Source organism: Crinia signifera, chromosome 7 (assembly GCF_055691185.1).
Source record: "Crinia signifera chromosome 7, ASM5569118v1, whole genome shotgun sequence".
Lineage (NCBI taxonomy): Eukaryota > Metazoa > Chordata > Amphibia > Anura > Myobatrachidae > Crinia > Crinia signifera.
Window position 1 is genome coordinate 41,560,040 of NC_139223.1, and position 63,764 is coordinate 41,623,803.

A 63,764-nucleotide genomic window follows, 5' to 3' on the forward strand; every position below is an offset into this window, starting at 1 on the left:
GGCCCAACGTCCGCAGGACTGCTCTAAACACACTTGTGAACTGGAACCGTGATAAAAAGGATCCATTCGCATGCATCAGCAAAGGATCCCTTTCCCTGCCCACTCTGACCTCCTTAAATATCCTTAGCCGTGCCACCGGGCACATATCTGAGCCTGGTACAGAGAAGAGAACTACCTTCTTCCCCCTCCCTAACTGATCCGTCTTAGACCTCCTCACCACTAGCTCCACCCTATCCGAGTATAAATCCACATCCTCTTCTAACAAACCTCCCGGCCTGGACACGCTTGGACTCACGAGCTCACCAATCCGCAGTGCCCCGAAGAAGGCAAGCGAAAAGGCTACCCCGAACAACCTTTCCTCGAAATTGGAACTACAGACCTCCCCTAACTTCATGCCCATATTCTGCAACAACTGGAAAGACACCGGGCTTCTCTGATCCTGTACGACATGACCTCTCCTCCAACCTTTTAAAGCCTGCGCAATCAGGAAATTCTTAGTGACGTCAGGCCTGCCGCCTGCACGAAACCCAAAAGCCAAGCCCGCCATGCAGCGCGTGATTTTTGCCACTGACCAACCAATCTCCTTACAATGGCCTATATATAGCAAGACAGCCAACTCGTCATCATCCTCCTTCAAACCTACTACCTCACGCCATTCTAACCAGCTCCGCCATTCCTGATTGTATGCCGACCATGTATTCGGGGCCAAGGATTCCCTGATGAGCTGATCGACTACCCGTCCAGCAGAGCCCAGAGCCGACTCTGGAACCCGGTCCCCTCCCTGTCCGCCTCTGGTGCCAACTCCCGGAAACGTTCCCACTGTGAACGAGATAAAGAATCCGCAATGCCGTTAGAGACACCGGGAACGTGCCTAGCCACAACCCACAAATTCAAAGCCAGACATTCCAATACTAACTGCTGCAAAATAGTGACCACTGGCGGTGAAGATGCCGACAATTGGTTAATAGCCATGACAACCCCCAAATTATCGCAGTGAAAACAAATCTTCCTATTGCGGAATAGCTCCCCCCAAACAACTACTGCAACCAAGATAGGAAACAACTCCAACAATGCCAAGTTTTTAACCATGCCTCTCTGCACCCAAGACTCCGGCCACCGGCCTACACACCAATGTCCCTGGCAATATGCCCCGAACCCACCACTCCCGGCCGCGTCTGTGAAAAGGTCTAGCTCAGTAGCGACGCATGTGTCTGACATCCACAAAGCTCTGCCGTTAAAAGCTTCCAAAAAAGTTGCCCACACCCGCAAGTCCCCTTTCAACTCACTACCTAATCTGACAAAATGATGAGGAAGAACCACCCCTGCTGTCGCTGCTGCCAGCCTCCTGCTGAAAATGCGGCCCATAGGCATAATGCGACACGCAAAATTCAATTTGCCCAGCAAGGATTGCAATTCCCGCAATCTAATCTTCTTCAACAGCAATGCCCTCCCTACCTCGGCCTTCAAACCCAGCAATTTCTCCTCGGGCAAGCGGCACTCCATATTCTCGGTATCAATGACAATACCCAAAAAACTGATCACAGTCGCAGGGCCCTCCGTCTTACCTGGAGCAAGCGGGACCCCAAAGTCTGCCGACACCCTTTCAACAGTCCTCAACAATAAGTCACATACTCCGGTCCCCCCAGGACCAATACATAAGAAGTCATCTAGGTAATGAATAACTGAACTACACCCAGAGAAATCCTTAACCACCCACTCCAAAAAAGAACTAAAGGCCTCAAAATAAGCACATGACAAAGAACAACCCATCGGTAAACAGCGATCAACAAAAAACTCCCCGTCCCAACAACATCCCAACAAACGCAAACTGGTTGGGTGAACCGGCAGCAAACGGAATGCCGATTCAATATCAGTCTTTGCCAACCTGGCCCCTTTCCCAAACCGCTTCACCCACTAAACAGCCGCGTCAAACGATGTATAAACCACCGAGCAGATGTCGGGGTCAATGCCATCATTGACCGACGCCCCTTTTGGAAAAGATAAATGGTGGATAAGGCGAAACTTGTTCGCCTCCTTTTTAGGCACCACCCCCAATGGAGAGACTATCAAATCTGGCCATGGTGCCGACCCAAAAGGTCCGGCCATACGACCCAGCTGCACCTCCTTAAGCAGTTTTTCCTGCACCACCTCTGGATGCTCCTTTGCAGACTTCAAATTCCTCCTAAAACTCCCTGAAACCTGCACGTCAGAGGGTATCCTAAAACCTTCCCTAAACCCCTCCTCCAACAACACTGCTGTCTGCTGGTCAGGATACCTACGCAGATAGCCCAGCATCCTTTCCAGCCGAACCGGTGTCTCCCCCTTTTGAATTACCGTCCCGTGACTTCCCTCTGAAGCATTTATTTGCACCATGGGTCCCTCCACACGAGGATCATTCATGTTTAAATTTGCATTTTGCCCCAAACCGACATGACCCGTCATTAAAGGCAAAGCAGAGTCCCTTCTGTATGGCCGTTCCATTTGTGGCCTCCCTCGGCCCCCCCCCCCCCCGTCCCCACGAAAGGGCTGCCCACTTTTTGTGGGAGCCGTCACCTTTAACCATAAAGCAATATCCTTATGGTCCCAACGTATGTTAGGGCGAACCGCCTTCCTCTGCCTAAACTGCTCATCGTACCTGAGCCAAGCCAAGCCCCCATACACACGGTATGCCTCTCCTATCGCATCCATGTAACAAAACAAGCCTGAACAATTGTCAGGTGCCTTCTCCCCAATCACACTAGCTAAAATAGCAAATGCTTGCAACCAGTTCGTGAATGACCGCGGTATCAGCCGATACCGCCGCCGTTCCTCCTCCTCCTTCTTCTCCTCCTTACGGGGCCTATCCAGATTAAAACGCTCTAAAGGGAGCAATGAAAATATATCAACGTATTCCCCTTTCCAAATCTTCTCCCTCACCTCCTGCTTCAGGTGGGCCCCCAATGGCCCCTCAAAGCATACATACACCTCCCCTTTCGCAGTGTCACTGAGCCTCCCACTCTCCTCCTGCGTCCCAACACTGCCCCCTTCTGCCCCTGCACTACTGCTACTTTGCTCACCGCCGGATACCGGCACCCCGCTGCTCACCGGCACCCCACTGCTAACCGGCACCCCACTGCTAACCGGCACACTATTACTGACTGGCACACTAATGCTAGCTGGTGTGCCCGCATTCTGCGGCGCCCATGCTGCCGCCGGGGACGGCCCCGCCCCCTGCCGCAAACCCACCAACCAATCTGCAAAACCACTCAATAATTCAGTAAAACCCCTACTCATTTCCCCTTGGAGGGCTAACCCTCCCCCCCCCTGACTCTGCGCTAAAGCATTAACAGACATAGAGACAGACTCACCAGGCTGCCTGGGGGCTGTGAACCCAGCAGCCGCAGGTCCAGTGTCCTGACGAACTCCAGCCAATGAGGAAGGACCAGGTATTTCTCCATCATCTGCTGACGCTGCCATCTCTCTTCTCCTGTCATCCCGACCCTCAGGTACAGCACCAGCCGGCGTGACCTCGTTGGAGGCGGAGCCAGCTGTGCGCCTCTCGCTCCGTGTACCAGGCCTGCGGTCCTCAGCCTGTACTTCTGCCCCCCTGGCACGACTCACCCCGCGCTGGGCAGCAGCATGCCCCGCATGCCCCACCGCACCAGGTCCAGTACCACGCACCGCCGGATCTTCTTGCACGTGGGGGGGATCCCCCCCGCGCGGAGGGTTCCGCCTGCTGGTTGGATTCCTCCCAGACCTGGTCCTGCGGGCGGAAGGTGCCCGGCCCGCAGCCTGGCCTGGAGGGTCCCTAACGGGGCTCCGTGAACGGCGCTGAACCCTGGGGGACACAGATGGGCTAAAGCGCTCCGGAGGCCTGGACCTCCGAGGCCGTGCACCCGCTGGAGCAGCCTCCTGCGTTGCTGCTCCCAGTCCCCCCAGCAGACCTGACATCTGCTGCTGCAGCCACTCAGCCCCTCTGGTGCCAGCTGCCTCCCTGAGGGCAGCAAGCGCAGCAGATACCTCCGCATCAGCGTTGCCTGGGGAAGCCATGGACAAAACTATTAGAAAAACTCATGTCGACCTTTTGGCTGCCGCCCTTCCCATTGTCGACCTTCCGACCCTGTCAACCTTACCCATATCGACCTATCTCAGATGTCGACATAAAGCCTACCGACCTTCAGTGGTCACGCTAAATTGGGTCAACCCAATGACCCATACCCGGGTATAAGGGAGGGTGTTTGATGTCAGAACTGGCCTGCATCAGCCGGCACACACTGAAAATCATTTCATGGTGAGTGAGTTGCGAATGGATTTTCCGATATACACAGATCGGCGTGATTTTTGCACACACAGCCTTATACAGGGGGTCCACTCTGGCAGGGCCAAGGCTATCTGATTGCAGGGTTGTGCTAAATCGCCCAGCAGCGATCACATCTGAATAACCTCCTTTCTTTTTTGTCATTTTCAGGTACTTGTGTATTATCAGGGCGCCCGCGAAATTGGCTGAAAATCGGCCGCAGATTGCATGCAAAAATCGGATGTGATTTAGCGGGTGATTTTCGGCCGATTTTCAGCGTTTTACGGCCGATTTGCATGCTATTCCATCATTGCACACCCCACTATCCAAGTCAGCCCGATGCATGGCGAGTGGACGCGTTACGCCACCGAGCCCGAAGCGTGGCGAGCGCAGCAAGCCCAGCGAGGGGACACGGATTACTTGATGTGTATTCCGCGTCCCCTCGCCACGCTTCAAGATCATTTTCCGCGTCCACTCGCCACGCTTTGGGCTGACTTGGATAATGTCCATCGTAGTGCATCGCATCGCATGCAATATAGCGGCATGCGATGCATGCAATGCAAATTTTAATTGTACAAGCACCCTGATGGGTGCTTACAATGTTAAATGCACCCCCATTGTCAACGCCACCCCCACTATCAACACCAACCCAAAGCGTGGCGAGCGCAGCTAGCCCTGCGTGGGGACGCCGAATACATGTAAAGTAATCCACGTCCCCTCGCGGGGCTCGCTTCGCAAGCCACGCTTCGGGCTTGGTGGCTCGCCACACTATATAATCATCTCCACGCCGACGTGGATAGTGGGAGTATGAAAGGTCAGAGGATGCGTACCGCCGCCCCTCGCGGGCTCGCAGCGTTCACCACGCTTAGGGTTGGCGTTGATAGTGGGAGTGGCGTTGACAATGGGGGTGCATTTAACATTGTAAGCACCCATCAGAAAGCTTGTACAATTAAAAATCGAATCGCATCGCATCATATGCCACTTGCTGGCATGCAATGCTATGCAATATTTAATTGTACAATCAGGGGCATTTTCCTGAAAATCGCATCTCATACCATCGCATATGTTATGCCATGGTATGCGATGGGCGCCTTGCTAGGAAACAAGTACCTGGGGGTGTGCAAGGATGGAAAAGCATGCAAATCGGCAGGAAATGGCCGAAAATCGGCAAAAAATCAGCAGAAAAATCGGACGCCTAATCGCATCGCGGATCGAATCGGCCGAAAGGCTGCAAATCGGGCCGATAAACCGTGTGCAATATCGTATGCGATTTACATTAAATCGGGCACCCCGATAATACACAAGTACCCAAATTGTGTACTGTGGCTATGCAGTGTAGAACCAAGGATTATTATAACCAGTGGCGGTTTTTACCTATGGGCTGCAGGGCTGCAGTCCCTCCAGGTAAAATCCGCCACTGTAGTGAAGCCAGATGCAGTCTGTGAGACTGCTCTGGCTTCACTGTGACTGGCAGTGACTTCCTAATGAAAGTCCAACCTGCTAGTCTCACAAGGCAGTCCCATTGGGAGGCGTTCCCTCCCTCCAGGACGTCTCTACATGGGCTGCTGAGCTGCAGCCCATAAAAACCAGGTTCCACGTATGCGGCGAACGATCCTGCGCATCTGCCGGACATATCACATCCAGAGGCGTACGCGAATGATACTGCGCATCTGCTGGACCCGGGACCCTAAATCAGGGTTGCCAACTTTAATATTTTCCTCTCCGGGAGAAGCCCGGAGACGAGAGTTTCAGCAGCTGCTCGGGGGCGGGGCTCGAGTGCAACGTCACTAAGCCCCGCCCCATTATGTAAAATCGTTGAATTCACGGATCTCTGTGGAGGGGGCGGGGCTAAAATGACGCGATTTTGCCATTTTAGCTCCGTCCCCTCCTCTGAGACCCGCGGATTGCAGCATTTAAATGCAGCAATCGGGGGCGCAGCGGGGGTCCCCCCTGAATCCGGGAGGGCTGCCCACCCTTCCGGGGGGCCGGGAGGGAGACCCGATTTTCGGGAGACTCCCGGCCATTCCGGGAGGGTAGGCAACCCTGCCCTAAATATGCCTCTGGGGACTGCTGCAAAAACAGACTGGGGGCCAGCGCATGTGCAGTACCGAAGTAGCTACTGCGCATGCGCCGGCCCCACGTCGGGGAACGGGATTGGCAGCAGCGGAGACCACGAGCACAGCTGCGGCAGCAGCAGAGGGGGGTGGGCCACATCACGGTATCCCTCCTCCTCCACAAAGGTAAGAGCCACCAGTAAAGGAAATAAGGTTCAACATTTCATTAAAACCCGTGTGAAAATATAATGTTTATTTTGTGAATCCAGAATTCTATTTATTTATTTTTTTAGCTAAATGAATTTACAGCCCTTTCCCTGTAGGTCAGATTTTATTGATCCTATATGCACACATTTTAAATGCAATAGACCAGATTTATGCATCTCATCAAAATGTGTGAATATAAGTGTCAAGGACTTGTTTTCTCTTTTTTTTTTTTTTTTTTTGCAGTAAATACTTTTTTTTTTTTACCAGACAAGACCACGACTCAAAGTGGTCCTGGAGAGGTGGGGGAACTCATTTTCCACTGCCACCTAATTACCCCTTCCTCTCCCCTATAATGGCCCTTTCAGACTGCACTAAAAAAAACAACAGTATTTTGCTGATTTTTATCCGTTTTAAAACGGTAATCTGTGCGGTCTGAAAGGTGCAGAGTGATTTTACCATTTCCAAAAAAAAAAAAACGTTTTTTGGAAACGGTAAAAAAGCATAGTCGAACCCGTTTCAGACCCGTTTTTTTGCGGTCTGAACGGGTCTGAAATGTTATTTAGGACCCCACACTGCCAAGGTACCAGGGGAGGGGGGTCCCCTGGCAGCTCGGTCCGGTCTGGGGGTGGGGCTGCAGGTGGGCCCCGCAGGGTCCCTTTGGTGAACACAGCGCCGGGTCCCTTTGGGGAATGTGAAATGAGCGGCGGGGTCTCCTGCAACAACCCCCACCCCCCTTCCCCGGAACTCACCTCAGCTGACCTCGCTCTTGGTGAACAGTGCACAACACAGGCACAGTGCAGCCTGCAGAGCGCCGAGCCCCTCTGGGTCCTAGGCTTGATGCTCTGCAGGCTGCACTGTGTATCGTGCATGCCTGGCTGGGGGGCCGCTGGGTGTCATAACCATGTTATGTTGATGTTTTGTTACTGTCTATCTTGTGCAAGCTGACTATTTGGTATCAACCTATTGACTGTCTAACTAGACACTGTCAACCTTTTAATCCGGCATGAGGGCCTATAAAACAGGAGGCCCCGGGGTAATGGACCCCCTGATCCTCCGACTGATGCATCGGGCATCATGCATTGGGTTGACCGCTGAAGGTCGACATGGCTTAAGTTGGCTAAGGTGGACAGGGTTGGAAGGTCGACACAAGCATTAGCTAGGCTAGGTCGACATTACTTTTTCACAACATGAGAGTGGGCCCGGTCCAGGCACACTCTCAGACCCCCTTCACACACCACTGAGACACAGGCCCTGGAGGTTGTACACTGCCTGATAAGGGGAAGCTGCAGCCACCTAACATCAGTGTACATTATTATATATGGCTGCAACTGCCCACTAGGTAATGGTAATACAGCCACCTGCTTTGTGCAATGTATTACAAGGGGTTACGTGACAATCTAATGGCTGACATGGTCACACACAGTCATTCTGCAGGGACTTTGCTGCTTGCACAGTTGAAGCCACTGTTTCCCGAGTCACCGACATATAAATGTAGGAGGACGTATGTATAATGTGACTCTCATACACCAATAATACAAACGTACAGTATATATATACATGATGGAGACATTTAACAAAAACGAACACTGAAATAGTGTACATGCTATTATTTGCCTAGCACGTGCTGGAGGCTGTTATGTGACTGCAGACCAAGCTAGAGCAAGATATAACATGACAGCCCCCCCAGGACACTACAAGAATGTCAGCTATCTGAAGCAATAGAGTACAGCTGAAACCTTTCCTGTGCAGACATTGGGAAACTGACCCCCCATCCAACACACACACACACACCTCTAATCCACAGACTCCAATGCTCAGATCCCCAACACACACACACACACACACACACACACACACACACACACACACCTCTAAAAAAAATAATTCTTGCCTGCACAGTCAATCTATGCTAAGCAATTTCTGCTAGCAGGAGAAAAATAGGGAGATGTTGGCTAACCTTCTAGGAGATTTTGACTATCTAGTCAAAATCTCCTGTTAAAAGTTCTCTGTGTACCCTTTATTCCCCTTGCTCCCAATACATACACACACCTCTAATCCACAGACTCTAGCATTCAGATCCCCAACAGACAGCTCCATACCTCCCAACTGTCCCGCGGCCGGCATTGTCCCGCTGCGGGGGGGGGGGAGTTGGGAGTTCCCCCCAATCTGACCGAATAGACGCCGTGTGCATGCGCCCAGCATCTATTCGTGACCGAAAAGGGGTGGGGCTTAATTTGTGTAAGCTGCACCCTCATTTGCATAGGCCACGCCCCTTTTGGGCACTCGATTGTCCCTATTCTACTACCGATAAAGTTGGGAGGTATGCAGCTCCCTGCAAAATCACACACTTCTACCCCTCCTCCCAATACACACACATCTCTAATGCACTGACTCATACCTCCCAACTGTCACGATTTTAGAGGGACAGTCCCGATTTTCGGGTACTGTCCCGCTGTCCCACCCGCGGCAGGCATTGTCCCGCTGCGGGGGGGTGACAGTTGGGAGACCCCCCAATCTAGTAGAATAGACGCTGTGCGCATGCGCACAGCGTCTATTCTCGTATGAAAATGAGGTCACGGCTAATTAGCATAAGCCGCGCCCTCATTTGCATACGCCCCGCCCCCTTTTCGGGCGCTCGCCACAAGTTGGGAGGTATGCTGACTCCAGAACTCCAACATACTGCCACCTCCACACAGCAAACTCACACTTCCCTCCTCCCGACACACACCTCTAACACACAGACTTCAGAACACACTACCCCCACACACACTCACACCAAGCACACACTTATACCCCTCCTCTTAACACACAGACACAATTATAATGCACAGACTTCAGGGTTCTTCTGGGTCCCAACACACCATCGAACCTCTGAGCAACCCTATGCTCTCTCTTAATCAGAATCTCACCTAGGCTCCAATTTAGACCTGATCACTGGACTGCGCATCTTCACAGCCCCGCCATCAGTAGGCCACCTAATATGCTTCGGCCTCTCCAGCTGCTTATGGATTTGTATACCTGTGTTTTCTAGCCAGCTTGGTTACTTCCCCCAATCGCTGACTACCTGTCACTCACTTGTAAATAAATCCTCTGTACTCAAGGGGTTGGGATCATTTGGTCTATTGCATTATGGTAGAAAGTCATTAGGTCGAATCCATTAGGTCGACATGCTAAAAGGTCGACATGACTCTAGGTCGACATGGGAAAAGGTCGACATGATTCTAGGTCGAAAGGTCATTAGTTCGACAGGTCATTAGTTCGACAAGGTCATTAGTTCGACATTGTCTATGTCGACATTCACAAGGTCGACATGGGGTTTTCACTGTTTTTTTACCTGAATGTCAACACAGTCGACATGGACACAGTTTAAAGTGCACTGCATCCCCTCGCATCGCTCGCTGCGCTCGCTATGCGTCGGGCACGGTGCCTCGCTACGCTCGGCACACTATTTTATTCTCCCACCACGCCCTAGTGGATGGTAGGGCATGAAATACCGCCTGTCGGCACATGTTGGCTCAAAAAACAGTGAAAAACTCCATGTCGACCTTGTGAATGTCGACATAGACAATGTCGAACTAATGACCTTGTCGAACTAATGACCTGTCGAACTAATGACCTTTCGAACTAGAATCATGTCGACCTTTTCCCATGTCGACCTAGAGTCATGTCGACCTTTTAGCATGTCGACCTAATGGATTCGACCTAATGACTGTCGACCATAATGCAGTAGACCAAATGACCGCATCCCTACTCAAGCCATCACTAATCCAGGCCCAGACATAACCAGTGTATGTGCATGTATTCTTACCAGCTTTACCAGGCAGGTTCACCAACTGCTTGCGTACCTTGAACACGACTTACGGCTGCTTCGTTCTTACGCTATTCCACTAAAATAATAAAACCTTGTAAGACAAGGGCCACTTGTGATGGTCCTGAAAAACGACATGTATCGCAGATCTGAGCGTCTGAGTAAGATGTTGCAGACATGGGGCCTCATTCAGAACTGATCGCACGGTTGCTAATTTTTGGAGCCCTGTGATCAGGTATATGCTGCCCCACCAGACAAAGCCCGCCCTGGGCATACCTGTGAATTACTTAGCTGGATTGGGAAATAGCTTTAAATCTATTCGCAAGCTGCTCACCCTAGAATGATTTTTCCAGTGTGTTCATTCTGTGCATAGCCCAGGACTTACTCCGCAGCTGCGAGAGAAACAGGCTGATGGGGGCCGGAGCTGACATCACATGACTTCTGCTCAAACGCCAGGGCAGGCCAGCATTTTCCCTGACACTTCCAGAAAACAAGCTGTTACTTCCCCAAATTGTCTGCTTCCTGTCAATCAACTTGCAAAAAAGTAGCAGTATTTTATCGTATGAAGGCCTCATGCATGCATACTCCTTGCCGTACGCATGAACAGTCTACCAATAATTGACTGGCCTGAATGACCCCCACTGTACAGACACCTGCAAATAATTGCCAGCCTGGTCCAACATGAGAAATATGATTTCCAGTACATTAAATGATATGTAAAGTATACAAGTCAGTGAACTTATAACATACATATAATTCTTAAAAATGAGTGAATCTCAGCGTATCCTTGCTTTAGAAAACTGCGGTTTCCTTGTCTTAAAATCACGGTATTCTAAATCCTGCAGTCTGCAGTGGTACATCATTGCTCACATAGGAGTTAGTGGCATACAGTCTATGTCATATTGGCACAGCAAATCTCACAGTATTTCAGGTTAGACTGTAGGGACGCAGTAGGCAAGGACCCTATTCTGGGAAGTACATGTTTTATGGTGTTGTTAAGGCAAACCTCCCAACATGACCCTCTCCAGGAGGGACACATTGCTCTGCTCCTGCACTTCCCTCTTAATGTATGATTACCATCACCTGTGTTAAAGCACCTTTCTTATCAATTAACCTGTTCAACACAGATGAAGGTAATCATACATTACCAGGGAATCCTGGAGCAGAGCATTGTGTCCCTCCGGGAGAGGGTCATGTTGGGAGGCATGGCAGGGTTGCCGACTTTTAAATGCTCCTCTCCGGGAGAAGCCCGGAGAGGAGACTTTCCTTACCCGATCGGGGCTTGAATGTGACGTCATTAAGTCCCGCCCCCATTACGGGAAATAGCAGAAATGACTGATCTCCATGGAGGGGTGGGGCTAAAATGACACGATTGTGCCATTTTAGCTCCGCCCCCTCCTCTGAGACCCGCGGATTGCGGCATTTACATGCCGCGATTCGGGGGACTCAGAAGGGTCCCCCAGAGTCCGGGAGGGTTGCCCACCCTTCCGGGGGGCCGGGAGGGGGACCCGATTTTCGGGAGACTCCCGGGAATTCCGGGAGGGTCGGCAACCCTGAGGTATGGTTAAGGGTGTAGTCTACTGTCAAGTAACATCTAAAGACCCCCATTCACTATGCGACTTCTCCGAGGGGTGAAATCGCATACGAGGCCCCTTGAACCAGCGGGACACATACTATACATCATATGCGGTCCTTCTGCATACAATATAACGTATGCAATCCTGTTTCCCACTACCGGGAGGGGGGCCAAGATGGAGATCGGCCGTGCAGCAGGTTCAATCAGACGTCAAACTGCATCACGCGATCTCTCGGCCCGGTCCATTGGAATCAGGTAAAAAGAGGCCAAATTGGACTAGTGTATGGGGGCCTTTAGGGGCACATTTAACAAACATTGAATTTTCAAAGCCACTGATTGTCAGCGGGTTTGATAAATGCTTGTAATTAATGCTGAATCAGGATTGTTTAGAATTTGCTGTTTGGAATCCATTACTCAAAACAGACATCAATTGGAACGCAAAAGTAAATATACACCCAAATCTCTAAATTACTAGTGAATGGAACTATTATATGTAAAATCTTGTAGCAGGTCAAACATTGAGGAATGAAAGGGAGTCTGAGCAATAGGGAGACAGTCCTTCCTTGGATATAAAATCTGCATTACTAAAACACAGTGCTCATAAGGGTATTACAGACTGCCCCTTATCCATCCAAAGCAGGCCCAGATCCAGGTGTCTCTAATTTTCAGGGAAGCCCCTCTCAGTGACACAAGCACCACATTTAACTTAATCCCTACAGATTTATATAGGTCTGTCGCCTTGCCTGTCCAGACAAAATTGTCTCCTACGGTGGCAAACCCGGACTTATCTCCAATGCATTGCAGGAACATACTGTATTCTGTGATTTGATCGAGCTCTGTAATGTACTTGTGGATAGTGCGGACATCTTAACCATTGTGACACAGCGGTTCTCCTTGTCCTAATTTAATGGTTCAGAAATATTGGGAGCAATGCTAACACTGAGAGATACAAGCAGGTTACGTTAGCACACAGATGGACATAATGCATTAACAGGATAACACACATATCTGACAATCTGTCACTCACAGGATTGCCTTGCTATCCCACCTGCACTTCCATACAATAGGTTTGGCTTGTCTTTGGGCTTTTTGGGAATGGTTTGGGCTTGTTTGGGAACTGGAGCATTACTAGGGGGGCGTGGATCACTCCAGGTGGCACTATCTATTGGGGTGACACCAAGGGCTGGGAAGGAACCTTATGGGGCAGCCCAGAATCTGCAGGAGTGCTGGGCATGCTTCTCGAGGGATGAGAAGTGGGGCATGCCAGAAGGCCACACAACCTTTGCACTGGATGACACCAACCATAGTGGCGCCTACTTTTCCATATCCTGATGTAGCCAACGAGTCCCCACCCAAACACAATGGCCCTAATTCAGATCTGATCCCAGTACAAATTTGTTCCCAAAATGGGCAAAACCATGTGCATTGCAGGTGGGGCAGATGTAACATGTGCAGAGAGAGTTAGATTTGGGCGGGGTGTGTTAAAACTGAAATCTAAATTACAGTGTAAAAATAATGCAGCCAGTATTTACCCTGCACAGAAACAAAATAACTCACACAAATCTAACTCTCTCTGCATGTTACATCTGCCCCACGTGCAGTGCACATGGTTTTGCCCATTTTGAGAACAAATTTGTACTGCAATCAGATCTGAATAAGGGCCAATGTACCATTATAGTATACAGAGGACAGTGCTATGATGGGGCAATTTAATGCAAACCGCACCATCTTACCCCCGGGGCGGGTGGGCAGCATATTAGAAACCTGTGAAATACAGATATCTCCCAAGTATAACAGGGAGGTGGTAAACATGCATACAGAAGTACTTTTTAAATACACCATAACCATTATGCAGTAAAATAGCACTGCCTGAGAGAAGTATGCTAGAGCTTGTATAATGTAGCTCAACAGCATCTGGTGGTGATGTGGCTACGACTGTGCAAGGTAATTAATATTAAGGTAAACCACATATCTAAAAATTCTATATACAATTACTACAAATGGCTTGTCTAGTAATCCCCAACACTATCATTCCACTAATCCAGTCTAACAGTGAAAATGAAAACTTTCATGCAAGTGTGTGACTGTGTGCAGAAAACACTCCTCAACCAATATGGCGGAGCCAGGGCGCAGCCGGCACCCACGTGATGCGTCAGACCGGCGCAAACACGCTGTACACCACCGCTCTCATTGGCCGCCCATGGAAACCTAGACTTGTTCTGCCTCAACCAACATGGCGTCCTTTCGTCTCCTGCCACGATGATTGGATTAGAACGCCAAGGAATCCCGCCCCTCCTATTCTATTGCCGTTATCTGATTGGCTCCGGTCCCGGCCCGGCCAGGATGACTTCCGGAGGATCGGGGTTGCTCGGCGCTGTCATTTAAGGGAGGGAACGGGACGAGAAGCAAGAACGGCAGCAGGGCTAGCTCCTCCCCTCAGCACCGGAAGCGGAAAGAGTGGTCGACAGGGAGATCCCCCCTGGGGATTGGTGAAGGCTGCACCCCCATCTTACAACAGTTATCTGGCTGGGTGTGGCTCCGACACCTACAGGGCACACGGGGGGCACATGTGCCATTGGTTTTCTTCCCCTGACCCTCTCTACTGAGCCCGCCCATTGTATTCCATCACCATTCACATCTGGGCAGACTTCCATTCCCTGCAGCTCTATAGCCTCCACCCCCTGTACTAATATATATGTTCTATATTAGCACAGCCACTATCTGACACAAGTCCCACACCCCCTTCCTCCCCCTGCCAGGCATGGAGGGCCCTCTATAGGTTGTTGCCTCACCTGGGAATGGTAGAGGGGTAGCCCCTCCTCAGGGGGTGACTATTATATTTTAGCAGTTACTGTAGTGATATGAGATGGTGCCAACAACGTAATCTTATTATACTTCACCACTGTATAGTTATGTAGTAGGTGCCAGTGGAGCCCATACCCTTACAGTGCCATTTTATTGCCAGTCAGGGCACCCACTGAGTTTATTGCCAGGGTGACATGAGCTGTGGAATAGTCGGTGGCGCCCAGTGACCCGAGTGCAAGAGTAATTGGCGGCATGGTAAGTATAGACTTATGCACTTAAGGTAAGGGGGTGCTGGTATAGGTGCAGTATGTCGTACGGAGACCTCTGCACAATAAAAGAGGCTGACCAGTCTGTATGCTGTAAGGACTATGGTTCTATAACCGGTGCAGAGACCTGTCCCATTTTAGCAGCTGGGATAGATGTGGATCTCTTCTTATTCTGGGACCTGGTGATGAATTATCCTGGGCTCATTTCAGTAATTGATGCACAACAGGCTCTACATGAATCCATTATTTAAGCTCCAGTTGATTCAGCCTTGAATACGGCAGGTAATTCTCCAATGGAATAGGTTATGATGCACTGTTAGAGTTTCCATATAGAAAATACTGGAGTATCGTCAGATGAGTTTTGAGTCTGTCGGGGTGTAGTGGTTTCGGGATGGTCATCGCATAGAGATGTTTCCCAACAATCAATGTTTTTGAATAGACGGTAGCGTTTTTACCATTCGATGGCAGCATTCTGATATTTGCCGCCATCAAATGGTAAACATGTGATGGTTATACTGCATCCCACACCTCAGTCCCATCCGAAGGTGACCATCTACAGAGATTTTGCGCATGTGTAAAATGGTGTTTTTTGCATATGCACAAATCAAATAAATAGTTATTCTTTTAAATCAAATACTTTTTGATGCAATGGTCAGAAGATTCGATGGTGGAAGCCCAGCCATAATTTGATGGTGGCTTCCGATGTCCATCCCTAGTTTCTGTGTAAGGTTGCAGATAGTGTGGAGGAAGTCTTCATTCAGACTTTCATTTTTTTTTATTTGCACCTTTTTATTGCATCATTCTTATGCCCTCCTATTTCTAAATGGATGCTGTAGTGAGGCAGAAATCCTTTTGCAATAGTACCATAAAGCGAATGTCCTATCAGTAAGCGTTGCTTTTTAAAACATGGGGGCATTATGCCGTGTTATTTAGAATAATCTGAGCACCTGTCTCCAGATGCATTTATTAGCCGCACATTTCTGTGAAAATATATAAGTGTCACAGTGTCCGGGAGTTGTAGAGAGACGCCCATATTCGGCTCTACCCGCTGTTTGCTGCAAAGAGGCATCAATCGGGCAAACAGACCTTCTGATTGGCTCCATAGATGTAAAGCCTTTAGAACAGGGGTGTCAAACTCAAATTCATCGGGGGCCGCATCAGCAGTTTGGTCCCCCTCAAAGGGCCTGTTGTATCTGTAGGACTATGTGTCCACTCTTTATTATCATAAATTATTGTCACTGCATTCAATTATTACTGTTTTTTGTAATAATGTAAGTAATAACTAGCTCTGAAAGCAGAAACATAGTCAAAATAATGACAAGTAGATATTCAAGCAGGTGACCTGGGTTAGCAGGACTCTCGCTAGAGTTCTGGACTGGTGGTGACAGTGGGACAGATAATGATAATGACCCTGGACACAGGCAGCCACACTGCAGATTTGTGGGCTCAGGCTGCGGCTGCGGCTGTGGCTGTGTGCTGCCGGCCTGGCTCTCTGCCTGCCCGGCCACGGACTCTGGACTGGACAGACTGGTCTGGACAACAAGAGACAACACAACTGTGCCCACCCCACTGCCGAATTGATGCCACTGCTGCACAGCACGGCACCACAAGCAGGAGGCAGCTCACCACCGGGCCGGCGTCCAAGTCTGACAGGCAGCCGCATGCACGTCACGGTGTCACTGGCACTGCTGTCAGGCGGGAGTGTGTCACACATGGCAGCACCGTAGTCGCTGCCCGCAGGAGGAGCCGGGGAGGAGTCGGGCACGTCACACAGTGACACTAACAAGTCTGTGTCCACTGTCCTGCCTCCCTCCTCCTCCCAGCGAGTTCTTTGGTGGAGTGACTGTGTCACCCGGCTTCCTCACGTTGTTAGGTATGTCTCTCAGTTTCGAGTCGTGATGTGACACTCACACTGTGATGGCTTCCCGCAGTAATGTAATCGGCGCCAGGCAGGGGTGGGTGGCGGCGGCTGCGCGGGCCACATGTCGAGGTCTGGCGGGCCGGATTTGGCCCGCGGGCCTTGTGTTTGACACCCGTGCTTTAGAAAGACATTTCTACTGTGTACGGGATCATATTTAAGCAGAGACACACCCCCCCAGCCCAAACGGCAGTGACATGCCTGTTGTGTTGTTACCGCCACTCCCCCAATGGTCCATAGCTGTCACTCACTATGCTAAATAACCCTCTCTGTGATCGCCATTGCAAGACCAGGGCAACATCTGCTCAGTGCGACTTGGAGGTATTTGCCAATAATCACTTAACTGAAATAATCAGGTTTGCATTCATCTGAGTCAGGCCTCCTTTTATGTCCTGTGATACAATTATCCTATCAAAATGTCCTAATGGTTTTTATTTAGTGGCCATGGAATAATCACTTGACCTATAATTAGTCCAAATTAAACTACATAGTCTTTTCATGTTTAGGGTATTAATCCATTTTTCTTTGTTGGCAGGCGTCTGAGGAGGCCTCGCTGAGAGCCTTGGAGAGTCTTATGAGTGAATTCTTTCACACGAGTACATCCAATGAACGGAAAAGAGAAATCGGTAAGACATACTAAGGTAGATTTATTAAGCTTGTTGAAGTGATAATGTGGCTGGTACTTTATCACCGGCTAATCAGATCCAGCCTGTCATTTCACAGTTAGGAGCTTATTGGACGGTGATAAAGTACCAGCCACATTGTCACTTCACCAAGCTTAATAAATCTGTCACTTCACCAAGCTTAATAAATCTGCCCCATTGTGACCAACAGTGCCAGTTACTTGTATAGTGCCAGCATACTGTTGTGCTTTTATATTTGGTAATAGTAATAAAACAATGACAGACCTAGAGGCAAGAGGGCCCTGTTCACAAGCTTACCTTCTGCAGTGCAGGGGAATAGGCGTGGATACCCAAGGTAGGGCCGATACTATTGCCCCTGTTGTGTTTTTTTTTTGTGTAGGTTATTTGATCCAGCCACACAGCAATGCTGTCCTAGGTACAGGAGGATGTGTAAGTGCTGAAAGAGAACCAGTGTTGTGTGGTGGGCTGTCCCAATGCGACTGTATCCCGGAGCGCGGAAATGCACCCAAACACCCAACTCAATGAGCGCCCAAGCCAATGCCCAAATACCCAACTACGCGAACGCTCCAAAATACCGAAGCGACTGAGCACCCCTACTCCCAAATACATGAATGCATGAAGAACCGAATACCCGAGTCCCACAGATCTTTGGCTGCATCTTCTGATTTTTCCTACAGCAGATTAGGTCAAAAAATCCATGGGAGTGCGCAACAGATTTGCAAACTGTTTGTGGTAAAAATCAGCCAATGATCAGCCGAAAAATAGCTGTAGTGTGTGGGCACCTTTTTAGTCACCCAGTCAAAAGTCAATAAGGTTTGTTTGACCTGACCTCCCCGAGTAAAGCCACGCTGTTTGGGATCCTGTAATTTGAAGGATTTCAGATTTACAACTCTTTATTTTAAGAGTTTACATTAATTTCCCTACTATTGATGTGAGCCTCACTGGTCTGTAGTTGTTTGAGTCTTCCTTGCTTCCACATTTGTGCAGTGGTACTCTTTCACTCTTTTCCAGTTCTCTGGAATTACGCCTGTAGCAGGTGACTGGTTGAATAATTATGTTACTGGTGCTACCACCACCTCTTCAAGCTCTTCAAGTATCCTTGGATGTGTCCCATCTGGCCCCACTGATTTATCCACTTTTAATTTTGGTATATGTAACTTCATAATGAGATCGGAGGATGAGCACTATTGATCTATATGCACAACCTTTCGGACCTCCGTTAAAGGCATCAGTGATGCCAGAAGTGTACTGACCCCTGGCCGGATCAGTTGTATGCAGTCCTATTCAGACTAGTGGGTGTATGTAATACAATGCTGGTACTGTGTTCATTGGAGCAGCCCATATACGGCTAGTGTTCTTTCTAAGTGTTTGAAAGGTGCATTTCAAAACCCATTCAGTTCCTGTTTCCGGCATGGGGTGCCCTCTTTGCTGTTGTGCTTCTAGCACACTCTGGTCTGTATTTCAGTGCTGAAATACAGACCATGCAGTCCTTTAGGCACCACAACAGAGAGCAACACCCCAGACAGGAAAGAGGAACTGCGCAGGTTTTGAAAGGTGCAGGGTACTACTGTATATGGTCACATGTGCACATCTTCAATGGCTTATCGCTATTTATCATGTTCCAAGACAGTATGTAGCTTTATTAACACTAATGCAGGCCAGTGATGGCTAACCTCGACACTCCAGCTGTTGGTGAACTAGAAATCCCAGCATGCCCTGCATCAGTTTAAGCATGGTCAAATAGTAAAACTGTAGCAGGGCATGCTGAGATGTGTAGTTCAACAGCTGGAGTGTCGCCATCACTGCTTTATACCTTTCCGTGTTGGTAAAACTATGAAGTTATGCACTTATTCATGTATGTATATTTGTATGGAAGTAGAGCTGGTTCTTTTGTATGTACCTGCTTATCTCACCCTGTTCTCTTCCCTACAGAGTCTCTGCTGAATAACTTTGCTCAGCAGCTTGGAGCCTGGAGGTTCTGCTTCTACTTCCTGTCCAGCTCCCACAATGACTACGTCCTGATGTACAGTCTCAGCGTATTTGAGGTGAGAATAGCTGCATCGGGAGGTGTTGCCGGCTGGCATGTTGGAGTGGGAATAGTCTTTTCTTATTTTTCAATGTTTATAAAGTGTATGTTGTATTAGCCCCAACAGCTCCCTGTCATGTGCCTTGTCTAACGCTCTCAGAGCCTTTAGTTTATAATGCTGAACGTTTGGATCCTGCTGTTGAGCATAGCAGGAGACCAGATTTTAATGGAAACCTGGGGAGTACAAAAGTGATCATGGCTGTAGCTGGGTGCATATTTGGGGGTAGACACAGCCGTGAGTCAAAATGGCCTCCATTGACTTTACAGGAAAGGTCTCACTGACTTTTTTGCTTTTAAGCCTATGGAGTTTCAAGCAAATATCGGCTACTGTATTGGATGTTATGCGCGTATCGCGGATTGCCAGCAACGGGGGATTCAGTCAGGATGCCAACATTCAGAATAGATGTCGACATCCCAACTGCCAACTCCTTTGGATTGCTGGCGTCGGCATGCTTACAGCTGGCATCCTGATTACCAGTCATCTGTATGTATCCCGGCGACAGATTGTGCCTAAGTGATTCTGCCGCCTGATCTGCACAGTACTCTTACAGACTGCTGACATCCTAGGGAAGGTTGTTGTCGGGCTATTCTGACATGTAGCACAACTCTGCGGGCAACCTATAAATAGAGAATACCCGACATCGATGATGGTCAGGGGAAGTGGTTTGATGGTCCATTGCACACCGCAGGAGCGATGACCATCGCTTGTTACACAGCAGAATTGGCTGTGATGGAAGAGAGTACAGTATTAACCAGATTTAGTACTCTACAATTTAGTCTCTCTCCAACATTATCAGGCAAGGTTGGACGATTGTACTTAATGCACAGATTCTCAAAGTCGGTCGTCAGGACCCCACACCGTGCATGTTTTGCAGGTCTCCTCACAGAATCACAAGGAAAATAATTAGCTCCACCTGTGGATCTTTTTTAAAATGTGTCAGTCAGTAATGAGTGCACCTGTCTGGGGTATGGTATGACTGCCCTGCAATCTGTATACCGACATCGGAATCCCAACTGCCAGTGCTCCGACAGGGGGGCCGAGCGCAAGGAAGCCCCTTGGGGCTCGTTAGCTTGCTTTGCATGTCACAGGTTCTATTTTCCCTAAATGGGGGCCGTGGACCACCACAAAGGAGAATAGCCCCTGTCAGTCGGGATCCCCCTTATCGGAACACCGGCAGTCATGATTCTGATGTCTGTATACTGACTGTCTTAATGCCATTCGCAACATAACTGTTGAAATAAATGCATGGTTTAAACCATTTTTTATTATTATTTTTTTTTAATATTTAGTCTGTTTTTTTTTAATTCAAAACTAGTAAGCCCACTCAAAGCTAATGCTTTGAAAGCTAGTAGATGTAGTTTTCACTTGCTGCAAACAGATGGCAGTGTTTCAGTGCAACACGGACACTATATATATTTTTTGCCAGTGGCATGCCCAGTGCTAATGTTTAACTCTCCCCATGTGTCTGTGTGTTACTCTGGAAAGTGTAAAATCACTTTTCATTTTGTATTACTATTCAGATTGATTTAATTATACAAAGTAGGATTAATGATTACCATTCATTTATTGTTCCTATTATCAATTTAAAAAAAGCTAATAAAAAAATAAAAAAATTTCCAACCCTGCTATGACTTCTCTCAATTTTACTGTTTTTATTGATTTTTATTCTTTGATTTGTATTTACAACTTTTGCTACTTCACTGGTTTACCATGTTTGCTTTGCAATAATTTTTAGCTCATGGTTCCAATTGACTTTTAATTTGGAACACGGTTCAAAGCCAGGTCGGATCCGGGATTTTGGTCCGTTCACACTATGGTGCCGACCCGCAGTGTAAACGGGGTCGGCGCTTGGAGATGGCATCATGACCATGACCCCCTCCCCCCAGCCTCTGCCTGCGAGGTGAATGGATGCTGCACACAGGCATTACCCCCTCCTTCCCGCCTCCGCACAGTACAGCAGAAAGCAGCGGAGGCTGTGCGCACCCCCCGCCAGACCTCCATGTGCGCCCTCATTGCTGTAAACGAGAGCCGCGTTGTATTACCCGGCATGCCTGTTTACACTGCCCGCTACCTAGGTCCTGCCCGTGTTTTACCCTGGTCAGAACCTGGGTAGAAGTCACGTGTAAAGGGACACGAGTTAACCCCTTTTACACCGCCGTTGACCCGGGTTTTAGCGGCGGTGTGAAAAGGGTATAACATTGCTGATTTATTTATTATTTTTTTTTTAAACCTACAGTATGCATAGTTATGCTATTGTGGGTCTTTTTGAATTACCTTCTATTATGTTGATTTTTCAAATCTTACTAATGTCTTTTGTGTGCTTCCTATAAGCATCTGAGAGGCATTAGTAATTTGGGCAGCTTTCACTTTTATGCAGATGGAGTGCCGCCTGACTTCAGTGGGCGTGCGGTATTTCAGACTTTTTTTTTTTTTTTTTTAAGGGACAATCTTTTATAAGGCATGTCTTTGCATTGTAAGTGATTGCCACTTTCGATAAGAGGCAAGTCCCGCATGTTCCCAAACTCTCTCTCACTAAGCTGGACGTAGTAATTACTTTGGCATTCCATGGTTGGACCACTCCCATGTGACTGCTGACCTCTCTACCTCCTGGAGATGGTATTGCCGCCGGGGCAGACCATGCATGTGCAGACCCCCGGCTGAGTGCATCCAGAGACGGGCTCCTTTCAGTGCAGGGTAACACATCCCCGCGATAGGATCGCGTATTACAATGCGCTCCTGTCGGTAATATTCTGCCCAAATCACATTGTATATGCAATCCTTAATAAATGGGCCCCTATGTGTGACAAATACCCTATTCTTTGTGGGAATTTTTTGTTATTCTGTCCAAGTTAGGATTTCAGAGGAGTCAGTCTGAGCCCAAGAAATTCCTAAGTACTTTGACGAACTCTGTTTGAACTTCAGGTATGAGTTCGGCCCATAACCAGCATTGCATTATCACATTGGCTGTGTTTGATCTTGCAGAACCTGATCAGCAAGATGTGGCTGGGGGTCCCCTCTGAAGAGAAGATGGAGATCCGCAGCTCTCTGCCCAAGCTGCTGCTGAGCCAGCACAAGGCTCTCCCGGGCTTCATTTGCAACAAGCTGTGCAAGGTCATCGTGGACATGGGCAGGCAAGACTGGCCGATGTTCTACCACGATTTCTTCACCAACATTTTACAGGTGAGATCAGGCCTTGCCCTCCATCATACACCTGGATAGAGAGAGTTTGTGCAGCACATCTTTACCATGTGTCTCCCCTTATAGATGATCCAGACTCCCAGTACCACGCCGCTCGGCCTGATCATGTTGAAGACGGCATCTGAGGAGCTGGCTTGTCCCCGGGAAGATCTCAGCGTGGCCAGGAAAGAGGAACTTCGCAAACTGCTGCTAGAACAAGTGCCAACAGTGCTGGGACTGCTGACGGGTATAGGCTCTGACCAATAAATGAATAGTCATCATTGTAGTGGGAGGGGACACGCATGTCCTGTTTGAGCATTTATTCCTAATATAGGTCCATGTAGTGATGTATAAGGGGAACACAGAAAATAAGCGCAGACAGTATGTAAATTCACCCAGGCACATAATTACAGTATGCGTTTGGCATAATTATTTACATGAGACGAAGGGCGGAGGGCCCTGCTCAAATTAGTGTGCGGGATTTTAGTTTTTTACATTGCCTTGCAATTCCATTGTATTATAATTTGCTTTGTGAAACATCTGTAAATTGATATGGTGACGACCATTTCTTAAAATGTAAACTGTTCCTGTAAGTTCAGTGTCTCGTTCTTATAAAACACTTGTTTATCACTCTCACAGGAGTCCTGGAAAGCATCTGGGAGAAGAACAGTGTTACTGCAGCCACACCTCCGCCCTCCCCCACCGCGTCAGATGCTGGTAAGTAAGTGGCTTGACCTCTGAACTGTTATGGTGGAGCCTCCTGTAAGTGGAGTTCTTCCTGTATCTCCGCTGCGTCGTCCCCTGTTAGTCGTGCTCTACTAAGCCATTAACAGTCTGTCTAGAAAGAGTGTTTGTTAATCTAACTTGAGGATATCCTAATCATTTTGTACACCTATTTATTTATTTACAGTTTTTTATATAGCGCATACATTTTACGCAGCGCTTTACAGAGTATAGTTGAACATTCACATCAGTACCTGCCCCAGTGGAGCTTACAATCTATATTCCCTACCACATGTACACGCACACACAGACATTCAAGGGTTAATTTTTGTTGGAAGCTAATTGACCTATCTGTTTATTTTTGGATTGTGGGAGGAAGCCGGAGTACCCGGAGTAAACCCACGCAAACACAGGGAGAATATACAAACTCCGCACAGTTAGGGCCATGGTGGGAATGGAACCAATGACCTCAGCGCTGTGAGGCAGAAATGCTAACCATTACACCATCCGTGATGCCCCTTCTATGACATCAGTGGGTCGCCCATCTAATTGTACTGTGTATGTGCCATGCCAAATCGCCCAGCATGCTGACCTGATCCAGTGGTCTTGGGGTTTTCTTACAATTTAATGTCTGCCTACACTGCTTGTCCAACAGATTTTTTACAGTGTTCCTTTATGGCAGAGGAGCGGGGAAATATCTCCTCCCCAGGGGTGGAACCCATGTACTGTGGCCATATACTCAGCGTGATATCTCACGGTGTAGCTAGAATCTGCGCTAATTTCGCTAATGTACCTCCATGTTTTTTTGGCCAGCTTCATGTGTCGGTGCCCATTGACCACAGCAGGGACAGCGCTGTCCCTACCTGCACCAGCTTCTGGCTCAGGGCTGCAGGGAGATCCCGTGATAGAATACTCGTGCCTAGTGGGGCTGCCTGGAAGGAGTGACGCAGGCCGCCGGCACTAAGCCGGTGAGCTTGTGTGCTCTGGAGGTGATTGCCGAAGGACTCTGGTAGACAAATTGTCAGTGCTGCTCATTGGTGTAGTTTATACTTTGCCTCGGGAAAGCAGGAAGTGCTATAGCGGCAGGTTATGTGTAGCTATAATACATCTCCCCTTCTGCTGTCGGCTACAGAACGATTATCTTGTAACGGAGGGGGACATCTCGCTATAGATCAGTGGGAACTGTGTGTCTTATTTCCTTCCTGTTGACGAAAGTGTCTGTGGTTCCCTTGTGTAACTCGGTCTAATGGTTTCCTTGTCAGTAGGTCCCAGGCTGCTGCTCTGGCCCAGCAGGGTGGTAAGGGCGGTCCCAGGCACACATCTTTCACACGCTTTTACTTTCAGATCATTATTTTACAAGTAGCAAAATGTAACCTGCAGTAACTAGATGTGTAGGCGTTGTCTGTGTACTCGAGTAAATGACCCCCTAATATAAAAATCCTGCTATTAAATTGGATAATCTGAGGACTGTGCATTTTCTGAGCTAAGCCAATGCTCCACCTATTCATTTGCATGTGATTTAAGGCGCTTGGTGCCCCGCTGTATTCCATTAATATGCTGGGCACTGCTGATGTGGGTGTCGGCCTTCAATATTTTTTTCCCTTTTAAAAACTCCACTTTTTTTGCTAGCTCGGGACCCCCCCAAACTAATTTGGGTAATCTGCACCAGGTTCTCTCCCTCTCCCTCTCGGCACCCCACACAAAAGAAACCCAGCTTATAGGGATCATTTCCTTTCTTGTATATCTTCATATCCCTAGCTTTTGACGTGGGTGAGGGATCAAGCAAACAGCAGCCAATCCGATTGTTCACAGCAGTGCAGAGTATATCAGGGTTTGCAAATGGTTATATTTTAGGATTCATTAGCCTTTCTATCTGTGTGATAAGATAATATTTTTGAGGACAGGGCCACATGTGACCAGGACAATGCCCTGATGTGAGGAGGGGAGTTGGAGGCAGCAGTTAGCCAAAGACTTAGAGTAATAGGGTGGAAGGAGAGCAGAATCGCCAAACAGCACAGAGTTTATCAGGAGAGGACAGACAGTATGCCTGATTAAGGATAGTCACGTGATCGGTAGTAATTAAAGTTTTTTTTGTTTTTTGTCAAACGCTCCTGTACATGAAATGATCGTAAATCTGATCTGTTCTTCTACGCTTTAGAGAATTACAGATTTCTTTTGTGTCTGTGTTATGGGTATTGTCGCTTGTTTTGCTAATTATCGCGAGAGTTAAAGAAGCTGAGCCACAGGTTGTATCCCCATCTTGCCCATGAGTCTGTGGGGTGTATTCAATGCCGGGGGCGAGCTGTGACCGTGAACAGTGCTGCATGCTCGCTGTCACAGCTCACCCTGTAAGTATTCAGCTGACACACACACACCCCCCCCCTCATACGCCATTTCCCCCTTGCTCTGTTTATGTAGCGAGGGGGAATTGGCGTATGTGGCGGCAGAAACAGTGAGACTCGCTGCTAAATGCAGCGGGTTCTCTGCATGAGCCGCAAGCCTCGCTGTTTGGGGGAATTCTCGCTGTCCTGTGACAGCGAGGATTCCCCCTGAACATTGAATAGGGTGAGCGGCCGGCGCGGGGGGGGTTAAACGGCAAGGACCGCTTGTTTTCTGCGATCCCTGCCGTTTAACCCCCTCGCCGGCCGCATTGAATACGGGCCTGTATCTCTATGCCATTATTAGAGGTCATGTTTATGTCAGAGGCCTCCCCAGTGTATCCTGCTACGCCACAAAATCCGCAGTGTTTCTTTCCATGCAGAACCTTAATGCTTTCTACATATGACCTCCTTGGATAACTCCGATAGTTAGATGAGTGAGTGCCAGCTATGGGCAGAGTGTGGTGGCGGTTGATAACGCGTCCCTTGCTGGAGGTGTCCTTGGGATGTTTTGGGCTGAATCAAGGGCATAGATGGACATTAATAAGGCTGTGAATACTAGTAGCTATAGAACGCCGACCAGTAAATATTACTGTATTGTAGTGAATTATGAGCATAAATGTTGTTGTAGAATTCCCTTTTTGAATGACTCACAATTACCCTGTTCATATGGTTACATTGCAATTCAGCGCCTCTGTATGTTCGTGCCCGACCTCTTCTTCATTCTGGTTCTTTGCTTTTTTTTTTGTCTTCTAGATGATCTCCTCAGTAACCTAGTACACACCCCTGCCTTGGCCAAACAGCTGAGCCAACCTCCGCCAAGCCTGGAGGCCGAAAGTGAGCGCATCTGTTCCCTGGCCCTCGAGTGCCTCTCCCACCTCTTCAGCTGGATTCCCCTTTCCACCAGCATCACCCCCTCGCTGCTTACCACAATCTTTCACTTTGCCCGCCTCGGCTGTGATGCCAGGTCACGAAGGACTCCTGTTACCCCCAACTCCTCTGCCACTCATAATGGTGGCAGCAGCAGCCCTCCTATACCTCTGACATTGCCCACCTCTCAGCGAGACCGTGACCGGCTAGGCGTCTTGGCAATGTCTTGTATTAATGAACTGATGTGCAAGAATTGCGTCCCCCTGGAATTCCAGGAGTACCTGTTACGCGTGTGCCAGCAGACTTTCTACCTCCTGCAGCGGATTACGCGGGAAGCTAATGCTCACAGCGTGCGCAGTAGGTTGGAGGAGCTGGATGAGAGGTAAGCGCTTTGTTCAGGGGCCCTGGTCATTGTTTAGGGTAGATGCAGTGATGAACTCTCGGATTTGGGTTCCACATAGGAAATTCTTTAAATGAATACACTAGTTACCCCCATTGTTGGTGCTGAGTGTGGATGTAGTAGGAATGAATTCAGGGGAAGGGGTTTGGCATTGGGTTACTGCCCAGAGATCCTACCATATATAAATGGGCAACAAAATCAAGGTCCTGCTAGAGAAAATACATCATGAAATATATAAAAATAGAGTAAAAAGTGTATACAGATAAAGAAAACCAAAAGATAAGAAAAAAAAACTATATATTTATGTGCATATAAGGCTATGCACGCACACAAATGATGGTCAGAGAAGCAAAAAAAAAAGTTTTGCTACCGGTTTGTCAGTCCCGCCAGATGTTAAGGGCCACCCAGATCGGGCCCAGTGGCTTCTTGTCGTCATCCCAATGTAATGCAGCTCACAAGGGCATGCCAGGAAGTAAATGAGTATAAGTTAATGGTACAGAATTGCTTCTATCCGATCTTCATTTTAGCGCCACTATGTTGGTGTGGAAATTTTGTCTTCAGCATTGACCGACACCTGGTTTTGCCAATGAGCCATGTTGAAGTATCATTGTGTGGGTGCATTATAGATTGGGCCCTCACTTATATGCACGCTTTGGTGTTTATTGACCACTCTATCAGGATGGTGAATTTTCATATAAGCTTTCTTAATACAACGGTCAACAATTTTGTGTGAGTACCCTCTATTAATAAAGCGTTTACGCATTTCTTCAATCTGTATCCGTGCCATCATATTGTGCAGCAAACAAAGGAATTAGGAAATGGACACATTTTTGTTTATTAAGTTATGGTGTGGCGTATTACGGTCCATACTCTTGAGGAACACTCGTAGGTCCTAGATTATCTCCCTGTTTAGAAAGCATTGCGTTAAGGAAGTACTAACAATGAAAATTCATGTTATGCCTAAATGTAACACTCATTGCATTAAGTTTCTCCACAGTAAAATCATGCTACATGCCTTACCACAAAATCAATACCATCGAAATATCTGAAATATTTTAGCAATCTTTTACTGAATCTTATATAGTTATGATGCTGTTCAGGTTGACATGTAAATTTTGGTATTTGACTGGGCGATGTTGGACCCCATTGCTGTCCTTTTTTTTTTTTTTTTTTTTTTTTTTTTTTTTTTTTCTTTGTTCAAAATACTGATTCATAAATTTATTTACAGTTTCTTATACAGCGCAGCATATTCCGTTATGCTTTACAATTGAGAATTAAATAATTTGTTTTAATGATTTCAACAGGTGGTGGTGTTTGTCAGGCCCCAATTAAGCTCACATAAAGCCCCAATTCTTTGTTGGTGAGGGGTTATAGTATAGAGCAATTGAACACCTAAAGTACATAACTATGTGGAAGGTGGATAATCTGTTTTTTTAATCTTCGCTAGGAAGTCTCCTGTGTCAGGAATGTAACTATCAATCTTCTGAACAGTAGGCTGAAAATATTGATCGAAATATAGTGCAAGTGGCTAAAGTAATGACGCCCCCTTGGCCAAAATAATACGTCGGCCAGGAGGGTTCTCCAACCGCTTGTAGATTTTAGGTATAAATAATGGGTACAATTGGGTAGCTTACCTCAATAGACCAAGACCTTCTGATCAATCCAACCCAACTTTAACCCCCAATGTCAATAGGTCATCAATAGTCCATTTAAGGACATGGTAGGGTTAGCTCGTAACTTATTGTAGGTCTGAGTATCTGAAAGTCGTTGGACTCTGTATTCTATTGTGTCCATTTGGTTTACAATCATTGTGCAATTATCGGTGGGCGGATTTTGATTTTTTTTTTTTTTTTTTGTCGGTCTATAAGCATAGGACATAATTTAATAGTCTGGCCTACTGCATCTTCCTTTTTTCCCATATCTTACTGTGTACTCCTAGAGAATGTACTAATGCTAGTATTACGTGAGAATTTTGAATGTACTTGGTTTACTACACTTAGAGTCTTTGGTATATCTGGAGAGTTCTGAAACAGTTTATAAATCTTCACTTTCTACAAAATATAAAGTCAATAGTCCATTCAAATGGGTAATGTATGGTGGTAGGGATGAAGGCGAGGCCTAATGCTAGAACTGGTTGTTTAGTCTCACTCAGCATTACTATAGGAGGTTAAGATAAAAATATTAGGTTGGGTTCTTCCACCCCACCCCTCATGTCTGACTCCTGATGCCCTTCCGCGCTGGAATGGGGGATGCGTGGGTTGTCTTGGTTTTAGAAAAAAAATCCCTATTTTTGTCATTAGGATCTGAAACTTCACCATCAGAGGATGAAGGAGTAGAAGAGAAATCAGTATGTATCTGTGTAAGTCATCTTGGTCTACGTGGTATTCTACCACATCCCTCACTGGGCTCTCCTACTGGCCAGCGATACACCTGGTGATTTTTGTAAGCGCTATTAACAATGTCAAGTTTCTGCAATTTGAAAACCACTAGCTCCTGATCTGATTCAACTTGATATTTGATCCTATCCAACCAGGCCTCGCTCTTGTCTCTCGTTAATTTCTTAAGCTGTAATGCTTTGAAATTTTCAGTCTTTCTGGACTTTTGAGTTCAATACTCCTTTTGAGGGGATCAGGTTAGCTGATCAATTATTCAGAACACCGCATCACCTAGTGCAGAACAGGGGTTGGTCCTGCCCAAGGTGGGAATGTTCTGGGCTCTGAATCCTCTTTGTATTTTCTTATTTCTATGGAAATCACTTAAAAATTGACCATGGAGTAAGAGGTCAGCCTTACGCTTCCTCTGTTTAAGTATTCTAAAATAAAGGTCAGAGCAGGTCTTAGTGGGTAATTCATTGAACTCAATGTGTTCAAAGGTGTCATCAGTCAATAAAATGAATGTATTTTGGGATGATGTAAGTTTTCATTAAAATTAACCCCAAGGTGTCATGTTATACAACATTTCATATACATCAACAAAATGGAAAAAGTGGTCAGACAGCAAACCTCAAATACTATCAAACACCTAGACTGCGGTATGGGGAAAAAAAACACGAAGAACTCTATAGTGCTATGTAAAAACAAACCAGATCTTTGTCTCTGAGGACAGGGGGGTATAGGGAAGGAGGGGCCATGGACTGGACTTCTTCAGACTTTAACTCCTTGGTGCCCAGATCCTCCAGTTCCCCACCATACCCATGGTTCCAGTATCCACCATGGTTTCCAGGGGAAAAAAAATATTTTACAGATAAGATAAAATTGGCCTTTTTACCCTGAACAGAAACAAAACCACTCTCCTAAATCTAACTACTCATGTTACATCGGCCCCAGCTGCAGTGCACATAGTTTTTTCTATTTGCTAAAAAATGTGTTTTGCAGTCAGGTCTTAGTCTCATGGGCTGTGCAGCTAAAAGGACAAATGTGCAGCGCCACCTGTGACACAAGGAAAGCTTTCATCAATACAGCAGTGGTAATACCCAAGTCACTGAGATAAAACTGTTTTTGGCAGAATAACAAATCTGCTGCAGGAATAGTTATTGCGGCCAAAACCCCCCCAGAAAAATAGAAGAACTAAACAAAATGGATATATTATATTTCAAATAGCCTGTAGAACTGCCTGGCCTGTTATGGGGCAGATGTTCTAAGCCTTGGAGAGTGATAAAGTGGACAGAGATAAGGTTACAGCCAATCTGCTCACAACTGTCATGCTACAGGCTGTGTGCTGTGCTTAAAAACTGTCAGGAGCTGATTAATTTGAAATACTAACCCCCAAAGGGGCATCCACACAGGGGGGATTTCAGCCCCATGTCTACTGGAGCACTGATCGCTCCTTGTGTATAGCCCCAGGCAATGGCTTTCCTGCTTGATCACGAGACTTTGACTTTAATCATTAGGCAAAGCTCAGCACACATCACGGTGTGCACTGCGATGTGCACTGAGCAATCGCACTTAAGCCCTTTGCTCAGCAAAAGAGCTGTGTCGTCCCCCCCCCCCTACCATGTGTACGGGGCTTAACATAAGTATTGCTAATTCAGGGGAGGCTAAGCAAAACACAATTTCATTCTGCATAGGATAACTACTGAGAAAATCTGAGCAATTAAAACTAAATGTCTCCCTCTCCCCCTGAACTTGAATGAAATGGTATACAAACAGTCATCCGTGTGTGTGTGTGTGTGTGTGTTTAGTTTTTTATTTAATTAAATACCTTTTGGTGAAGTCTGTATACAAACTGTATATAGATTCCCATTGTTTTGAGATTAAATGTCTGAGAGGCAGGACCAGTATGAAAGGGTGTGGTACAGGGGTCCGACAGTCGGGATCCCGACTGGCCAGACCCAGACAGCATGGTGAGCGCAACTAAGCCCCTTGCAGGCTCGCCACGCTGCGGGCACACTGGCTTACTATGCGAGCTACCTATTCTATTCTCCCTCTATGGGGGTTGTTGACCCCCACGAGGGTAAATAGCTGACGGCCGTTGGGAACCCGGCTGTATGTGTTTTTGACAGTCCGGATCCTGACGTCGGGTAACAGCCTGTCAGGACCTCGTCTGGCACCCGTATGAAATAGCACCTTTGGGCTGAGAGAGTGCACCTACGGATGACCTATGGTTGGATAGGATAACCTGTTATATGGTTAGGGGCTTGATTTGCATCTGTTTGTACACACATCTTCTAATTGTCAGCCATCAGCACTGACTTTTTCTATTACATTGACCATAAATAATTTTGAATTGATCCTGAACCACCATGCTGAGGGTGCAGTTTGGGAACCACTGGCCTAGGAGGTTTTTATTTTCTCTCTAGAAGTAAATTGTCTTCTGCTATTGATGTCTGATCTGTATTGGTTACAGTTACGTGGAAAAGTTCACGGACTTCCTGCGGCTCTTTGTTAGTGTCCACCTGAGAAGGATCGAGTGTAACGCCCAGTTCCCTGTGGTTGAGTTCCTGGCACTTCTCTTCAAATACACTTTTCACCAGGTACTTCTGACTCGTAGATCCTTCATTTCCCAAACTGACCGACTGTCCGTCTTTCTTCTGCTGCACACCTGATGGTTGTATATGTCTCCGCAGCCAACACATGAAGGTTACCTCTCGTGTCTAGATATCTGGGGGCTCTTTCTAGACTATCTGACCAACAAGATAAAGAACCGGTTAGAAGACAGAGAGGCCATCATGAGCAGGTGAGGGCACCTGAGTCCAGTCTGTTAGGGTGTGAGTATATTCAAATCCTGGGATCCATCTATATACCATGCTTTGTCGGCAGGTACGAAGACGCCTTGGTGCTGCTGCTCTCGGAGGTGCTGAACCGAATCCAATTCCGCTACAACCAGACACAGCTGGAGGAGTTGGATGACGAGACACTGGACGATGATGTAAGCCGGGGTTTCAGATTATAGGTTGACGTAGCTATGGTCAACACTGGCAAAAGGTCTACATGAGTTTTTTCATTATTTTTTTTTTTTTCATTATTTTTTTACATTTTCATACTTTACCATGCAAGGGTATACAGAAAAAGAAAAGGGTGACTGCGCTAAGTATGTGAATGAAGTTGAATAAGATTAAACTATGTTGCCAATCAACATGTGAAAAATATTTAATAATGACAGATAAAACAAGGATTAAAACACAATTAAATAGGACGATAAGAATTAGTTATCTTGTAATGAACCCAGTAAAATGGCTAAAAAAAAATAAAAATTTTATAGCAAGATAGAAATCTGAAAAACCAGGGGGTGTAAAAGGACTGATATAATAGTCCATACGGTACCGTATTAAATGAACCGGCCGGTTAGTGATGAAGTCCTGTTTCGATTGTATCTCTCCTCATTGACATATAGCTGAATCGGTATTTCTCCTCATAAATATATGGCTGTATGGATGGGTATGGGTAACCCCACGGGCAATCTTGATGGAGGATGCAGAACCCCCTGTAGTTTTTTTGGCCCAGTAAATGTTGTGGGGTGCCTCTAAATGGGCGGAGATCCCAGTAATGATGGTCCAGCAGAAAAGAGGTTTTGCAGAGATTTTAAACAGGCACTCAGCAGAAAATTAGTAGGTCCAATTGAATAGGTCAGTCAGCCCCAAATGGTTTCACCAACGCGTTTCGCTCCTCTTGGGAGCTTTTTCAAGGTGTGACTGTAGTTGAGCCATGCTGGGGTTTTTATACCCTCACTAGTATGGTTAGTGGGAGGGTTCATTGGCAACTGATTAAACAATTAAATAAATCACTTATTAAAAACACATATATAATAAAGTGGATGCATGAGCAGAGGACAGGAGTACATAGAATGGTTATTTACAATTAAAAACGAGTGTTCTAAATAGATAAAAATAGGGAATATAAGACAAACAGTGTTTGATGCGCTTCCGGATGTCCGGAAGTGACGTGTTTCCGTCTAATGGAACGCACGGCACCTCCGGTTGCCATAGCGATGAGACGCAAGCGTCTCCTTCAGCCGGAGCTCGGTGCAACGTCCGCAGCATCGCTCTTGTCCCTCCTTTTGTTATATATAATATTGTATGGAGGTAGGCATGCTGCGGTAGTTGGAGAATAGTTTTTTTCTTTAGAGACAGACTGTTGTTAAGCATATTTATGCATATATGGATATCGGAGAACCGGTGGCCATTTTGGAAGAGGGCAGGCATAGGTTTATCTATATATATATGTATGGATATCAGCCGTTCTGATGTTGGGCATAAAGATATCTTTTGAAAAGAGTAGGTGGAGAATATGGATATTGGAGAGAGAGAGATAGGGGATATATATAGCCAGAAGTACTAATGAAAGTTTCTGAGAAGACAATGGATAACTAATAGCAGAGAAAAATTGTGTACAAATCATTTATATCTAGAGACCACAGTTATATATGTATATATGCTTATATCAATTTAGCAGATAGATATAGGACTTTAAATAATGTTTATGGTTCGGTTTTCTTGGCAGATAGTAGCATTGTTTCACAAATCGGAACATCTGAAAATCTGAACAGTGAATTTAAACCAAATAGACACATATATAACCGCATAAATAAGCGGATAAGTAGAGATAATGCCTAGTGTAATAGATTGGGGTTCTGATATTTTATTTTTTATTGATTTTTTATTTTTTATTTATTTTTTATATATATTTTCTATAATTATCATAAGGGTAAGTGTTCCAATATTAACGATTCTATAGGGGTTGTGCTGGTATATAGAGATGGTTTATTTTAAAAGGATTAATTAGGGGAGAGAGGGTCTGTTTATTTACCCCTTTTTTTGTTTACCATGCAAGGGGCCTCTGATTGGGAACGTTAAAGTGTGTCGCGTGAGGCACCTGGCCGAAGCATGGCGAGCGAAGTGGTATACTAATGGGTGCATATACTCAGGTGTGGTCATGGATGTCCAAAAAGGGGCCTTTGTCCAGTGTTGACATCCCCCCTTTTTTTTTTTTGGTCGACCCCATTATTATCCACCCCCGTAAGCAGGAATTGTGCAGATGGCACTGGGAGACTTACTTTGGTCTATACTGGACTTGCTGTCTGTGGAAATGTTCGGTTAGGATCACTTGTGTCTATGTGCTGACCCTAGTCTTGCGTATTAGACATCGGGGTGTGTACTGTAAGGCTGTGCGTCCAAGAGATTCCATACTGACCTCTGTGTGTGTTCTTGTTCCACAGCAGCAGACTGAGTGGCAGAGATACTTACGCCATAGCTTGGAAGTGGTGGCCAAAATCATGGAGCTGCTCCCCACCCATGCCTTCACTACCCTGGTAATCGCCTGATTCTTTCCTCCATTCAGACTCATGTTAAGTTGCCATTTACACCCGTTTGGCCACAAATTGTAGCATGTGGCTGATATAGACCAAGGGTCTGATTCAGACCCATTCAGATGGGGCCGAATTCGGAACAGTTTCTGATGTGGGGGTGGGTCTGTGCAGAAGCAACACCCTCTGCGAACGCCATGTCAGGGGAGGGCGGGGCCAGTGTTTTAGGAGCGTCCCCATGAAAATGCTGGGCATTCCTTTTGTGATCAGCGGACATCTGAAAAGGAAGTATTGACTCTTCAGACCGAAGGCTGCGCAAATCATTCGATGGTAAGCAACCATCGAATGATTTCTCCAGCCTCATGCAAGGGGGATATGTACGCTTACACATCTGCACACATGCAAATGCGGTCATTTGTGTGGCAGGCATTCGGTCAGGCGGCATTTACCTGTTCGGTAGACTGCAAACATACGCAGTCTAGCCAACAGGTTTGAAACAGGACCCAATTTCCTGTGTGTGTGTGTGTGTGTGTGTGTGTGTGTGTGTGTGTGTGTGTGTGTGTATGTGCGAGCGAGAGATAGGGGAGTTGGGCCTCCTCTCTTTCAGACTTGGAATCATTTAACTGTCTTCAGTTTGTCTATACGCCGCTCTAGACCAATTTGACATTGGGCCATGTCTGTGCACAGTTGCTGTGTGTTCCTGTAAGTCACAGCGTGTCCTCCACAGCCATTTATAGGAAGAGGAATAGGAAATCCATAGTGAAAGCCTAAAAATATAAAAAGCTTTTGATTCTGATCCAGTGTTGGGAAGTTGGCAGCGCTGACTCGTCTCCTTCCTCTATTGTACGTGTAAGACTGTCATTCTCTCAATTAGTAATGTCTGTCATCCAGTCCCTGCATAGGGGACCCAAATTTATTTTCTTAAATACCCAGTTTTAGGTACTCAAAGATTATTGCAAGTCTGGTAGGTGCCTACCCTGATATTTCTCTGAATGACGCCATCGCGTTGGCCCTGCAGCACAGCCGGTGGGCAGGATCTCTACAGATATATCTGCGTATCTGGCTGTGTGCACCTTTTTGCTGCAGGGATAACCGGTGACTGACCTTTCACCTGGGTGAGCACATTTAAATGGCTGCCCAGTTGCGAAGTAAAGAGAAAAAAAAAAACTGCTTTTATTATTTTTATATATATATATATATATATATATATATATATATATATATATATATATATATATATATATACATATATATACACACACACACACACCCCCCCCCCCCCCTAACCTGGTGTTTGATGCTACTATTTATATTGTTCTTCTTCCATTCCCGCAGTTTGCTGCCCTGCAGGAGAACCTAGAGGTCTACCATGGGTTGCAACGGTGTATAGTGAACACAGGGTCAGGTATGTATTACCGACACATAGTTAACCACACGGCTTGTTACACGTCATTATTTTATTGGGCAGTGTAGAGAACAATCTCTGGCTGGCACAGTGGCTAGTATTGCTACCTAGGAGTACTGTGGCAGAATGCTCAAATCCAAGATTCTTTGCACATGGTGAGAATATTTAGTGTGACGTGATTTATGCGGTATTTTGACTGACTGGGGCGTCTTTTTTTATTTTTTATTTTGCTGCTGTTTGATGGTATTGGTGGGCATAGATGGTGATTCTTCCATGTGGGATGATGTGGCAGAATAATCTTGTATGGGATGTTTTCTGGTCAGGGTTCTGCAACATGAGCCATCACACAGGGCACTGCAAGGCAAGGGGGCGCTGTTCTGCAGCACCTGTTCATTTTCTGGTTTAAGGTGCCCATACGCTGGGGCTGATATAAATGTTTGGGTTTTTTTTGGGCCAAACTTTTGAAACCTACATTGCCTTCAAAGGTTTGTTTCAGTGCTCATAGTAGAAATTTAGAAGTGGGCGTATAGAAATTTTAACCCCCAACCCTCACTTTACAAACCCCCCCCCCCCCCGACACCGGGTGGCATAGCATCTTACCTGACATCCCCCGCCCCATACAGCAGCAGCTCACCTGCACTGTGAAAGCAGTTCCTCGTCAACTAGGCTGACACTCTAAACTGTAGTGTTGATCTGGCCATGTGGTGAGCGCAGCTGCTGATGGATCCAGCAGATGCATGAAGTTCTCTGTAGCCGCTGAGGCTATTCTATGGACTGGAGGGCTGCTGCTGGTGGCGAGCGCGGCGGCGTCTGGCCTCCCTGCAGGCCAGGCCCACAGACTCCTCACTTCCGCCGCAGCTTCCTCCCTCACTTTCTGGGTCTAGTGACCGCTGCAGCTTCCATACCCCGTGACTGCGGCGCCTGATCCAGACTCTATCCCCCAAGTTTGGCGGTGACTTCATACTGCACAGCAGGGGGGACCAGATGCGCCCATCCTGACTCCCATCCCAGCGCGTTGCTGTCACCAAACAATGCTGCTGCTGTTCAGCACTGGGATCGCATATTCAATCCTAGCACTGGTACATTCTATAAATGGACAAAAACGAAACTGCCATATGCCGCCCCTCTTCCAGCACTGGTTTGGTTTTAATAAAGGTGCAGTTTACTTATCTACCGTCTATTAGAAATATGGTTTTTGAGAAGTTCCCCATGTCAGAGCATAAATATATAGAAGAGATATTGCCTAATAAATGCAATATTTTTTTTCCACCATTTATTATCCATTACGGTCTGGTCACAGATGCGATTTATGCTTCTGGTGAACTAGTAAATGCTGCCTCTTTTTTATATAATAGTATGATGCATCACTCGTAGCGCAAATAAAGACACAGCTCAAGCTTCTTTTAGCATATCAATGTTTCAAGGATATAGATTTTCATCAGGAAGTACTTCCTGATGAAAATCTTTTTCATTGAAACGTTGATCTGCTAAAGGAAGCTTGTGCTGTGTCTTTATTTGAACTACGAGTGCCGCTGCTGCTAGTTTTTCCCTGCTGGGTTTTGCAGGCACCGGGCCAAGATATGACTTGTGTGAGTGCCGCACACCATGGTAATCAGAGTGTGCAGATTTTATGTCTGTCCCCACAGCGATCATAAATGATAAAGAACAATGATGTGGGTGTATATGGACCCTTGATCACCTGTGATGAGGACAAGTGTCCGTTCCTATGAATGTCCCTCTTGTGGATGGAATGTAAATGACTGGCCTTGAGAAATTGGGGTAACTTGGAAATATCTGGCTTTAGAGAGGTGGCGTTCCTCCCAGGTGAAGTGTTCGCCAGTCAAGGTAGAACGTCTTGTGGGGTCAGTTGGGTCAAAAAAGTCCTGCATAGATCCAATTTGAGAATGAGGGACTGGTTCAGTCTTGTTATTTCCTTTAATGTGTGACCAGGTGACCTTGACAAAGCTGAAGGATCAGTGAAAAGCGTCAGTGTTTGGCTGTTGTGTAGAACCATTTGTCTTTCTCAAATTGGATCCATGCAGGACTTTTTTAGTCCCAATTGACCCCACAAGACGTTCTACCTTGACTGGCTGAGATGTTACCTACAAGGAACGGACATTTCCATAGGGAATCTGTACATCTGTCAGAATGAACTTAGGTCTACAGTCATTAGGTCGACCCCACTAGGTCGACTGGCAGGAAGGTCGACCTGACTTAAGGTCGACATGGGCCAAGGTCGACATGACTTAAGGTCGAATTTGCATAAAGGTCGACATGAGGAAGGTTTTTCACTGTTTTTTTTATCCGAATGTCGACACAGTTGGCAATGAGAATCGGACCCTCGCTTCGCTCGCAATGCTTCGGGCACGGTGGCTCGCCACAGCTTTAATAACCTCCTCTACGCCCTAGTGGATGGTAGGGCATGAAATCCCGCCTGTCGGCTCAAAAAACTGTGAAAAACCCCATGTCGACCTTATGACCAGTCGACCTTCCTCATGTCGACCTTTATGCAAATTCGACCTTAAGTCATGTCGACCTTGGCCCATGTCGACCTTAAGTCAAGTCGACCATTTCTGCCAGTCGACCTAGTGGGGTCGACCTAATGACTGTAGACCTAAGTTCATTCTAATAGATGACCGCATCCCTTCCAAAGTACCCCAATTTCTCAAGGGCAGTCATTTACATTCCGTCCACAAGAGGGACAATCCTAGGAACGGACAATTGTCCTTGTCACAGTGGATCAAGGGTGACCACATCGAGGGCCCATATACACCCACATCATTTTATGATATCATTTATTATCATTGTATAGTTTTATACAATTATTTTATATTGTGTTGTATTAAATTATTTCTTGGAATACACTGTTCTTTTAGCACAGCAAACACCCCCCCCCCCTTTCTTTGTTCAAACATGGGATTTACTCCCCACTACATTTTGCTGCATCTTGACAAAACAACACATACGTTTAGCGCCCCAATGATAACTTCTCTCCCCACAGACCAGCGCCTCAATGTGACGGGGGAGAACGATTGCCGGCGGTTACACTGCTCTCTGCGGGACCTCAGCTCTCTACTCCAAGCTGTGGGCAGACTCGCCGAGTATTTCATTGGAGATGTATTTGAAGCCCGTTTCAGTGATGCCCTAACCGTAGTGGAAAGGTAACGGCAAACACCGATTCACGTCACCACCTATACTGACTGGATTGAGATTTGTAACCATTGTCTCTACCCCCTTCTCAAGGTTGGTCAAAGTCACGTTCTATGGCTCTGAAATGAAGCTGTACAATATGGAGACTGCCGTGCCATCTGTATTAAAGCCAGACCTTGCGGACGTGTGAGTGTCTCTGATATTGGCTCTGTCTTTTACATTTCTAATTGCACATTGAGCATCGGCACACATACTATGTAACTAAAGGCTATTAGAGGGGACACACGGTGACAGATGCTTATGGAAGCAAAATCTAATCAGAATCAAATGCAGGACGAATGCTTTTAGCAGATTTCCATCCCAATGTGCGTTCACGTATAGTGGAAATATAAAAGAAACCTATATAGTAGAAATCGAACATACGATACATTGTATGCGGCCCTTTTGCATACGATGGATCCGATCCGATGCTCGTGGAGCGGCGGATTGGAATTGGAGGCAGAACTCGTCTGATTGACACTTTACATTCAAGTTCTTGGTCCAGTTGGTCGAAATTGGATGAAAGGGGCCTTCGTTCTTTTAAGAATTTCCATGGCCACCTTCCTTGCTATAATTAGATCCGAATTATTCGTATTATTATTACCCATGTCGTAAAAATTATCTACAGTAGCTGCATATGCTCTTTTATTGGATCTGAGCAGATGCTACTTACCCTTAGAAATTGTGAAAAGTGCAGCCCTTTCTTGGGGAACCCCAGAGGCCAATAACAATAAATTGAATTGCCATCCGTTGCTTTGTTGTAAAGGGTAGTTGTGAGTCAGCTCTGCTGGTATAAAACTAACTCAAACTGCGCCAGTCTGAATTAGCGCAGATCCCATCTACTAATTTCTAGTCGCAGTTTGGTTGCATACCCTATATTTTTAGGTTTGTCCACACAGACACCAGGGAGCCTGCTGCTTCTTTTATTAGCTGGTCCTACAAATAATTCATATTTCAGTATACACAGCACTTGATTTGTTTTACGTGATTTCCAAGCTATATGTACAGTATATATAATCTCTGTTGCTTTCCTCCTGCAGCCACGCCCAGTCGCTTGCCGCGTTACAAGCTTACTCCCATTGGCTGGCTCGCTACTACAGTGAAGTTCAGCGTCAGAACCCTGAGCAGTTTATCTCTCTCATCTCCACGGCAATGGAGGCTCTTCCCTCGCTCATCAGCACTAAGGTGAGGCAATGTGGAAGCGGATTGGGTTACATGCCCCTCAGATGTTTACGTGATGCCATCTCACCATCTCCTTTCCCGCTTCTTCAGGTACAAGAGAAGCTGCTGCTTTCTGCATGCCATCTACTGGTTTCTGTGGCAACAACGGTGCGGCCCGTGTTTCTCATTAACATTCCTGCTGTCCAGAAGGTCTTCAGCCGTGTAACGGACAGCTCTGCGCAGAGACTACCAGAAGAGGTGGGGGTTGTTTTACTACATAATATCTACACCACAATGTCGGCAATTAGGATGTCGACATTTGAATATCTACCTTTTTTAAATGTTGACATTCTGCAAAAACAGGAGGATTACTACTGGAGGGTAAGGTGTTAGTCACTAGGGAGATTGTTAGGGTGTGGCTGTGGAAGGGGTGGTTAGGCCTAAGCACTAGGTGGAGAGAGAGGGTGAAGGTTTGTCAATACCACCGCAGGAACCGCTAGTAGTACGTCAGCTGACCTACGCATCAGGATTAATATTCCCACTTGCCCCCTCTTCCATATACTGGATGCAGCACAGGTGTTATAAAACCAGCATGGCTGCCTCCTGTCAGCTGCTGTGTCTCAATCCAACTACCACTGCTTACATGGCTGTGATTCCGTATCTGTTCTCCCCTATGCAGGCTCAGGTGTTGCTGTGTCGCGCTCTATCTAATGTTCTGCTTCTCCCGTGGCCAAATGTCCCTGAGGGTGAACAGCAGTGGGGAGAGCGCTCTAGTCACCACACCACCCTCCTGAGCGCTCTGACCAGAGACTACCGCCAGCTGAAGGGCAGCGGCCCTCCTCAGAGGAAAGGCCAACTGGAGGCCAGTAAGTAGCTTCATCCTTGTCCTATATTTCACGTGTAACACTATTTGTCCCCGTTAGCACGGATCATCTACATTTTCCTATGTTGTAATTGTGTAATGACCTGTTTCCCCCCCCACTCACACACTATGTACCTTTCTCTTCCAGCCAAGCGTGTGATCTGCCAGACGCTGGGAGTGCTGCGGGACATTGTAGAGAATATCTCTGGTGAGGGCACCAAGCCTCGACAGATCTGTTACCAGTCCATGCAGGAGGCGGCACAGCTCTCCCTCACCCTTTTCCCAGCCTATATCCACCAGTCCGGTAAGTAGACGCTCTTTCCGTAACTTAAACACCGGTTCTGAGACTGTTCCGTAACCGCTTCTTTGTCAAGACAGTATTGCCAGCCTGTGTGTGTGTGTGTGTGTGTGTGTGTGTGTGCGTGTGTGTGTGCGTGCAAAGCGGTTTATTTCTGCATTACACAAAACAATGCATTTGTCTAGAAGAGGCTACCTATGTAAAGTACGTTGGAAAAATATACTTTTGAGAGACCCTGTGCAGTGCCTTGTTTTCTGTGTCAACTGCTGTGTGAAGCATATAAGGGAATATATATAATTTCCTCAAAAAGAGGCGTTTTGATGCCACAACAGGCGGCTTTACTATGGACGAGCCCCATGTATAAATTAACACCTAGGCTGAGATTTTAAGTGTAACATACAGCTACATCCATGCACTGAGCCTTATTTATGGACACACATGAATTTTTTTTTTTTTTTATTATTGTTTGGAAATTTTAACCACTTTCTAGAGGAGAATCCTTCTGGCTTCATTTTGCTGCATAGCGTAGACGTAAGCAAAATATTTATTGGAAGCCGTGAACGTGTGAGCTGAAATTCATGCTGCCAGGACATGCTGAGACTTGTGGTTCTGCTCCAACTACTCTGCTGGAGGTTAATGGTGTGCTGATTAGTAGACTTGGTCTCCCAGGTAGACCCTACTTCCTTCTGGTGTACGGAAGCTCCTGATCACCTTTTTTCTCTGCAGATGTGACGGAAGAAATGCTCAGCTTTTTCTTGGCCTTGTTCCAAGGACTCCGGGTACAGATGGGAGTACCGTTTACAGAGCAGATTATTCAGACCTTCCTCAACATGTTTACCAGGTAACAGTGGCTATTGTACTAGTATAACCGCCGGCTGACTGAGCGTGGGACTTCTACCTGTGCTGTTCGTTCCTGCTGATCAGGCTGTAGGTGAATGACCTCTAGATGGCACGTCCTAGCTGCTTGTAAAAGAGGTCCAGCATATTTTATTTTGCTGGTGCAAAATATGATCAAGGATTGATTCCCTCCCTAACTCCCTGCCCAAATAGATGTTTGCTGCACATTACGCAGCTATGCAGACAACTTAAAAACGAAATGTTCACCTATAGCTCTATAGTTTTGTTAGTATTCCAGCATAAGGTTCACAACCTTTTTCCTCAGTTAGCATTATTCATAAGCTTCCCGTGCTTTGTTTGAGCATGCTCACTGTGCTCCTGAGAAACATCATGTGACCGCCTCATCCTGCCAGCTTCCAGCACATTGGTTCTGAGTGATCACATGACTTAATGGTCACAGCAGCGTCTCAAAAAAACAGGTGTATTAAATGATGTAGAATACATAGGGAGGGGAGGGGGGGGGGGGGGCGTACATTCAATATTGTCATTATTTGTGTGTTAGAAACTGCGGGCTGTAATGTAATTTTTTATGTGTACTGTTAATATATATTTTATTGTGTATTTAATAGTCTTCATTGTAAGCTGCTAATACTTGTGCACTTTGTTCATAGAGAAGTTTGGAAACAGAGGCCTGCTATGGACCAGCTGGTGGTTAGTCCATGGTGCTGGTCCAAATGAGTGATCTTTGGGGAGATGATCACGGATTAATATTTAATACTGATTGTATTCTGTTGGTCCTCTTGCAGGGAGCAGCTGGCAGAGAGTATACTGCAGGAGGGCAGTGCCGGCTGCCACGTGGTTGAGAGGTTCCTGAAGATCCTGCAGGTGGTAGTGCAGGAACCGGGTCAGGCTTTTAAACCTTTCCTGCCCAGTATTCTGTCCCTCTGCATGGAGCAGCTGTACCCCATCATTGCAGAGGTAAGAGATGGATAGTCACTATTGCTGGTTTACGTGCCCTGTACCCCTCCTCTCTTCCTATTGGTACCCCTTTTGGCTCCTTTTATATGGCTCTAAACACGTTCTCCTCTCCTGGATCCTCCTGCAGCGCCCATCCCCGGATGTGAAATCCGAGCTGTTTGAGCTGCTTTTCCAACTTCTCCATCACAACTGGAGGTATTTCTACCGCTCTTCGGTTCTGGCCAATGTACACCGGGATGGTGCGGATGAACCTATGGAGAACCAGGCACAGTTCATTGGGGTCATGCAGGTGGGTACAGGACCTCAACCTCTCACAGAGAGGCAGAGATATAGGCTGTGTAAAGCCCCAAGGCTGATGCCAGCAAGATGGGTGATGCTTGTTGAATGGAGGTGGGGTGAGACTGGCTGACTGCCCTCCTCGCTACATTGTACATGGCCCTTAGTGCCAGGAGCCTGACTGTAATGATCAGGGCTGTTGTCATGGCAATCTATAGGGGAATATCTCATTGTTCCAAATGTCCCATCCTTTTATTTGCAGGCCTTTGGTCAGTCGTTCCTGCAGCCTGATATCCACCTTTTCAAACAAAATCTCAGCTACTTGGAGACCCTCAACAGCAAACACAAGTTGTACCATAAGGTGAGACCTTACAGAAGTTTTACATCTCATACCCACTTAGTATCTATGGATCTTGTGACAGACTTGGTTAGGACTAAAAGAAACCAGCACTGACCGTTAAATTGGAGTCTCCAGCAAGTATTGCTATGGCCATCGTCCAATTAGTCACTGTCATGACCTTCTGATGTGGTGTGATACCTCCTCCTGAGGCAAGGTGATATCACGCAAGCCAATCACCTCCTAACTGTCAAGCTATTGGCTGGATTTTGTAAAAATGATAGGAGCTGATTGGCTGGTGCGTTTTCACCTTCCACTTTATCACTTCACCAAGCTTATTACTGCTGCCCCCTTGTTCCAGTCTCTAAGCTTGTGGAGTCCTGTCCTTTTAACCGCTTGTCTCCTCTACATCTCTTCTAGAAGCTGTTCCGAGACGTGATGCTCCCCCAGTTTGTCAGTGTTTTACTTCAGGTCCTAATTCACAAGTCCCACGACCTCCTTCAGGAGGAAATCGGTATTGCGGTCTACAACATGGCGTCTGTGGACTTCAATAGTTTCTTCTCTGCCTTCTTGCCGGAGTTCCTAGGTGGCTGCCAGGGTGTGGACAGCGGCCAGAAGAATGTCCTTGCCCGAAACTTTAAGATGGAACGGGTAAGACTGGCTTGTCACCTTCTGTACGTTTTAAATAAAGCGGTTTGTCTTTTGGGGTTTCTTTGAGGCAGCCATATTGTGTGATTAACTAGTATTTGAGTCATCAGTGCACACATGATGGGATGTTGCCCATAGCAACAAATCAGATTCTACTTATTTATTTAGCACCCTTTAGTGATGCTCAACCTCTGTCCTCAGGACCCCCCCAACAGTTCACGGTTTCCATGTCTCCACACAGAATCACAAGTGAAGTAATTAGTCCCACCTGTGGATCTTTTAAAATGTGCCATTGAGTAATGAGTGCATCTGTGCACCTGCCGGGTTATCTGGAAAACATGCACTGTTGGGGGTCCTGAGGACCGAGGTTGAGAACCACTGCTCTAGAAGATGATCGCATCTGATGGGTTGCTCCCATCTTAAGTAAATTTACCTCATGGAGCATTGCGCTGTTCCTAGAGAGAGACCATATTAGATAAACCAGTAAAATGGCTGCCATCTCTTGTGAGTGGCTGATGTTCTACATTAACAAAAGCCACACTGTCTTCCTGTCTTGCAAAGAAATACAGAGCTAATGACAACAGTTATGCACCATTGCATTGACGACCTATATAACTTTATAAGAAAGACTTTTGCAAACTCAATCGTCTTTTTTTTTATTTCCCCCCACAGGACCTGCCTTCATTTACCCAGTGTGTGCATCGCTTGGTCAATGACCTCCGATACTACAGGCTCTGCAATGACAGCCTCCCCCCAGGAACTGTGAAACTGTGACAGACCCAACTCCCCGCTGACACCTCTCTCTGCATCAATAGTCTTAACTTACCCGCTACAGATGTGAAACCCCCGGCTACGCCACTCATCTTGGGTTTTTTATTTTCTGTTTGTTTTTTTTAAGAACTTTTGGACGATTCTTCGCACTTTCTCTGAGAGATCTCCGTGCCTCTCCTGGTCTCTCCATTGAATCCCTTTGTTTTAAAGGGTTGTTTATAAAATCCCTCTTTAGACTCAGGGGTTAGGGAAATAAACTCCTCGTCTTTTTAACTATAATATCTTAAATTCCACAAACCTTCAATATCATTCCCTGATATCGGAGAATGTGGGTTGCCGACGCCCGTTATGGACATTGATGTCTGGATTTTAAAAGACTGTATAGTCCAATTACCTGCCCCAGTCACTTTGGGGGCACACCATTTATGATGTAATGTTTTATATATAAATATATTATTGTTTTTTTTTGTTTTTGTTATCATTCCATTGTGAAATCGCAAAATCGCTTCTCGCGAATAAAACCAATGCCTTGTTTATATCTGAGGGGTCCTTTTTTATTTTATTTTTTTTAAATATGGAATTGGGTTGGGTTTTTTGTCACAGGGACATTTGCTAAATCGAATGTGACATTGGGGGTTATTCTAGTTCACTCTTTCTGACAAATTCCTTCTTAGATGGACAAAACCATGTGCACTGCAGGTGGGGCAGGTGTAACATGTGCAGGGAGAATTAGATTTGGGTGGGGTTTTACTTCAGTGAGATCTATATTGCAGTGTAAAAATAAAGCAGTCAATATTTTCCCTGCACAGAATCAATATAACTCACCCAAATCTAATTCTCTCTGCACATTTTACATTTGCCCCCCTGCAGTACACATGGTTTTGTCAGAACGACTGAACTAGAATAAGGCCCATTGAGAGACTGGTTTGAAAATAAGTCTAAGACCCCAGTTATTCTTTTCCAGAAGGGTGGAACAACATCTAGCTGTATGTTCAATGCAGCACTAAATATTAAGAAGAGGACTAGTCGTATGGAAAACAATTATACTGTCCTCCTAAGTAAAACAATCACGTGAGACTACATGCAACAGGGGCAGTGTCACATTGTGAGTAGGGGAATGGAGGAAACAGGACGCCGCAGACTGGAGCGCTGTACACACGGGACGATTCTAGCAAGTATCGCCGGGTGCATATATACATGTGCATACAGGGTGACGGTCACCGGGTGCGCGCTCCAAAGACCAGCCCTGAAGTGGTCGCAAGCACATGCTGCTGTGACCAGCGGCTTCCCCCGGCAGAGTGTCTCCTCATCAGCGACCATCAGGACACTGAGCAATTTGGTTGCTGAGCGATATATTGCTCAGCGACCAATCGCTCCTTGCGTGCGGGGCTTGAGAGTTAAATAGTGTAAAGGCCCTCATACACAAGTAAGATTTGGGCCATTCCACCCGATTCCAACGGATCCTGCCGCGTAATCGGTTTGACATCTCCTCCAACCCGATGCGCACCAGGTCAAACACTACAGATTAAACCTGCTGTAGGTTCAGTCTATCGTATTGGACCGATCAGCAGCACATCGTGGGTGCATTTTAGCACCCATGATGTGTTGGGTCCGATCCGTAGGTGTGCCAGCGGTGAAGCACTGCTGGCAGACACCTAAGTGCAGGGGCGGACAGTGGCAGGGCAGGAAGCAGCAGCTGAATTTTAAAATATATTTTCCACTCCCCCCTCTTGATTACTTGTCTTACCTCTTCTTATAAGAGAGCTCCAGGCCCCTGAAGATTTAGCCCTCATTTACTCCAAAACCCAGAGAGTACCCAAGCACTGAAGAATTCCCTTGATTTATACCTCAAGACCAATCTCCCTTCACATACCTCATCCCCCGACCCATTGGTGTTCTTGAAAGGCAGTTGTCCGAGGCACTTCCATACAAATTGCCTCAAAGCTAAAAAGGGACTTAAAGAAACAAAATAGATATAGCCAAATCAGAAGTTGCCAACTTAGAAAAAGAACATAAGCAAAACCCCTCAAACAAGGACATTTACAAATGTCTTAAGACTGCAAGGGATAATCTTAACTCCTATGCAATAGCAGAAATACATTGAAACATCCAACGACTCAACCAAAGGTATTATACCTTAGATAACAAAAACTGGCATGCAAACTTCGGGGCCACAGAGCTAAAGAACGTATCCAGGCTATTTTACAACACTTCTGGTATCACGATAGTTGACCCCTTTGGCATAGCCAACACATTTGCAGACTATTATTCACGCCTATATAACCTAAAAAATCACCCTGACACTCCCCAACCGAACTAACTTTCTTAAAAACCTCCCTCTGAGGTCTATATCAACCCAAGATATCGAATTTTTGAATTCCCTCTGTACTCTCCAAGAGGTTGAGCCAGCCATGTCTTCACTTCCAATAAAGCCCCTGGCCCAGATGGCTTCACTGCCAATTTTTATAAACATTTTTAAAAAAACCTTGCCCCAGTGTTTTTGAACCTCTTTCAAGATTCTACCGCCCTCTCTTTATTCCCCAAATAGATGTTAGAATCCCGAATTGTAACCATTCCGAAACCAGGAAGAACACCCCCTGCAGTGCAAAATTACCGCCCCATTGCTCTACTAAATGTAGATGTCAAAATTGTTTGCAAAAATTATAGCCAATAGACTCTCCCCTGTTACCCACCATCATTAACCCAGACCAAGTGGGATTTGTGGTTGGCAGACAAGCGTATGATAATATAAGAAAAGTTATAAATATTATTGAGCATTGCCATGGTTCCGGGCAGCCTCTTCTCTTGCTCTCGCTTGATGCTGAGAAAGCTTTTGATAGGCTGCACTAGAACTATGTGCAACAAACATTACAGAAGTTTGGAATCACAGGTACTTTTCTTGATGCTATTCTAGCTCTACACTCCTGTCCGCCGGCCAAAGTATTCGCCAATGGCTGCCAATCCACAAATTTTGACCTAACCAACGGAACTAGACGGGGCTGCCCCCTCTCCCCGTTAATATTTGTTCTTGCTATAGAACCGCTGGCAGAATATATCAGAAATGATCCCTTGATATCAGGCCCATTGGTAGGGGGGACTCTGCACAAAGTTTGTCTATTTGCTGATGATATTTTAGTTTCTCACAAACCCAGAACCATCTCTTCCCCGGTTACACTCCTCCCTCGAGCTTTACACTCAAATCTCCCAATTATAAACTAAATACTTACAAAAAAAGAAGCCCCCCCCATTAAATATTTCTACTGACTCCATTCAATCCATGAAAGCGCACTACAAATATGCTTGTCAAAATAAATCTCTTAAATACCTAGGGCGTCACTTTGCTAGAGACTCTGACCTTGTGGCTTGTAATTTCGACCCCTTACTAAGAGTCTTCGAGGCATTAACCACGGAATGGCTTTTGCGGGATCTCTAATGGATTGGGCGCGTAGCAGCAGCCAAGATGATTCTCCTACCCAGACTCATGTATTTATTCAGAACCATCCCTCGCTCTTTTCCCATATCAATTTGCAATAAGTTTAATCGCATCCTTTCAAAATTATGTTTGGGCAGGAAAGAAAGCTAAACTTGCCAGATCTATTCTTATTGCCCCGAAAGACAAAGGGGGAATAGCGTTTTCAGATTTAGAAAAGTACCATTCATCCTGCATTCTCAGCCAAATTAGAGACTGGACCAATACAGATCTCCCCAAACCCTGGGTCACCACAGAACAGACTGTTATATCTCCCTTTCAATTACTAGATTTGCTTTGGCTTCCCCCTTCGACTATTCCTCCCTCCGCTAGTAAATGTAAACCAATCACCACCACCTTATCCCTATGGCACAAAATATGTAGGAACAAATCAGACCACTCTGGCCCCTCCTCATATCTATCGCTTCAATCAATTGCATTTATATTCCCAAACCTAGACTTGAGGTCTTGGATCTCACAAGGCCTTGTGTCTCTCTAAGATGTCCAAACACAGGATAGCCTATTTTCATTTTCTCAACTCCAAAAATCGATTCCAAATCCCAAAACAAGATTTCTATAAATATCTTTAAATTAGAAGCTGGCTTACTACGTTCCACAATAAACCCTTGATCCCTGGGAACTGCTTGAAACCACTCTCCCTTCTCATCCACGCTAAATCAAGCAGGGGAAAGATCTCAAGATGGTATGGATATATTATAACAGAATCCATGAATCTGGTATTTCCCTCCCAGACTAAATGGGAGAGGGATCTTAATGATATTTTTGACCCAGAAATTTGGGAGCAGATATTCTCCTGTTTAAAAATCTCAAGATGCGTCTCCCACACAGATGTTTCTCAAACTCATTCACAGAATTTACCTTACCCCTGAATTCTTGCATAAGATCTTGCCCAAAGCCACACCCTCCTGCTGGAGAGGATGCGGACAGACTGGGAGCATCCTGCATGTTTTTTTGGTTATGTTCCCACATTCAGGCCATTCTAATCTCAAAAGTACTGGGCTATCATGTCCCCCTGAGTCCCCTGATTGCTTTATTTCACTATTCATATCCACTAGGCTGTGTACACAATGGGGCGATTTTGTCTAATATCGTGGGCAATATGGTCGCTGAACGACCATATTGCCCGAGATGGGAGTGTGCACCGGCGATATATCGCCGGGTGCGCGCTCTCGTTTTTCCCCTGTAGTGATCGCTGGTCTCAGGAACATGCTCCTGCAACCAGCTGATTTCCACTGTCGGGCTCCCCCGGCAGTTTCTTTTTCATCATCTCTGGATGCTGATGCAAACGGGACACTGAGCGATCTATATCCCCCCCGTGTGTACGGGGCTTAAGGCTGCTATAGCCCAGCAATGGAAAAACTCCAATTATTCCCTCCATTCTCGGTATAGAAGCCAAGATCAAGAAACCAATATATTTCCCAGCAAAAAAAGCTTGGAAAAAACAGGCGCCTCAAGGGGACGTGTGGTCAAGCAGCTCACACTAGGGGGTGTCTAGTCCCCAATCGAGATCTACAAGGAAAAACAAAAGCTGTGGTGGTGGAGCTCTAAAATTAATCTAAATAGTGAATCAATTGGGTAGTACAGCAGTCTGATTAATATTTTAAATGAGCATTAAAAGATAATAACAATATATGTATAGCAACTAGTGACTGTCATAATAAAAAAAAATGCAGAATAAAAAATAATTATAAAGTAATACAAATTATTAAGGACAAACGACTTAGGGGGTTATTCTAGTTCACTCTTTCTGACAAAATCCTTCTTAGATGGACAAAACCATGTGCACTGCAGGTGGGGCAGATGTTACTTGTGCTGAGAGAATTAGATTTGGGTGGGGTTTTACTTCAAAGTGAAATCTATATTGCAGTGTAAAAATAAAGCAGCCAGTATTTACCCTGCACAGAAACAAAATAACTCACCCAAATCTAATTCTCTCTGCACATGTTATATCGGGATGCAGTTAAGATCCTGGCGGTCGGGATCCCGGCGTTCAGAATCCCGACCGCCGAAATGCCGACACTTTCTCCCTCCTGGGGTGTCCACGACACCCCTGGAGGGAGAATAAAATAGCGTGCCGAGCGTAGCGTGGCACCGGGCCCGCTGCGTGGCGAGCGCAGCGAGCCCGCAAGGGGGGGCGATCCACGTCCCCCCCTTGTCGGCATTTCGGCTGTCGAGATTCCGGCTTCGGGATTCTGAACGCCGGGATCCCGACCGCCGGGATTCAATACTGAATCCGTTATATCTGCCCCCCTGCAGTGCACATGGTTTTGTCCATCTAAGAAGAATTTTGTCAGAAAGAGTGAACTAGAATAACCCCCTTAGTTGTCGGAGTCCCAAATGGTGGATAAGTACGGTCCCTGGTAAGTATCCAAGTTGAAGATTGTAATTTTAAGGGAGTCCATAGACCTTGCAGGATTAGGTTTCGCTGGAGGGAGAGTTGCAATCCTCAATCATAAAGGCATCCTCACTTGTATGCGATCCATATATGCAAACTTTAAGCAGGTGTGTTATCCCAATTGTAGCAGTTGTAAATGCAGGTTTTTGGGAGTAGACCAGGAACCAAGGTTAGAGGCCGGCTTGAATAAAAGCTTGGGAACTCCGATATATCCTCAGAAAGTCCAACAGGTTAAAATCAGCAGGTGCTTCCTAACATGTTTCATTGCTGGCAAGCAACTTTATTAAAGGTATAGCTCCTGTGTGTGCTCTGGGTTTTTATACCCATAGACAGGAAGTGCATTTCACATAAGTGACTAATTTACCCAATTGATTCATCAATTAAATAATATAACAACATATCCTTATATATAATTCGCTTTAGACTGTGTCTAATATTTTTCAATAATATAGAATAGGAGGCAGACCTATATATAATATAAATTTATATGTACATTCTGGAGATACAAACATAAGTTAATCGCGGCACTCCATTTCCGGGTGTCGGAACGCACGCTGGGCACCGACTTCCGGTATATGGAGCGCAGAAAATGACCAGAAGAAGCCAAGATTCACAAACATTTTATTTGAAACAGCTCCCAGCCCATACAACCCCTCTTCTTTTACCAAAAATATCGGTTTTACCCAGACTTCCCAATCACACAACCTCTCAATTGAAAGCCTTCACTCCCCATCTTCTTCTTCTCCCCCCCCCCCTCCCCCCTTACTTATTCCTCTTTAACCATTGACCATGTAAATGCATCGACCCTTGATCTGTTTGGTATTATGCATGTCATGTAAAATGTTTTGGTATCTTCATAAAACCTCAATAAAAATGATTAATTAAAAAAAATATATATATATTTTCAAAAGACGGGCCGGCCGCTGATTGGCTGAGAGAATTTTCTCAGCCAATAACTGGCCGCCCATTCTTTTGAAAAAATTTCATTTCCGCTTTCCGCCCCGCTGCCCTTAACCCGCCACTGCAGCTCCCTGGGAGTTTGCATTCAATAAATTTACCTCACGATTTGGACCCCTCGCAGCAGCAGCGTTTATAAGGAATATATGTGACATGTTGGTGAGGACAGTGCTGTGAGAGACCAGAAGCAGTGTCGTCATGTGAGGAGCAGGGTTGGATTTGCAATCGGAAAGATGGAGCTACAGCACCACACGCTGCATCAATGAGACCCTCATAATTCAGCGTCTGAATGTTTCCTATTATGGCTTGCCATCAGCTGCCTGACTGGGAATCCACCAGTAGTCAGTAATCCTGGCCCATAACAAATTGATGACCTTTTTTTTATGTTGTACTCTTTTTACCTTTATTTGCAGGGAACTGCCTACATTTTCACTAAGCAATGATAATAGTAGTAGCTGTTGCTGGGCAGAACACTTTACCCTATTTCACCTTTTAGGAGTCAATACCCCATAGTATCCCTGCTCAGTTGGTGGCTGCACATAAATTTGACCGTTTCCAGACTACCCAGCTGGTCACATGTTCCAGGTCTCTGACTGACTCTGAGAGCCTGTGCCTTAGGGCATTGGGTCATATATAGCCTGGATGCAGCGTGCCTACCAGTTTTACAAAACCCTTCATTTAACTACTGTAGGTCATACTTGCCTACCTGACCCTCTCCATGCGGGAGAAAATGCTCTGTTTCTGGACTTCCCTGGTAATGTATGATTGCCATCACCTGTGGGGAGCTAGGTAAAGGTGTTTCACCACAGGTGATGGCAATCATACATTACCAGGGAAGTCCAGGAGCAGAGCATTTTCTCCTGCATGGAGAGGGTCAGGTAGGCAAGTATGCTGTAGGTCATGGGTCTTCAACCTGTGGCCCTCCAGATGTTGTGAAACTACATGTTCCAACATGCATTGCCTCATTTTTTTTCTATAAGAGCATGCCAAAAAACCTCAGGGCATGCTGGGACATGTAGTTCCACAACATCTGGAGGGCCACAGGTTGAAGACCTGTGCTGTAGGTTGTTACCGCAGCTGTTGGAGAGCGGTATGCTGCTCGGCGAATCCCTGGTAACACAACTCTGATACAAAAGTTTGTGAAAAGAGAGGATAGCGCTCCAAGGTAACTACATACCCAAGGTGACTTGGTATTTTTTAATATGTGCTTGAACAAGAAACATGCAATAACATATAGCAAGATGTTTCTAGGATCTACAATTTTCCAGGAGTAAAAGCACTTAGGTCTCATGCATGTAGTGACTCCCCTTTAGTAAATTTTTCCCATTGTATTTATTTCATTGTAATTTTTTGTTGTGCTCAGTCTCAGTTGTAAATATCAACAGAAGCATCCCACTACTACCCCTTTCACATCGCACGTATAACCCGGGTGGAAGTGCGATGTGAAAGCACCAGAGTGAATAATGCGGGTTGACCAACCCGTCCATTCAACCTGTTTTATAAAAAGGGGTAAACCCGGGTCACGCAGTGTATTATTGGTGATCCGGGTTTGGTGTTAAAAGGTGGGGCAGTACAGATGGTGTAATGGTTAGCAATGCTGCATCACAGCACTGAGGTCATGGGTTTCATTCCCACCATGGCTCTAACTGTGCAGAGTTTGTATATTCTCCCGGTGCCTGCGTGGGTTTCCTCCGGGTACTCCGGTTTCCTCCCACAATCCAAAAATATACTGGTAGGCTAATTGGCTCCCAACAAAATGAACCCTAGAATGACTGTGTGTGCATGTATATGTGGTAGGGAATATAGATTGTAAGCTGCACTGGGGCAGGGACTGATATTCTCTGTAAAGTTCTGCGGAATATGTGTGCGCTATACAGGGTTTGTATAAAAAGTAATGAGACCAAATTTGGGAAAAAATATTTATTGAAGATATCGCTACAAACCATTACAATTCTTCAAAATAAGACTCTTGTGCGTCAACACACTTCTGCTAACGGGTTGTCCGTGGTTGGAAGGTGCCCTGAAAGTCCTTTTCCGGAACGTGCTTCAAGCAGCGCATCAAAGCTGCTTTGACCTCTGCTACGGTCCCATGGTGGTGTCCATTGAGGGCTGTCTTCACTCGGGGGAACAGGAAACAAAGTCAGCTGGGGCCAGATCGGGGCTGTGGAAGCGTTGCGATGCGTTCCGGGCCAGGTAGTCGTTAACTACAAAGCAGGTGTGGCTTGGTGCATTGTCATGATGCAGCTTACGATTGGCGGCAATGCACTTTCTGGCTCATGGCTAACGTCTCCATAGCCGATTTTTTTGAGACCTACGCAGAATTTAATGGCGTATCGCTGTTCGATAGAATGTTGCATTTTTAAGCTTAAACAGAGCCCAGGGACAGGAGACCACTAAAACCACAATACGAACCACATGGAAGCTCGTAGGCGACTGATGCCCGGTGCATGTTGAAGCTGACTTCCCCCTCCATCGAACCCGCCTGGAACATGCGCGCTGCGATGTAACAGTCTCGTCAGAAAAAAAAAGGTCTCATTACATTTTATACAAACCCTGTATAAGAAACTGTTAATAAATAATAAAATTGAATAGCAGCTATTTGATATAACTGGTGACTTTTGCCAGCCCTATCAGCCCTACATTTATTGTCAGGTCAAAACCACCAAGAACCGGTGACTTCCAAAAGTCACTGCCTAGAAAATCTAGGACAAGATCTCTAGGGGGACCCATTTAGTAAGGAAGGATTTATTTCTTGGTGTGTCGAAGCAGGAAATGTAAAACTGCAATTGTAAAGCAGAAAACGCTATGTTTTGCATTGAATAGTGTTCTGTATTACATTCCCGCTTACTTGGGGACTTATGTTAGTACCGTTTATCCCATTTTTTAAATCCCAATTGCCTCCACTGAATGATGCAAATCTGCAATATTCCCGAGTGTACTGGTGCCCTTCACAGGTACCAATTGTCAGGACCACCATAGCAGCTACCCTTGCTCCCTGTGCTGTCTCCGACCTGTGGTGCCCTGACGCGATGCTCTCTGCCCTGGCACTCACCTCTGCTTCTGATGTCGGCACCGACCTGCCACCAGGGTCCATGTCCCTTTGCTGGGTGTCAGTTCTGATGTGCAGTGTCTTGGCGTTCTGGCTCCAGGTAGCGTGAGGCGCGATCCGCCATGATGGTGTCCGCGTCTGTGTAGGCCTCAGGCTGGGAAGCGCCGGCTGCAGCGCCTCCGTGTAGTATTCCTCGCCGGCTGGTTTGTGTCGCCACAACGGGCGGCGGCCATCTTGTTGGTTTCCAGAGCCTATACTTCGCAGCTCCAGCCGTGATGTCATCCCTGCGGCCAATCACAGTACAGCTCAACACTTAAATACTGACTAGCCGGGCCAGACCGGCAGTCAGTACAATGTTGTCTATCTGATAGCATCTCGGTGCATCTCTGGCAATTCCTGCAGTCTCCGCTGCAGCCTGACTCCAATCCTCTGGGTGAAGTCTTCTCGGTATCCACTCCTGCTGGTCGTCCACTGCTCATCCATATTCTTCCACGGAACCTTCACTGCCGCCTTTAAGGATACAAGGTTAAACACCCCAAAGGTGTCATCTTCCTCCCTCTGATCCTGACGGTCATTGTCCGTGGCCAGTTTCCCTGGTGTCCTAGCAGCCACGACCTCATTCAGCAAGACCCCTTCCATTTGACTTCATCTTACTCCACTCCTATCATTATTATCTTCAAATCATCGTTATCCTCAATTCTTCCAATAATATCTTCAGTCATCATTATCTTCAAACTCCTTCAGCAAGTTCTTCATTATTATCTTCAACAGGTTATTATTATTGTCTTTATTACTACTCATCCAATATCTACAGTTATATCATTGTGCCATTACCAATAACTTTTGTATCGCAGTATCTTTCATTAAAAAAGGTTTAATTTTATCCTATTGCCTCATTCCGCTCTGTCGTCCATGCAACAGCCCTACATCAAAGCACCCAGCCTCCGTTACACTCCGGCTGGTGCTTCACCAAGCTCACGAAACGTGACACCAATGAAAGCAGTCACACAGTAGGCTAGTGCATTTATACACATGTACCACTCAGTGGCATATTTATAATGGGTGCATGGTGCACATGGAGGTGCTACACCACACATGGTGTATCCTTTTTTTTTTTTTTTTTTTTTAAATACTTACCCTTCAGAGTCCTGTGATGCCAGATGCAGCACTGCTGAAATCCCCAGGAAAATGGCTGCTGCACCATTTTTCCGAAGATTTGTGCATGCACAGTAGGGTCTGAGCATTCTAGCTTGACTCCAACAGCATGGTACTGGTGCTGGCAGGGATGAGGGGGGCCTGGACGGAGAAGACTGCGCATGGGACTCCTTTATTAAGATGTTTCTGGTACCACTGTATCAATAAGCTCTTATGGATTAATCCGGCATGGCCAAATGCCTTGCTATAGTTTTAGCATTCCCTGACAGCAAAACTGTGAGAAGTCATGATGGGACTGTAGTTTCACAGCTGGAGGGACATAGTTTGGACATGCCTTGGTTAAATAGTCTCAAATTCATTTTGGTGTGACGTCTAAGCAGTTTTTTTTTTTCTGTTATCTGCGAAATGTTCCTAAACATTTTGTATTTATTTGTTTTCTTGATAGTAATGGAATGTTTCCTGCTAATTGCTTAGATGCAACGTTAGGTCACAGTGTGTAATCAGCTTTTACTGCCAACAGCACGGACGCCCAGCACATATGTCCGAGCCGCAACTAGGATATTTATCACCCGGACAAGACAGTCATTTGACTGAAATTATGCCACACTGTAGTCAGGGCCGGTGCGAGCTGTCCCGGCACCCTAGGCAAATCTTCCCCCGCAGCCCCCCCCCCCTCCCCTCAACATAGCCGGGGAGTGGGACTCCCACCCCCTGGCTTTCTTCAGAGGCTGCTGGAGCAGAGCCCTCTCTCCACCCGGCACTTCTCATCCGTGCCGCACAGATAGCGCCGTGGCTATCTGCGGGTGAGCTTACACCCACCCGCCTAGAAAGAAATCCCATTCAAAGGACTGGGCGGCCGCTGATGGGAATTCTTTCTATTCTCGCGCCGCGCACCCGGTCTCTATGCATCTGCGGTCCCCGCTCCTGACCCTGCCTGCCGCAGCGCCGCTACATCTGAAGAGGCTGAGGCTCTCCCAGTGCACAATACAGATTACAGCCTGCACCTACAGGTACCCAGGACCGGATCCCGCCCACAGCCTGCTTCTGTCACTCCCCCGGCCGGTCCCCACTCCCTTCCTGCCGCTCCCCCCCTCGCATGGCTAGCTGCGGTAGTCACCCTATTTTATTATCCCACCACGCCCTAGTGGATGGTAGGGCATGAAATACCACCTGTTGGCACATGTCGGCTCAAACAAAGTAAAAAAAACCATGTCGACCTAATGCTTGTCGACCATCATGCTGTAGACCAAATTACCGTATCCCAAAAGCAGGTAGGTGTATATAGTGAAGATAGACAGCAACTAATTTTACATAGTATATAGAGAAGGCAGACAGCAAGTATGTGTATAGAGTGAGGGTAGACACCAGGTAGGGGTATATAGTGAGGGTAGACACCAGGTAGGTGTATATAGTGAGGGTAGACACCAGGTACGTGTATATAGTGAGGGTAGACACCAGGTAGGGGTATATAGTGAGGGTAGACACCAGGTAGGGGTATAGAGTGAGGGTAGACACCAGGTAGGTGTATAGAGTGAGGGTAGACACCAGGTAGGTGTATAGAGTGAGGGTAGACACCAGGTAGGTGTATAGAGTGAGGGTAGACACCAGGTAGGGGTATAGAGTGAGGGTAGACACCAGGTAGGGGTATAGAGTGAGGGTAGACACCAGGTAGGGGTATAGAGTGAGGGTAGACACCAGGTAGGGGTATAGAGTGAGGGTAGACACCACACCAGGTAGGTGTATAGAGTGAGTGTAGACACCAGGTAGGGGTATATAGTGAGGGTAGACACCAGGTAGGGGTATAGAGTGAGGGTAGACACCACACCAGGTAGGTGTATAGAGTGAGTGTAGACACCAGGTAGGGGTATATAGTGAGGGTAGACACCAGGTAGGGGTGTATAATGAGGGTAGACACCAGGTAGGGGTATAGAGTGAGGGTAGACACCAGGTAGGTGTATAGAGTGAGTGTAGACACCAGGTAGGGGTATATAGTGAGGGTAGACACCAGGTAGGGGTGTATAATGAGGGTAGACACCAGGTAGGGGTATAGAGTGAGGGTAGACACCAGGTAGGTGTATAGAGTGAGGGTAGACACCATGTAGGGGTATAGAGTGAGGGTAGACACCAGGTAGGTGTATAGAGTGAGGGTAGACACCAGGTAGGGGTATATAGTGAGGGTAGACACCAGGTAGGGGTATAGAGTGAGGGTAGACACCAGGTAGGGGTATAGAGTGAGGGTAGACACCATGTAGGGGTATAGAGTGAGGGTAGACACCAGGTAGGGGTATAGAGTGAGGGTAGACACCAGGTAGGGGTATAGAGTGAGGGTAGACACCATGTAGGGGTATAGAGTGAGGGTAGACATCAGGTCGGTGTATAGAGTGAGGGTAGACACCAGGTAGGTGTATAGAGTGAGGGTGGACACCAGGTAGGGGTATAGAGTGAGGGTGGACACCAGGTAGGTGTATAGAGTGAGGGTAGACACCAGGTAGGTATATAGAGTGAGGGTAGACACCAGGTAGGTGTATAGAGTGAGGGTAGACACCAGGTATGTGTATAGAGTGAGGGTAGACACCAGGTAGGGGTATAGAGTGAGGGTAGACACCATGTAGGGGTATAGAGTGAGGGTAGACACCAGGTAGGGGTATAGAGTGAGGGTAGACACCAGGTAGGTGTATAGAGTGAGGGTAGACACCAGGTAGGGGTATAGAGTGAGGGTAGACACCAGGTAGGGGTATAGAGTGAGGGTAGACACCAGGTAGGGGTATAGAGTGAGGGTAGACACCATGTAGGGGTAGACACCAGGTAGGGGTATAGAGTGAGGGTAGACACCAGGTAGGGGTATAGAGTGAGGGTAGACACCATGTAGGGGTATAGAGTGAGGGTAGACACCAGGTAGGGGTATAGAGTGAGGGTAGACACCAGGTAGGGGTATAGAGTGAGGGTAGACACCATGTAGGGGTATAGAGTGAGGGTAGACATCAGGTCGGTGTATAGAGTGATGGTAGACACCAGGTAGGTGTATAGAGTGAGGGTAGACACCAGGTAGGTGTATAGAGTGAGGGTAGACACCAGGTAGGGGTATAGAGTGAGGGTAGACACCAGGTAGGGGCATAGAGTGAGGGTAGACACCAGGTAGGGGTATAGAATGAGGGTAGACACCAGGTAGGTGTATAGAGTGAGTGTAGACACCAGGTAGGTGTATAGAGTGAGGGTAGACACCAGGTAGGTGTATAGAGTGAGGGTAGACACCAGGTAGGTGTATAGAGTGAGGGTAGACAACAGGTAGGTGTATAGAGTGAGGGTAGACACCAGGTAGGTGTATAGAGTGAGGGTAGACACCAGGTAGGTGTATAGAGTGAGGGTAGACACCAGGTAGGTGTATAGAGTGAGGGTAGACACCAGGTAGGTGTAAAGAGTGAGGGTAGACACCAGGTAGGGGTATAGAGTGAGGGTAGACACCAGGTAGGGGTATAGAGTGAGGGTAGACACCAGGTAGGGGTATAGAGTAAGGGTAGACACCAGGTATGTGTATATAGTGAGGGTAGACACCAGGTATGTGTATATAGTGAGGGTAGACACCAGGTAGGTGTATAGAGTGAGGGTAGACACCAGGTAGGTGTATAGAGTGAAGGTAGACACCAGGTAGGTGTATATAGTGAGGGTAGACACCAGGTAGGTGTATATAGTGAGGGTAGACACCAGGTAGGTGTATAGAGTGAGGGTAGACACCAGGTAGGTGTATAGAGTGAGGGTAGACACCAGGTAGGTGTATAGAGTGAGGGTAGACACCAGGTAGGTGTATATAGTGAGGGTAGACACCAGGTAGGGGTATATAGTGAGGGTAGACACCAGGTAGGGGTATAGAGTGAGGGTAGACATCAGGTAGGTGTATAGAGTGAGGGTAGACACCAGGTATGTGTATATAGTGAGGGTAGACACCAGGTAGGGGTATAGAGTGAGGGTAGACACCAGGTAGGGGTATAGAGTGAGGGTAGACACCAGGTAGGGGTATAGAGTGAGGGTAGACACCATGTAGGGATATAGAGTGAGGGTAGACACCAGGTAGGTGTATAGAGTGAGGGTAGACACCAGGTAGGTGTATAGAGTGAGGGTAGACACCAGGTAGGTGTATAGAGTGAGGGTAGACACCAGGTAGGGGTATAGAGTGAGGGTAGACACCAGGTAGGTGTATAGAGTGAGGGTAGACACAAGGTAGGTGTATAGAGTGAGGGTAGACACCAGGTAGGTGTATAGAGTGAGGGTAGACACCAGGTAGGTGTATAGAGTGAGGGTAGACACCAGGTAGGTGTATAGAGTGAGGGTAGACACCAGGTAGGTGTATAGAGTGAGGGCATACTGTAAGGAATCGTTGGAGATGTGCTGGCAATGTGCAGGGCTCTGCAACACCCCTACTTCCATGCGCTTGGCTCCGCAGCAAGCATATCACAAACACATGTAAAATACAAAACACATGTAAAATACGTTTACTAAACTTCCAGAGAGACCAAGCAAACTGGACTAGAACATCCAGGAACTAGTAATAATCAGGGATCACATGGCTCTGCAAACAGGCCCCGTTCCACATAATGTAAGCATTGTTACTATGATATTTAATAGGGATATAATCATTAAAAAGGGAAGTCATATGATATTCATTAAGGTTTTGCACTAATAGAATATATTTCATTGATTACTTAAATGCCGGATATCCCATTTGTGGCTGCCAAGTTTTTGCTTGGTCGTGGCTGTACCCATAGGAGATTGTGGTGTAATTCTGCATCTATCGCATTTACTTTCTCCACGTGTGCCATGCGCACTGCACTGCCTGTCATACTTACAGATCACTAATTACTATAATAACCACTTCCTGCTAGCTACAGTAATTAGCACCATCCACATACAATCCATTTGTATTTATCTATATCCTTAAAAACATTATACTATGAGGATCCGCACATCACCATCTATAGATAACAGGTGACAATGCACCCACAACACGGACATCTACATAAGGATGATCATTGACCATCGATGATTTGAAATCATTGATGATTTATGGCCGATGTTGTATACTTTTGCCATCGATGTGGGAGAACCAGATGGTTTCCCTACATCAATGGCAAAGGGGAACAGATGTTTCCTTTCTTTTTTTTCTTTTCAAGATGCCGTGAAACCCGGAAGTGACGCCCCCTGGTTTTGATTGGCCCACGAGCCATTCAGTCAAAGATAATGGATGACCACTGGTAGATAAAACTATCGATGTTTATCCATCAGATAGCTTATTACTATCGATGGCTGGTTGCAGAATCACCACCGATGGCGACGGCACCGATGGCCATCCCTACATCTACATAGGTAATGCAGTGGGGACCGAACCATTTTTGACAGGGCATCCTGGAAACAGGAAAACAATTGGTTTGATCCTCCACAATTTGTTGACCATTGTAAGAAAGGATATTGCCTCCTTTGCCCAAATTTACACTACCTATGACCTATGATTTAAATCCTACTCATGTACTGTACCCAAAAATACTTTGGGAACTGGTTAGGAAGATGATAGTTGTTAGCAGGACTCGTCACGGATTGCCTGTTTATTATCAGATCTATCCTATCTGGATTACTTTTACCTTTTGTATTCCGGGTTATATCTACAGCTACATCACACTGGATATGGCCAATCTCATATCAGTTATGCAGTGTTGGGCCTGGTTAGTACTTGGATGGGAGAACACCAAGGCAGCTTGTAACAATTTGAAGCCAAATTCTTTTAAGAGACTGCAGCATATAAATATTCGGTACTTGTTTCCTAGCACGGCGCCCACGATTTTCAATCGTATGGCATCTTATGCATTGTATCGTATCGCATGCCATATAGCCGCATGCGATGCAATGCGATTTTAATTATGCGATGATTATTGTATAAGCACCCTAATGGGTGCTTACAATGTTAAATGCACCCCCACGCAACCCCCACTATGAACGCCAACCCGAAGCATGGCAAGCGCAGCGAGCCCGCGAGGGGCGGCGGTACGAGTCCTCCGACCTTTTCATACCCCCACTATCCACGTCGGCGTGGAGTTGATTTCAGATAGTGTGGCGAGCGCAGCGAGCCCAAAGTGTGGCGAGCGGACGCGTATTACTTTACATGTATTCCGCGTACCTAATATTCTAGTTCATATGATGCCAGATTGTGGAACTGCCAGTTCATATGATGATATACTGTGCCTCCACTTCATATTATGCCACACAATAGTGTCCCCAGTACATATTATTTATTTATTTGTTAACAGTTTCTTATATAGCGCAGCATATTGCGTTGCACTTTACAAAGGAGAAAGTGATACAACAAACTGGGTATTTACAAACATTCAAGGTATGAGGGCCCTGCTCGCAAGCTTACATATTATGACACTCGATAGTGTCCCCAGTACATATTATACCACATTAATGTGTCCCCAGTACATATTATACCACATTACAGTGCATAGGTGCCGATTCTGTGGGTGCTTGAGGGCCCGAGCACCCACGTAAATTGTTGAGCACCCACCCGCTCAGCAGCGGCCCACCTGCCCATGTTCCGCTGCACTCCCCCTTCCTTGTCGCTGGCACAGGTACTGTGTGGGCATTTATGTACCTGCACTGTGGGGGCATTTATGTATTTAGCACTGTGTGGGGGGGGGGGGATTTTGTACCTGCACTGTGTGGGCATTTATGTATTTGGCACTGTTGCCATATTGAATATTGGAGACAAGTGCACTGCGTAATATAAATCAGTATTATTTTGTGGCCACGCCCCTTTCCCATGAAGCCACTCCCCTATATTTTTGGCTTGAGCACCCACCAGCAAAAGCATAAATCGGCAGAGTGGTGGAAATAGACGCCACTTTTCTGCTTCCTTGATCCACTGGTGTGCATCAAGGAAGCAGATGTACACACCATCGTATCACACTGCGCAACCATCGGTCATCTGAGTAACATTCAAGCTACAGTATCTCAGGTCCACAGACACTGATCTTGGCAGCTC

General features: G+C 46.5%; 1 protein-coding gene across 2 annotated transcripts; it reads left to right on the forward strand.

The window, feature by feature from the left end:
* The first annotated feature begins 14,236 nt into the window (after positions 1-14,236).
* On the forward strand, positions 14,237-46,229 carry XPO6 (exportin 6). 2 transcript variants are annotated; one of them, XM_083152891.1, is made up of 24 exons: positions 14,237-14,981; positions 17,446-17,536; positions 19,487-19,599; positions 22,624-22,821; positions 22,906-23,065; positions 23,458-23,535; positions 26,676-27,171; positions 32,035-32,161; positions 32,255-32,364; positions 32,448-32,556; positions 34,843-34,935; positions 36,265-36,334; positions 39,336-39,495; positions 39,578-39,670; positions 40,564-40,708; positions 40,796-40,942; positions 41,364-41,550; positions 41,695-41,850; positions 42,571-42,685; positions 43,488-43,659; positions 43,787-43,948; positions 44,198-44,296; positions 44,693-44,923; positions 45,593-46,229. In XM_083152891.1, the coding sequence occupies exons 1-24, from the start codon at positions 14,979-14,981 to the stop codon at positions 45,692-45,694; spliced, it is 3,417 nt and encodes a 1,138-aa protein (XP_083009017.1). In that variant the 5' UTR covers positions 14,237-14,978; the 3' UTR covers positions 45,695-46,229. The 2 variants fall into 2 exon arrangements, with proteins under 2 accessions (XP_083009017.1, XP_083009018.1); XM_083152892.1 differs by having other exon boundaries at positions 34,846-34,935.
* Positions 46,230-63,764: the final 17,535 nt, after the last annotated feature.

What these genes read in the sequence shown, in the direction of transcription:
- XPO6 (XM_083152891.1), top strand. An exon ending in TTGGAGGAGCTGGATGAGAG is followed by an intron (nt 27,172 to 32,034) that starts GTAAGCGCTTTG and finishes TATTGGTTACAG; the next exon opens with TTACGTGGAAAAGTTCACGG. An exon ending in CGCAGAGACTACCAGAAGAG is followed by an intron (nt 40,943 to 41,363) that starts GTGGGGGTTGTT and finishes TCCCCTATGCAG; the next exon opens with GCTCAGGTGTTGCTGTGTCG.